The sequence below is a fragment of the Puntigrus tetrazona genome, unplaced genomic scaffold (assembly GCF_018831695.1).
Source record: "Puntigrus tetrazona isolate hp1 unplaced genomic scaffold, ASM1883169v1 S000000746, whole genome shotgun sequence".
NCBI lineage: Eukaryota > Metazoa > Chordata > Actinopteri > Cypriniformes > Cyprinidae > Puntigrus > Puntigrus tetrazona.
Window position 1 is genome coordinate 1,884,378 of NW_025048355.1, and position 71,139 is coordinate 1,955,516.

General features: G+C 40.2%; 7 protein-coding genes across 10 annotated transcripts in view; 2 read left to right on the forward strand and 5 right to left on the reverse strand.

Annotated features, from left to right (window-relative positions):
* The window catches only part of LOC122335207, an 8,650-nt gene extending 1,578 nt beyond the window's left edge, over positions 1-7,072 (reverse strand). Inside the window, exons 1-6 of one of the 4 annotated variants that reach the window (XR_006248940.1) lie at positions 6,922-7,025; positions 6,504-6,553; positions 4,930-5,219; positions 4,601-4,845; positions 4,416-4,484; positions 3,325-4,316 (exon numbers count right to left, since the gene is read on the reverse strand). Coding sequence is in view for 3 of the 4 variants with exons in the window: in XM_043233018.1 (XP_043088953.1) it covers positions 1-63; positions 148-438; positions 6,504-6,553; positions 6,922-6,923 (406 nt within the window). In the remaining variant the exon portion in view is untranslated. Of the gene's footprint in view, positions 64-147; positions 439-1,348; positions 1,399-1,768; positions 1,904-3,324; positions 4,317-4,415; positions 4,485-4,600; positions 4,846-4,929; positions 5,220-6,503; positions 6,554-6,921 lie in introns of those variants that run through there. The other 3 variants (XM_043233018.1, XM_043233019.1, XM_043233017.1) reach the window with 3 other exon arrangements.
* A 244-nt stretch (positions 7,073-7,316) lies between these two features.
* Positions 7,317-10,763, reverse strand: LOC122335153. The gene is made up of 6 exons (XM_043232919.1): positions 10,638-10,763; positions 10,147-10,199; positions 9,153-9,455; positions 8,804-9,052; positions 8,638-8,703; positions 7,317-8,532 (listed from the first exon to the last, which is right to left on the reverse strand). Coding segments are annotated over exons 1-6 (759 nt in total). The 5' UTR covers positions 10,640-10,763; the 3' UTR covers positions 7,317-8,446.
* Positions 10,764-26,683: 15,920 nt separating this feature from the next.
* On the forward strand, positions 26,684-31,846 carry LOC122335140 (glycosylated lysosomal membrane protein-like). The gene is made up of 6 exons (XM_043232906.1): positions 26,684-26,831; positions 27,377-27,649; positions 27,899-28,093; positions 28,177-28,395; positions 29,115-29,380; positions 30,562-31,846. Exons 1-6 carry the CDS (start codon positions 26,733-26,735, stop codon positions 30,716-30,718), a joined length of 1,209 nt encoding a protein of 402 aa, XP_043088841.1. The 5' UTR covers positions 26,684-26,732; the 3' UTR covers positions 30,719-31,846.
* A 12,733-nt stretch (positions 31,847-44,579) lies between these two features.
* Positions 44,580-50,546, reverse strand: LOC122335138 (SLAM family member 9-like). Its single transcript, XM_043232905.1, has 7 exons — positions 50,459-50,546; positions 47,305-47,610; positions 46,769-47,029; positions 46,471-46,593; positions 45,703-45,746; positions 45,075-45,212; positions 44,580-44,889 (listed from the first exon to the last, which is right to left on the reverse strand). Exons 1-7 carry the CDS (start codon positions 50,505-50,507, stop codon positions 44,728-44,730), a joined length of 1,083 nt encoding a protein of 360 aa, XP_043088840.1. The 5' UTR covers positions 50,508-50,546; the 3' UTR covers positions 44,580-44,727.
* An 8,310-nt stretch (positions 50,547-58,856) lies between these two features.
* Positions 58,857-60,714, reverse strand: LOC122335264. The gene is made up of 3 exons (XM_043233084.1): positions 60,638-60,714; positions 59,642-59,947; positions 58,857-59,359 (listed from the first exon to the last, which is right to left on the reverse strand). The coding sequence occupies exons 1-3, from the start codon at positions 60,684-60,686 to the stop codon at positions 59,076-59,078; spliced, it is 639 nt and encodes a 212-aa protein (XP_043089019.1). The 5' UTR covers positions 60,687-60,714; the 3' UTR covers positions 58,857-59,075.
* Positions 60,715-62,677: 1,963 nt separating this feature from the next.
* On the forward strand, positions 62,678-66,154 carry LOC122335186. The gene is made up of 6 exons (XM_043232974.1): positions 62,678-62,761; positions 63,781-63,830; positions 64,122-64,421; positions 64,535-64,786; positions 64,865-64,912; positions 65,537-66,154. Coding segments are annotated over exons 1-6 (675 nt in total). The 5' UTR covers positions 62,678-62,759; the 3' UTR covers positions 65,560-66,154.
* A 4,104-nt stretch (positions 66,155-70,258) lies between these two features.
* Positions 70,259-71,139, reverse strand: part of LOC122335156 — a 7,614-nt gene continuing 6,733 nt past the window's right edge. Inside the window, exon 5 of the mRNA XM_043232925.1 lies at positions 70,259-70,402. Coding sequence (XP_043088860.1) covers positions 70,259-70,402 — 144 coding nt within the window. The remainder of the gene's footprint in view (positions 70,403-71,139) is intronic.

Genomic DNA, 71,139 nt, shown 5'->3' on the forward strand with positions numbered 1-71,139 from the left:
TATGAGCGTTGGACATCAGAACATGCAGTTTTATTGGTTTGCCTGTTTTCACAGTAATCTCATCTGAGGAGAATCACAAAGACATCAGTTATCTTTTTAATGTCTAATGAAATGTAATAATGATGGTTTGATCAGTTATGGATTTACCATAAATATGGATTTGGTATATCCTCTCCTTATTCTGTGCCACGCTTGTCTGATTATTACTGTAATAGACTCTTAAAGTGTGTTTCCCAGCGTCACTGAAGCTCAGATTCTTGATGAGGACGTCACATGCTGCTGTTTTAGATACTCGTTCACTACATCCTTCAGTCTGACAGACATCGATGGTTCCTGACTCACTAAATAACTCAACATGTAAAATCTGTTTGTCCTCAATTTCACACAGTAGAGTGAGATTGCCGTCTCTTTTTCCTGTCACTGGTAGATTTTTGTTTCCTGAAAATACAGACATTATTTCAGTACAAAATGTTAATACTGAAAAATAAATCTGGTATCTCTGTTTAATCTGTGTACCTGAGCTCATCATAAAATATTATAGAATAGATATTATAATTATTATAGAACTTAAATGAATATACAGTACATACACGTTAAGAGTTTAATAAAATACTTTGAAAATGTTCAAAAACTCATACACTGTGGACAAATTCACTGCCCTTTCGTTATGTTCGGCATGAAAACATTCACTAAATCAAACTGCTGTAAAAATCTATCAGATAAACATTTTTTCCCATTTGTTTTGCATAAATCTATTAAATCAACCAGTGCTGATCAAAACTTCTAAATGTAAAAATCAATCCAGGATTTTTACTCATTACTCACTCACTCACACAATAATATGATGTTATGCTCCATATAAAAGCCAGAAATTAAGATTTTTTGCAAAGGCCTAACTAAAGGGTTAATGGTGCCAGCTTGTGATCAACAGTGAAAATGATTAATTTTATCTCTCCCCAACAGAGAAAATCCACCAACAATCAAGAACACATGATTAAATATCATTATAATGAAAGCCAATGAGGAAAAAACAGACACGAACAGTAAATGAGGGAGAAATAAATTTAAACGTTTGGTAATTTTGATCAGGACTGAGGTTGATTAACAGATTTATATATATCCATTACATTTTTACAGCAGTGTACTTTAGTGGATCTTTTCGTCCCAAACATAACTAAAGTGTAGTGAATTTGAACATTACCCAAGGGTTAAAACAAATAAATCACAAAGAGATTCATGATGTAATATGTTTGGAAATTGAAATCAACCAATCCACAAAAATCACTGGATGAGTGACAAAAGAGAGAAACAAGAAAAGGACATGATTTATTACCAGAAAGATACTGACCGCTGTGACTGTGATAGAAGAGACCAAACAGAAGCAGCAGACTGAAGAACCTGAAGAGACACAGACACACATCACAAAGATGATAAAAGAACTATAAAATAATACACAACAGACCTCGAAACGGTTTCACTTTCATTTCAGGATTTAACATATAAACCAAACTGAAAGTCACAGAAATTGATTTAATTGCTGTCTAGAAATCATCTTATTATGACGAGCGATCAGTCTAGAACAATTTAATAATTACATGAATAATCCATCGATTAAAAACAACTTAACATGATCATTATAACGATCAACATGTTGACATTTCCTTAGCATCATTAGCATCATTTGGAGGTAACTCTTTTAGACCAAAAAGGGAAAAATAATACAAAAGCTACAAAAAAACTATAATAATACAAAAAGTTTGAAACTTACATTGTATAAGTTCATGAGTTCATGAGTCTTGTTTTCTGTGTATCTGAGATCGAGTCCGTTCCCTATCTCTGTGTGTGTGTGTGTGTGTGTGTGTGTGTGTGTGTGTGTGTGTGTGTGTGTGTGTGTGTGTGTGTGTGTGTGTGTGTGTGTGTGTGTGTGTGTGTGTGTGTGTGTGTGTGTGGTATTGGACAGGTCTGGTGGCGTGTGACGAGGCACACCTGAAGAGACTGCACGCTGGTGTTCTTGTGAGTCCAGGAAGGTGTGTGAAGGGACTCGCCACGCCCCCAGAGAAGCGGACTCCGCCCCTTACCTGGTCCCTTCCCCCTGGAGCACACCACACATCACTGAATGTCAGCCAATGAGTGAAAGACACAGCCTGTTTCATGACGACACTACCTGACCTGCACTCCCACTGCAGCACGACGAGGACACCAGTTCCTCCGTTTATTTTGGACGTTCTTTCCCCTGGACACCATTATTTTGCATTTTTGTCAATAATAAAAAATCCTCTCCGAGGCCTGACGCCACGCCCACTGTGTCTGTCATTAGCTCCTCCCACCACAGTAGGTGAAGTAGTAATATACAGTAAAATAAAAGTGAAAGTAGCTCAGGTGAGCTTTCTTTGTCTTTAAACAAAGAGCATTTGATTATGAAGAGTATGACGGGTCTTTTTGACCTCTGCTGGTTAGTCTAAGACAACCGAAATATCAGTCTATCAGTGAGAAAATACTGTGTGAAGTGAGTCCAGATGCAGTCAATTCATGAAGACAAAAAAACATGTAAATAAATCCACCAAACATCTACGTTTTGCCTGGCGTTTACGTTCAGCATGATCTCTGATGAATTGAGTCTGATCTCAACTGTTTCAGCAGCAGATTACAGCTTTCTGACTGCTTAGTCTATACGTAATTGAACAAATGCATTTTTCGCAGGAATCGAGTACAGCTGGCTGGTTTCGGCTCAGGCCCAGACGCTTCTACGGTGGTAACAGGCCCTGAGCCGAAATAGATGGATGAGGGCCACATCATCTAACGTGGTCTCCTGGCAAGAAGAGATCCTCTGGAGGAGGCTGAAGAGGCATTCACACAACACAAACCAACCTTAAGACCAGACGATTAAACACTGAACAGAAAGGAACTTATATAGGAGAGATAATGATTGAAATAACGGCACACACCTGAATCTAATGACAATTAACATGAAAGAAAAACTAGGTCACACAGAGACAGAGCACATGGGGAATGAAAACACAAACAGTCCAGGGATGTGACAGAGAAAATAAGTGGACAATATTAGTGTTGCAATGCATGCTGGGAGTCATGGGTGATGTTTGTACCGTGCTGGTACCCAGCATACATTGCAGCATGAAGCTTTTGACTCACTATTGTTTAGATTCACATGCTGATTCTTGATGATTCTGAATGTTTCTGTGAGTCTGAATGACGCTGTAGTACTAAACTGTAGTACTTTTTCTGAATTTTGTCTTTAGAAGAAAATAACATACACCACACATCATTGAATGTCAGCCAATGAGTGAAAGACACAGCCAATTTCATGATGATTATCCATAAATATTTACTTACAAATGTTCACAACACAGTTACAGCAGCCATAAAAAACCTAACTTTAAAAAGTCAAGGGTCAGGAGCAAACACTGATTACCACAATGGTGAAATCAAACTAAAAAGTTCAATAAAACATCTAAATGTATATTAATGTAAATGTATATTAATTAATTGTAGATATACAACAAGAATAAAGTCCGACTGTAATGTAAGGTTCCCTGTCACTGGGCCAAAGGCGGACTCCAGTGTCCTGGACAAAGGTTTAACACTTCAGGATTTATCAAGATTAGATTTTAGTTAAACTCTGTGTTCAATCGGAATCAGAATCAACTTCATTGCCAGGTATGTTTACAGATACAAGTTTTAGTGACAGGAGCTCTACAGTGCAACAGGATCACAAGACACAGATAATAAAAAGAATAATATACAAATATGTCAAACATAGAAATATAAGCAGGAATGATGTGTTTGTTATATAACTTCTAGTGACTATCGTTGAATTGACTACAGAGACCATCTCTGCATTTAATAAGAAATTGGTCACTCTCGTCATTATACATCCCTGTCATTATACTGTACAGTGCTTTGATGCAACCTGTGTTGTTAAAAGCGCTATATAACTAAAAATGATTGATTGAAATGATTGATATGTGCAAATATGAAATGTGGTGTTCAAGTGTTCATGACATGGACTGCCTGGAGGAAGACTGTCCTGGTGCTCAGTTCAAAGACAGTTCAAAGACGGAGTGAGCTGGATGTGAGGGGTCTGGGATGATTTTCTTAGTAGTTTAAGGCTCAAGGTTTAATGTGGAGTCCTGAGTTTAATCACATTCAGTCAGGATTGAGTTTCTCCATTACCACTGAGCGCTCCTGTACTGAATCCCGTGAGACATTTCTATTTCTGTGCCATTGCCATATAAAGAAACCAATCCCAATCCCAATCAGAACCAGAATCACACACACTACTGGCCATATCCATATCCCTATAGATGGAAAAGGGAAAGTGAGAAGAGAGAACTTTATTTATTTTAACTCGCTGCTTAATTTTTAATAAATTTCTCATTTCCTCCTAATTTACTTACCATGTTCTTTAGTGTGATTAGTTTTGTCTTCATCTTTGTCCAGTTTCTCTTTTAATTTTGTATCTGATTCTGTAGAGGATATTGAATGGTTAGTCACAGTTTAACATCAGTTTCTGTTTGAATCAAATCACGATAAATAAACGGTTTAATAGAATACGTTGCCATATCCACTGAATTTATCTCACCTGTGATGTTCACTGTGATCAAGGTTTTATCTTCAGCGTCCAGAACTCTGTATGTTCCAGCATCATTATCTGTAAATGCTTTAATGATCAGGTCTCCATCGCTGACGCTCATTCTATCGCTCCAGACCCGTGACCTCTCTCCCAGACCTTCTTCCAGCCTTCACTTGAGTTCTTCTCCACTTTATGAGCGTTGGACATCAGAACATGCAGTTTTATTGGTTTGTCTGTTTTCACAGTAATCTCATCTGAGGAGAATCACAAAGACATCAGTTATCTTTTTAATGTCTAATGAAATGTAATAATGATGGTTTGATCAGTTATGGATTTACCATAAATATGTATTTGGTATATCCTCTCCTTATTCTGTGCCACGCTTGTCTGATTATTACTGTAATAGACTCTTAAAGTGTGTTTCCCAGCGTCACTGAAGCTCAGATTCTTGATGATGACGTCACATGCTGCTGTTTTAGATACTGCTCACTACATCCTTCAGTCTGACAGACATCGATGGTTTCTAACTCACTAAATAACTCAACATGTAAAATCTGTTTGTCCTCAAATTCACACAGTAGAGTAACATTGCCTTCTCTTTTTCCTGTCACTGGTAGATTTTTGTTTCCTGAAAATACAGACATTATTTCAGTACAATACTCTATCAATACTCAGAAATAATACTGTTATCTCTGTTTATTCTGTGTACTGTAAAATATTATAGAATAGATATTATAATTATTATAGAACTTAAATGAATATACAGTACATACACATTAAGAGTTTAATAAAATACTTTGAAAATGTTCAAAAACTCATACACTGTAGGCAAATTCACTGCCCTTTCATTATGTTCAATCATGAAAACATTCACTAAATCAATTTGCTAAATCAGATAAACATTTTTTCCCAATTTGTTTTGCATAAATCTATTAATCAACCTCAGTGCTGATCAAAACTACTAAATGTAAAAATCAATCCAGGATTTTTACTCATTACTCACTCACACTGTCACCAAGCCAGCAGAGGGAGCTCTTACCTCTGGGTGATCTGCGATCACTCCTCTGCTGCTACTTCCTGTCTGAGGACTATAAATACTGTTGTAGGCCCCTTACCTGCAGGTTGCATTGTTTGCCTGTTCTATTGTTGTTTCCGAGTTTCCTTGTGTTTTCCTAGTTGTAGATTCTTTGGTTTTGACCCTGCCTGTTTTCCGTTGTTCTGATTGTTTGCTGCCTGACCTGACCACCGCCTGTTTCTGGATTTTGTGTTTGCCTCATCTCTGATACTCCTGTTTGCCCTGTTTGACGCCTGCCTGTTTTGACCATGCCTTCGTTTAATAAAAGCCTGCATATGGATCCGCACGCCTCAGACCCCTCATTCATGACACACACACACACACAATAATATGATGTTATGCTCCATATAAAAGCCAGAAATTAAGATTTTTTTGCAAAGGCCTAACTAAATGGTTAATGGTGCCAGCTTGTGATCAACAGTAAAATGACTAATTTTATCTCCTCCCAACAGAGAAAATCCACCAACAATCAAGAACACATGATTAAATATCATTATAATGAAAGCCAATGGGGAAAAAAACAGACATGAACAGTAAATGAGGGAGAAATAAATTTAAACGTTTGGTAATTTTGATCAGGACTGAGGTTGATTAACAGATTTATATATATCCCTTACATTTTTACAGCAGTGTACTTTAGTGGATCTTTTCGTCCCGAACATAATGAAGGTGTAGTGAATTTGAACATTACCCAAGGGTTAAAACAAATAAATCACAAAGAGATTCATGATGTAATATGTTTGGAAATTGAAATCAACCAATCCACAAAATCACTGGATGAGTGACAAAAGAGAGAAACAAGAAAAGGACATGATTTATTACCAGAAAGATACTGACCGCTGTGACTGTGATAGATGAGACCAAACAGAAGCAGCAGACTGAAGAACCTGAAGAGACACAGACACACATCACAAAGATGATAAAAGAACTATAAAATAATACACAACAGACCTCGAAACGGTTTCACTTTCATTTCAGGATTTAACATATAAACCAAACTGAAAGTCACAGAAATTCAGTAATTGCTGTCTAGAAATCATCTTATTATGACGAGCGATCAGTCTAGAACAATTTAATAATTACATGAATAATCCATCGATTAAAAACAACTTAACATGATCATTATAACGATCAACGTGTTTTCATTTCCTTAGCATCATTAGCATCATTTGGAGGTAACTCTTTTAGACCAAAAGGAAAAATAAAAACAAAAGCTACAAAAAAACTATAATAATACAAAAAGTTTGAAACTTACATTGTATAAGTTCATGAGTTCATGCGTCTTGTTCTTCGTCGATGAAGAAATGGAGAACAATTTTCAGAGCGAAGACCGTCTGAATGAACCGCGTGACGAACAAAATGACGTCATAGATGTGCGACACATGAGGGCATCTCCCACAAAATATAAACAACGAAAGAAAGAATACTTCTAAAAGAAAGAAGCATACTTGTACAAACAGGGGCGAGGGCGAGTCTGTCTGTCGAGTGTGTGTTCCTCCGTGTAAACGTTATATCTCGTCGAAAGACACACGAAACCCGCGGAGGCAGCTGTTGAGGAGGGTTTTTTCAAATAGCCCTTTCGTGTTTCAGCATCTTTTCCTTTGGTTTCGAAGCTTGTTTCAGAAAAATAAATCAATAAATCCAAGCATCTTGAAATGATTTAGTGGTTTATTTTTTGGTTCATGCACATACATGTAGATTTCAAAGCAGATTTACAATGAATAATCAATTACCCTTACACTTACATGTAGACGCTTTTTTTAACAGTCTTAAGTTTGATTCAACTGAATTTAAGACTAAAGAACCCGTGGAAACCCTGAGTTTGAATTCTTACAGAGAAAAAAGAAACTAGTCTTGCTTTTCTTAATGCATTCTTTCAAAAGCAGATTTACAAAGAATGCAAATACACCAATAGACAAGACGGCAAAAGGAGAAACCAAAGCAGATGAAGACTCAAGTTTATTAAATATGCATTATAAAAGAAAATTAAAATATGTAATTTTTATATTGTGTGTGTGCATGTAATATTCTCTCTCTCGTCCAGTGGGCCTGTGTAGGTCAGGCTGATCAGTCACACTAAAAAAACAGGAAGCGATTAGTCTCAGTACTTCTTCAGGCATTCCTCGTGGTGCTTATGTCCTTCAAGGAGTTGCAGCTGTGACCTATACACATGAGCATGCAGTCTCCATCACAGCGTGGTGTGGTAAGGAGCGCACAAAGACAAATAACAGTCTTTTACTAAGTCACTCAACACTTGAGGGCGCACGGGACCAGCATAGATCTGCATGACACCAGCACCCACTCGAAGCCAGCGAGGCTCTCTCTCTCTCGAGGACCATCCCCGGTCAGATCCAGTGCCTGCGCTCGTCTGGAGGGGTTTAAAAGCGAGATAAACGATCAACGTGAGCAGAGCTATCTGTCCGGGGAGTGCGTGAGGTTCATTAGTGTGGTCCTCGAGAGCCCCCTGCTCCGTTCATTCATGACGGGACAAAAGCAAGAAGTAACAACTGGCAAAAATAGAAAGACGAAATGCGGGGAAGCACGCCTCTTACTTTTCTTTTAGGGTCCAGTCTTCTGTCACAGTGTGGCGTGGGAAGGAGTGCAAAAAAAAACAGTCTTTTAGAAAAATCCACGAATGCAGATCCAGCAAAACGCGGTGCAGTCCAAATGATCATGTTTTGTAAATGAAACATACGCTGCAGAAATATATCCCGTCGGTTCTGAAGGCATAAGTTACGCTAGCTTCACCGCTTGTTCTTTGATATTTTCTATATATTGTATCAATGACATTTTCTATATATGACTAGACATATCATTAAGGCCAGAACTATAGTCAGTCCAACAATAATAATCCAAAACGAAACAGCTAGAAGAGGAAGATGGGAAGAGAACACGTTTTAACATTTCATTTCTTTTCAAGGCTCCCTGTTTAAACATTTTGTAAAGCTCTCCATGCCTTTGATTCACTTACCGCGTCGTCTTGTGTTATCAGGCTTGTCATCATCCGTGTCGTGGCTTTCTCCCTTTGAATCTGATTCTGTATTGAAATATTAGTCACACAGTTCAACATTAATTTGCTTTTTAAAGATTAAAGCTTTGGAAATAACATTTCCAAACATCCGCTGATCTTCTCTCACCCGTGAGTGTCAGTGTGATCAAGATTTCTCCTTCAGAGTCCAGAACTCTGTATGTTCCTGCATCGTTGGCTGTAAACTCTTTAATGGTCAGAGTCCCATCAGCGTCGGTCATCTGATCGCTCTGAGCTCCGCCGACTCTGCTCCAGACCTCTCTCCAACTCCTTCTGTTTCTGGTCAAGTGCACCACTTGATTAGCGTTAGAAAGAACATCCAGTTTCCGCTCCTCGCCGGTTTTCACCGAGATCTCGTCTGAGAACAAACCAAATATCGAATAGAGAACGACTATGATTATGCTGATCGGATGCAATGTTACAGCATGTGAAAGCAGATGCCGATGGTTTGACTTTACCGTGAATATGAAGCTGGTACGCCCACAACCGTCGCTTCAGCTTTTTCTGATCATTTTTGTAAAAGACGTGTAAAAAGTATGTCCCAGCATCACTGAAGCACAGATCCTTGAAGACGATGTCACAGTTTCCCCGTTTCAATACTCGTCCGCTGCATTCTTCCGTCTGACACACAGGGATGTTTTCGGACACATTGTTTAAACTAATATCAGAAATCTTTGTGGCCTCTAATTGACATGGCAGTGTGACATTGTCTCCGTGTTTTCCTGACACCGGTACAGTGCTGGTTCCTACAGGAGGCGTTCCTGCAAACACAGGGGCTTTCAATACAATGCATCAGTGCTGAAAACGCATGCGGCGCTTCTCTTTATTCTCTCTAATCGATTTCATCATTAAATACACTAGGAGAGTTAACGCTAAGCATTTCAGGTCATCAATTATTTTTATTTACGCAGCACTTTTAAAAATGCAGATCGTATCAAAGCCCTGAACAATATCAAGAAGGAGAATAGAGCGATAGTGAACGAGATTAACATTTTTTATTAAATGCAGACGGCGATACAGTCATAGCACGTATTATATAATAATTATGGGCGATAAAAGATATTGATTTAAGGCAAAAAGGTTTCAAAATTTTGTTAGTTATCATATAATCCATGCAGCTAACTATTTCAATGATGCAACGATTGCCGAATAAAGCCTGCTGGATGCACACTATCCCTTACTTAAAATTAAATCATGCACTATTTAGAAACACTACAGTACGAAAAAGAGTGCGTCTAAATGTCAGCTGATTATAATTTCAGTTAAAATGAACCGTTAAGAACTGTTCTTTGTCTTATAACCAAACATTGATCAATAAGAGAGATTAATAAGTCAATGAAATCATATTGTGATGTAAGATGTTGAGAATACTTTATCCGTCCAGAATTTCTCACAATATATCCTGATTTACCAAGAGAAACAGTTGACTAGAATAACTCTTATTACACTCACCGCTCTGATAGATGAAGGTAAACAGCAGCAGAAGAAGATTCAAGTATATGAACCTGTTGAGAACACAGATTATGAGACATATACAGACACACATCACAAAGAGTTTAATACAAAATACTTTTAATAAAATGCTACACGACTGACTTACAGTCTTCAATCTTCAGTTTCAATGTTACTTAAGGATTTACCACATGCAGGCCTCATAAGAAACATCAACTATAATCTGAATCTTGGTTTTGTTCACTGTATAGATGTTTATTAACATGTTTATTGGCCATTCACAATCGTATAAATTCAGTAACATGCTACCAGTGATTCATTTGCTCACAACGAGAAAACTGTGTAAAGCAACCGAATTAATAATTCCACCAATAAAACATCGACATCATCTTATGTTAGCATAATTAGCAGGTTATCAGGAAAACCCTTTTCTTAAACAAAACTGCTGCTATTAAACCACAAAACACACATTAAAAAAGATATAATCTTACATTGTAAACGTCCTGCGCGAATTTCACATTCTGACTGCTTAAAATTCGTAAACTGAAGCACATTTAGTGAAATGTAAATACGATCAAAACCGAAAGTATAATTCCCTCAGTTTCGGTTTTTTTTTTAAAGAGAAATTGACCTGACGGTAAGCCCCTCCCCTCGGACGCAGATGAGCCAATGGCAGTCGAGGAGTTGTTTTAATGGGGTTTATGCTTTAAAAAAGAAAACAAGACGTGTCTGTGGTACTTGTAACACCGATTCCAGGTATCCTGAGAGGATATGCATTATGATTTATTTTATTCAATTTCCTGAATCCGAATAAAACCCAGCGAAATGACCCTAAGCATTCAAGCTCAGTCCAAATGAAGACAAAACGCTAATTTTCTAGGTCTCATACACTCATTAAGGTGTATGTATCTCTGTATCTCTACTTGCATAGTGATTAGAAACCCTCGAGTTATCCACCGTATTTATTTTTGACATGTTATATAAACGTTATATTTAATTCACATTTGGTGGCCTTCTGCGTCCAGAAGTGTGCAAAAAGGTCAGTTGGTTGGAGTCCGAAGGATGATTCTGCCAAATCAGATTGAGCTGCGAGGAGATGTATGATCTAGTTCGCACAGACTGAATAAAAGTGTGTGTGTAGATGTTTGTCCAACCAAAGGGAGCACTGATCATCATAATGATGAGTTAAAAAGAAAAAAAGAAAACATTTGAGGAAAATCTAGTGTGTTTTATGTGATGATGACTGCTCTCTCCTTCCAGCTACTTTAGGGGATCTTCAATCGCGGCCAAAAAAAAATAAAAAATATCAAGCTATATTAATAAATAATAATTTTAAGAATATAGTGTAGTAGAAATATAATAATTCATGGTGTCTTTTAAAATGGTTGATGAATTCAGGCTATCCAAATGGTATCTTAACATGGTAATATATGCAGGTCTAGAGCAATTATATGGAAATTTATCATGAGATCAGCTGACCATGTTCTCACGTTCTCCGTGGGATTATAACTAGTGATGTCTACAGACTGGGCTTGGTCCTCTAGATCATTTATTGATGTGGTTGTTAAACAGAAAAGCGGGTTTTGTTCATCTGATTACATTGTTTATGCTTCTTGTCTCTGGATGAGAAAAGGAGGGTGCTTTCCAGACAGAGAGGCGTGATGGTCCACTTTTTACGACTTTGGTCTGATTTTGTGCTTATTGGGTTAAAAAAAGGTGCATATAAAAAGTGCAGTACTTCAGTCAGAGAATCGCTTCAGACACTCTTCACTGACTCCTGCTTGGTAAGATTATTTATACTCATATCTTTGTCTCCAAATGATTACAATCCCAGTTAAACACACAGGTGATAATATATTCTGGTTGTTATTTTAGAAATGATACAACACTTTGTTAAAACCGGACAAAAAAAGGGCATGATGTTCAAAATTCATATTTAAATTAAAAAAAAAATTTCTAGAGCTTGACATTGAGACTTTTCACATGCTTGTCGTTCTATCATATTTTATATACTTTATATACTTAAATCTTTATATACTTTAACCATATTTAATTTACCGTTTTTAAACCTCATTAATTGTATGTGTCATCTTTCGAATTACATTCTTGCATTTGATCAAACAATTAAATTATATTAAAACACTAAATGGCTATTACAGTTAAATTTAATACTGTGAGATGAAGTTGAGAATAGTTATGCTGTGATCCCCTGAACTATTTTCATAGGGAAAAATCTGTCCATTTAATACTCATATTCCTCCTATTAATAAAGTCTTTATTATACAGATATTACTAACTAGTCAGTGTATTCAGTAAGTTTCTTCAGAGGCATAAGGTATTGCAAGTATAACACACAACAATGCAACAATAATGAATTACTCCTAATACTTAAGTACTTTTAAAAGCAAGTACTTCTATACTTTCACTTAAGTAAAATTTACAACTTTCAATTAATGAAGTAATAGTTTAAAAATTTAAAAGCAGTCGTATCTATACTTTCACTTCATGGAGTAATATTTGATCAGTATTATCTATACTTTCACTTAATGGAGTAATATTTGATCAATAGCATCTATAATTTTACTTAATGGAGTAATATTTGATCAGTATTACTATACTTTCACTTAATGGAGTAATATTTGATCAGTAGCATCTATACTTTCATTAAATGGAGTAATATTTAATCAATAGCATCTATACTTTTACTTAATGAAATAATATTTGATCAGTATTACTATACTTTCACTTAATGGAGTAATATTTAATCAATAGCATCTATACTTTCATTTAATGGAGTAATATTTGATCAGCATTACTATACTTTCACTTAATGGAGTAATATTTGATCAGTAGCATCTATACTTTCACTTAATGGAGAAATATTTGATCAGTATTACTATACTTTCACTTAATGGAGTAATATTTGATCAGTATTATCTATACTTTCACTTAATGGAGTAATATTTGATCAGTATTACTATACTTTCACTTAATGGAGAAATATTTGATCAGTATTACTATACTTTCACTTAATGGAGTAATATTTGATCAGTATTATCTATACTTTCACTTAATGGAGTAATATTTGATCAGTATTACTATACTTTCACTTAATGGAGAAATATTTGATCAGTATTACTATACTTTCACTTAATGGAGTAATATTTGATCAGTATTACTATACTTTCACTTAATGGAGTAATATTTAATCAATAGCATCTATACTTTCATTTAATGGAGTAATATTTGATCAGCATTACTATACTTTCACTTAATGGAGTAATATTTGATCAGTAGCATCTATACTTTCACTTAATGGGGAAATATTTGATCAGTATTACTATACTTTCACTTAGTGGAGTAATATTTGATGAGTAGCATTTATACTTTTACTTAACGGAGTAATATTTGATCAGTAGTATCTATACTTTCATTTAATGGAGTAATATTTGATCAGTAGGATTCATAATTTTACTTAATGGAGTAATATTTGATGAGTAGCATCTATACTTTTACTAATTGGAGTAATATTTGATCAGTAGCATTTATAATTTTACTTAATGGAGTAATATTTGATATTTAATATCTGTACTTTTACTCAAGTGATGGACTTGTGCACTTTGTCCGACTCTGAAAATGGCTCTTTATTGTGTACATGCTAGTTTATTGAAACGCTAACGTAATGCTACATTCTAAACAGCTTAGATACAACATAAATGTTTTTCTAATGCGAAAAAAGGGGGGAAAAAATCTAGTCAGAAGGTGGTTGAACCCACGTCTTGGTGAACCCATAGCCTACGTTTTACCCCGCACCGCTGGATCTGATAACTGACCTTTGTAATGATGATCTCAGTCACACATTAGGAGTGGAGTGTAAATTATTGTAAAAATAACCACGACCAGTAAAGCGGGCTACGTGCAGTCCGATAAATACAATACAAGACTATCTAAAATATGTTGTCTATGAAAATAAAGTTATTCAGTTTTTATATGAAAATGGCTACCTGTTCTTTTAAGGAATTAAAAATAACCTAATTTTGGAGTTTGATGCTGAACGGTTTGAAATAGTGACAGTAAATACACAGGACTAAACAACAAATTGCTTTAACAGATTTTTTTCACTGTGTTTAAGCAAAACACTACAACATAGTAGCTGCAAAGTTCAAAAAGCATGCAAGTTGAGAAAAAAATGTTCGTTATTATCAGTGAATGTGCATTAATATTGAACTAAACCTTCCGAAACATTGACCTTTCTTCTTCATGTTAGTCATCATGCCTGTGGATAGGACAAAAAGGTAAGCAGTCTAATTGTCCCAACCTTCTAGCTGCGTTTTATTCATTAGGCTTTAAAACGGAAATCTATGCACGTAGAAAGTCTACGTCTGTCCGGTTACTTAATCATTTTCTCAAACAGACAAATGCAACCTGGGATGGTGAAGATCCGTGAGTTCAACAAAGAGAACCTGAAAACATGTGGCTTCCGCTTAATTTGTCATGTAATGCAAGAATTTAATAAAGAGCAAGAAAAACTGAGAACATATGTTACTGAGGTATGCACACACACACACACACACACACACACACACACACAAACATATACAAATGAATGCAAGACAGCCTATATTTACCCCATAGAAATCGTTATGATATGTTTCATAGCCTACGTCTTACACTAAAAACATAATAATTATATAATCATGTTTTTTTCAAGATTCTCCACAGCATCTTCTTTTTAGGGATAATTCATAAACACGGTCTTACTCCTGAAGATATTTTACCTGCACAGATTGCAGAGATTGTAAGAGAGGAATTTCCAGAGCCGTTTGACAAATACAACAGTCATTTACCAAAACGGACGCCTTTCTCGATATTGTTAGACATAGTAAGAATCATTTTAGGTTACGTGTTCATTTGAATAGTTCTGACTCGCTGTATATTAAGTGATGACTCACAAATTTACATTTGACTGTTTTTAGATGAAGCTTAAATTTGGCACAAAAGAGAAGATCATGAAGGAGCTTTGCGGTCTGATGAAAGAGCTGAGGTTTCCTTATCCTCTGGACAAACCAGCAAACAAAAGCCAGCGCTACTACACACTGGAATCCACCGTCATTTGCGTGTGCTCCAGTGAACCCAACTCATCGCAGGAATATTTTGGCGCTTCTCTGGGTTGCAGGACAGAAAAGGCCAAAAGCATTATGATATATTCCTCGTGTATAAATACGTGGCATGAGTACGTGTCATATGCAGTGATGGCATTTGAGCATCAATCAGAAGGACGGTTACGGTTTCACGAGTCCATGCAATGCCAGGCATACATCAGGGACTGGAAAAACAACCTCTACAAGGAAAGAGCGCCATGTATGAACTGTACGCTTCTTTTCAGTCTGCCAGGAGGAACAGAACAAACACATTATCCTTATGGCAATTGTGCAGAGACAGAGAGCTTGAGCAAACTCCTGCTCCACGATCAGTTCACGCGAGACAATACAGAAATCGTGAATTACACAACTGACAAAATGAATGTGTTAAAAGACAAAACTAGAGAACGTTTACGAGGGAAGCTTGCTTCCATACCTTCGCTGAGCAATTTATATATAAATAATTTCCTATGGTTTTAACCAACGCACATTTTAAAAAGGGGCCTTACCATAATTTGCCATTGCTTATCGTGCTTTTTATCACATTTTGTAACCTTAATATTCATTAGATTCCACAAATGGCACACCATTTTTGTATTGCATTATGTATTTTAACAGTGTTATTCAGCGAAACCGTAATTAAACGATATACCATATATTGCCTTGTGGTTTTTATATAATATATTTTCATGGACGTCATGGAAACTGGAAAATTAAGCAATTTTATTTGCATTCCATACCAAAAAAATGGCCTATAATAACAGTCAGAAATGTAGTAGTTTAGGCTAATAATATATTAATACCAGAATTTGTTAGGCAAACTTATATTTGAGTGAAAAAAATAAGAAAAGGAAGAGAAAGAAAAAACTCTCATTGGGTCTCATTTGCTAATAATTGCGTGTAATAACGTGTATGTCTGTAAGTCTATTTCAAATAATCTACCATCCTGTAAATTCTAGGGGTCTGTTTTGATGGATATTTAATTTTGAATAGTTGCTATATAAACATATTGCATGTCTAGTTGAAAAATGAAAGAAGAACAATGGAAACATGACAATAAGAACTAAATGAGATGAATTGATTGTTTACAATTTTTACATTTACAATTATTATTGTACCCTAGGACGTTAACATTAAGAAGACTTCAGTTTTGAAAACCTCAATGTCAACCATGACAACCAAGTAAGTATAGAATTGTGCCATCAATTTAATTCTAGAAACAAAAGATTGGACGCATGACCCCTTGCATTAATTAATTCATTTATTTAATCATTTATTTTTGCTATGAGTGTCCATTTACATGTTCATATACAGTATGTAATAAAATAAATTGTATTTAATATTTCTAGTAAAAACATATTTTCACATATGGCCACAACACTAACTATAACACACTATGAACCAAATCTAAAAAATATAACATTTTATACTTCTACACATCATAGTAATATTGAATTCAAATATGACTGTTGAAAATGTCATCCCACTCTTTAGATCTCCAGAAAAAATCAAGGAGGAATTTCTGTCATTCACTGAAAAAGGTAAAAAAGGTTAAAAATGTTTTCACAATGAATTTGCCGATGTCATGAACAGCACCTCTGTGGCTCTCTCCGACCACCACCGAGGGAGCTCTCACCGGAATACTAATCGCTAAAGACTACATTTCCCACAACCCCGTACCTTGGGCTGATTACAGCCACCAGGTGTTCCGCATCATCCAGCCTTTATAATGGACCCTCTCACGTTCATTCATCGCGAAGTCTTGTTTGTGTTTACTGCTATTCTGAGCGCTTATTCCGTGTTTGTTTTCCTGTTGCCGACCTGTGCCTTGTTACTCTTGTGATTGATATCTGCCTGCCTTTTGACCTACTGCCTGTTATCGTTTACGTCTCTTGGATTTCCTCGTGTATTATCGCTTTGCTCCTGTTTGACCCTGCCTGCCCGACCACGATTAAAGCTCAATCGCAAATGGATCCCCACGCCTCTGATGTATCATTACAGAAGACTTCGCCACAAACGGATCCAGCGGAAATGTATCTTCTGATGTCTGAAGTCTCGTCTCAAGCGACCACTATCGCCGCACATCAGCAACAGCTGCACAAGCTCACCACGCTGACGGAGGAGCTAGTGAGGTCGATTCAGGTGCTAACCCTCACGACCACCAATCCAACCCAGCACACCGCCCCATCTGCCCAGCCCACGCAACCAGTCATGACGCCGCCTCACCCTAACCTTAATCCGCCTCTCAGTCTACCTGACAAATTCGGCGGGTCAGCCCCAAATGTAAGGGATTTTTATTACAATGCTCCTTGTTCATTCACCAGCAACCGGGTTTATACCCCACAGATGACAGCAAGGTTTCCCTGATCTGTTCCTTGCTCACCGGGAAAGCGCTCGATTGGGCCACAGCTACTTGGGAGGCGCGCCGTATGTCTTTCCCCTCATTTAATGATTTCCTGCGTGAATTCAGGAGGTTTTGAGCATGTAGCCGGAGAAAAGAACCAGGGGAACAGCTGCTCGCCTTATCACAAGGTACCGACACAGCTGCGGATTACACGCTCAACTTCCGCACGCTTGCCGCTCAGTCAGGCTGGGGGGAGTCGCCACTCAAGCTTATGTATCGGAGGGGTTTGAACACCGAGCTCCAAGCAGAACTGGCGTGTCGTGACGAGGGCAAATCTCTGGAGAATTCATGGAGATCACCATAAAATTGGACAATGTTCTCAGAGCACGCCGTGGCAAGTACCCGAGTCCCTCTTTCTCACATCCTGGCCATTCACCAGCACCGGAGCCCATGCAGATCAGCTCAACTCACCTTGATCCGGAGGAGAGAGAGAGAGAGTTCGGGAACGCTTATGTCTCTATTGTGGTCTAGCCGGTCATTTTCGAGCTCACTGCCCAACACGCCCTCAGCGCCAGCGCCAACAACCCGCTTTCGGTAAGACCGTACACTCATCCAGACTCCTTTGAAATCGAGGTTCTGTTAAAAGTAAAGTCGACATGGATTTCTGCAACAGCTCTCATCGATTCAGGAGCGGCTGGTAATTTTATTGATAAAGCCTTCGCGGACTCTAACAAGATCCCTCTCGTTCCCTGTGTACCCCATGTCGCAGTGGCGGCGGTAGATGGACGGCCAGTCGGATCTGGAACTATTTCTTCCGTCACCCAACCTCTAACGCTGCAAGCAAGCCCCCTTCATTCGGAATCCATACGCCTGTTCGTAATTCACTCTCCCAAGCATCACCTCATCCTCGGACTACCCTGGCTCGAGATTCACAACCCCACTATATCATGGATAAATCGTCAAATAACACACTGGTCAACTAACTGCCACAACCACTGTCTTAAAGCCCCAGTGCACCGGTCCCCTTCTAAACCGCTTCCTGCTGAAGAGGAGGTCATCAATGCATCTGAACTCCCTGCTGAATATCAAGATTTAACCCTTGCTTTTAGCGAAAGGGGAGCAACTCAATTACCACCTCACCGTCCATACGATTGTGCCATCGACCTCATGCCGGGTCGCTTCCCTCAACGCGGTCGCGTCTTTCCCCTCTCACAACCCGAATCAGAGGCGATGAGATCCTACATTGAGGAGGAGTTGGCAAAGGGATTCATCCGACCCTCTACGTCACCAGCGTCGGCGGGGTTTTTCTTCGTCAAGAAGAAGGATGGAAGCCTTCGGCCTTGCATCGATTACCGCAGTCTGAACGAGGTAACTGTCAAATACCGTTATCCGCTGCCTCTCGTACCAGCCTCCTTAGAGCAACTCCGTAAGGCTAAGTTTTTTACTAAATTGGACCTCAGAAACGCATATAACCTGATCCGCATCAGGAAGGAGAGATCGAATGGAAGACTGCCTTCTCCACTACATCTGGGCACTATGAGTATCTTGTTATGCCGTTCGGGCTCGCAAACAGTCCTTCTGTCTTTCAGGCTTTCGTAAACGAGGTATTTAGAGACATGTTGCACCAATTTCTCATTGTCTATATGGATGACATCCTTGTGTACTCTGACAACTTCGAGTCTCATGTTACCCACGTCAGAACAGTTCTTCAACGCTTGATCGACAATCAACTGTACGCCAAGCTCCAGAAATGTGAATTCCATAGGACCCAAGTGGCTTATCTGGGGTACATCATCAGTTCTGACGGGGTGACGATGGACGAACACAAGGTCAAGGCAGTCGTGGAGTGGCCGCGCCCCTCTACAGTCAAGGAATTACAGCGTTTCCTGGGGTTCTCTAATTTTTATCGCAGATTTATCCGCAACTTCAGTATCATTGCCGCGCCACTCACCTCTCTGGTTAAAAGAACCTCTCATCGCCTATCGTGGTCACCCGACAGCATCCAGGCATTTGACCAGCTCAAGGAAAGGTTCACGACCGCTCCCATACTCCATCACCCAGACCCCAATCGGGAATTCATAGTCGAGGTAGATGCATCTAATGTGGGCATCGGCGCCATCCTGTCTCAACGTCACGGGCAGCCAGCTAAACTCTTCCCTTGTGCTTACTTCTCCCGCAAGCTTAACCCTGCCGAACGCAACTATGATGTCGGGGATAGAGAGCTCCTTGCCATGAAATCAGCCCTTGAGGAGTGGCGGCACTGGCTAGAGGGAGCCAAACTACCATTCACCATACTCACCGATCACCGAAATCTTGAATATATCCAATCCGCCAAGCGTCTAAACTCAAGACAAGCCAGGTGGTCTTTGTTCTTCTCCCGCTTTGATTTTAAAGTCACTTACCGCCCAGGGTCAAAGAACACCAAAGCGGATGCTTTATCTAGGCAGTTCGAGAGCAGCCCTCAAGAAGTCTCTCATGAACCCATCCTACCGCCAGCCCGCATTATCGCTCCAATCCAGTGGGATATCATGACCGAGATCTCAGAGGCCCAACTTTCCGAACCAGTCCCACCAGCCTGCCCTCCTAACCGGACGTCGTACTTCCCAAGCACTACGTCAGAGAGTTCTGCATTGGATTCACGACACTCCCAGCGCCGGTCATCCAGGCATCACAGCCACCCTGCAGTTAGTTAATAACAGATTCTGGTGGCCCACCATACGTTCAGACACCATCCATTTCGTGCAACAGTGTGAAACCTGTAATATCGTAAAAACCTCCCATCAACGCCCAGCAGGACTTCTACAGCCACTACCCATACCTGAACGACCTTGGTCTCACATAGCTATCGATTTCGTAACGGATCTGCCTATCTCCAACTCCTTTACCACGGTACTCACGGTCGTGGATCGGTTCTCCAAGGCATGCAGATTTATACCCTTGCCCAAACTACCCACAGCTTGGGAAACCGCTGAAGTCCTTCTACAGCAGGTATTTCGCTTTTACGGCTTACCCGAGGATATCGTATCTGATCGCGGCCCACAGTTCACCTCCCGAGTCTGGCAAGCCTTTTGCACGCAACTCAACATAAACGTCAGTCTAACTTCAGGTTATCATCCTCAATCCAACGGACAAGCCGAACGTTTAAATCAAGAACTGTCACAATTTCTCAGAACGTACTGCCACGACAACCAACAAGACTGGAGTCGCTATTTAGTCTGGGCTGAGTATGCCCAGAATTCCCTCAGGAAACAATCCACTGGACTAACTCCCTTCCAATGCGTTCTGGGCTATCAACCGCCTTTGTTTCCTTGGTCCGGAGAACCCTCAGCACTGCCCGCAGTCAACGCATGGTTACAAAGAAGTGAGGAAGTCTGGAATACCGCCCACGTCCATCTCAGAGGAGCTGTCAGAAGGTTCCAAGCTCAGGCTGATCGTCATCGCCGAGATGCACCCGAGTACTTACCTGGTGACTGGGTTTGGCTATCAACCCGAGATCTCCGCCTCCGATTACCCTGCAAGAAACTGAGTCCAAGGTACGTGGGTCCTTCAAAATCATCAAGCAAGTTACACCAGTTTCATATCGTCTTGACCTACCTGCTAATTATCGCATTGCCTCTACTTTCCATGTCTCACTGCTTAAACCCGCCGGTGGTCCGGGAGGAGAGAGGGACCAGGAAGAGGTTGCTACCAACGACGCCTCCCTTGATCATCGACGGCGAGGAGGCCTACCAGGTTCGAGAAATCCTGGACTCTCGACGCCGAGGCAGAGAACTTCAATACCTCATCGACTGGGAAGGCTATGGACCCGAGGAGAGGTCTTGGATACCTGCTCGAGACATTCTCGACCCCACTCTCACTGCCACCTTTCACCATGACCATCCCGACAAACCTGCTCCCAGACCCGTGGAAGACCTCGGCGTCGAGTCACTCCTCGCCTCGGAGCCGCTCGCAGGGGGCTCTGTCATGAACAGCACCTCTGTGGCTCTCTCCGACCACCACCGGAGGGAGCTCTCACCGAATACTAATCGCTAAAGACTACATTTCCCACAACCCCGTACCTTGGGCTGATTACAGCCACCAGGTGTTCCGCATCATCCAGCCTTTATAATGGACCCTCTCACGCTCATTCATCGCGAAGTCTTGTTTGTGTTTACTGCTATTCTGAGCGTTTATTCCCGTGTTTGTTTTCCTGTTGCCGACCTGTGCCTTGTTACTCTTGTGATTGATATCTGCCTGCCTTTTGACCTACTGCCTGTTATCGTTTACGTCTCTTGGATTTCCTCGTGTATTATCGTTTGCTCCTGTTTGACCCTGCCTGCCCGACCACGATTAAAGCTCAATCGCAAATGGATCCCCACGTCTCTGATGTATCATTACAGCCGACATGCCTTATGTCTCAGCAGCACAGTTTTTCTTTGAAAGACTGAGCTGAATTGAAATAAGTGAAAGAAAATTAGCGTTGAGTTCATCTAATCTATAAGGAAGAAAATTCAAATGCATTCAAGTGTTTGAGATGGCTGCCTGTAACAAAAAGATGGTTGTGATCACGAGCTTCAGTGTTTCTAGCTGTGATAGATAGTCTACTGTAATAGATAGACGTCCAAACTGCGTCAAAGAAAGAATCGTCTGCTGACTGATGTTTCGGAGACTAGCATTTTGTGTTAATGGAACTGTTTGGAGCGTGTGTGCAAATACTGAACATCTGGACCAGCATCAAGATCTGTGATATTCACACAACATCTCTACAGTATCACTGTAAAACCGAGAGATTCCAAAACACGGCAGCATCCATAAGATTGGACACTTGGATATGTGAGTTTCTCCAAAAACATATTTGCTCTTGTTCAACTTTCTGTGGAATCAAATGGCTCCAGGGACCGTTACTGTAGACCGGACATCCAAAGCACAAAAAGCGTCATAATCAATCGTCAATTGATCATTTTCCCATATTTTCTCAAACATGCTGTTCAGTGGGATTTGTCAATTGGTTCAATCAATTATTAATAAGCAAAAAAGAAAAGATGAATCTGACATTGGCCGTCTCTAGTCAAGAGCAAGCAGGATCTGTCATCGTTCAGTAAAAAAGCGTTATGAAAGCAGCTCGCAGATGAATCCACCGGCGGATTCTCCATCCTCATCGTCATACAGTTTCCTGGTCTTCATTTTAATGATGCTGTCCCTCAACACAACTAAAGATTTTCCATTGATGGAGAATTCAGATCCTCAATTTGTGAAGATCACAGACACCGCATTCTGATATTGCTCAGATTGTGCATATAGAGACGAAGAAGCTCAGAAAATCCCTTCCTGGTGTTTAGTGATCACTGATACGAGACGTTGAGGATGACAAGAGTATTTTTGTGAGACGTGCCAAAGTCAGGACTCAACACAACTAGCGTGCAATGTTTAATTAACTTCATCTAACACAGCATTTCCCTGCTAGACATTTGTTTTTGACATTATTTTTGTACAAAAATAAATACACTTATCACTGTCTACAATATAAATCTGTATAGACATATCTACCTGCATGTTATTGTTCTTTATTTCTATTCGAATCTATTAGTACTTCTACTAATAGTAATTAAATTGTGCTTCAGATCCAGTGGACCTCCGTGGAATAGCAGATTTCGTGAAGCTTCACTGCAACTCAACAGTTCCTCTTCTGAAACCAAGAGGTTGTGTTCTGAGAATCTGTGGCCTGGAGGAAACCGTGTTTGAAGGGGATGAAGAAGAGCTTGAAGCCTGGAAAGATTATTACCTGCCAGAAAGGATGGAAATGGAGGTGATCGGTGTCATCGATGACTTCCCGTGTGACGCCTTCGGTCTGCAGTTGGTGCTTTTGTTGGGTGAAGATGGAAGGGTCTTTGCCTGTGAAGATGAGCTTTTGCATCTCGTAGCCAGGAACTTGAGGGACCTGTTCCAGCGTGAGATGGCTTTCCCTGGAATAGAGACCTTCAAGCTTGGAGAGTGTTTCGAAGAGCCGGTGAGGTCACAAACATGCAATCATATACATTTATTCTTCCTTTCACTGAACAATTTTATATTGAGTGGTTTACAGTTGAGACGCACTGTTTGCCAGAGCTTTTCCTGTTTCATTCTACCAACCAGTTGTTTATATTTACGAATCAGGCAAATGACTGATCAGTCACAAACAGATAAAAATAATAAGTGCAGTGACAATCAGCAGCACTGTATTAGATCGCCAAGAAAATTAAACCAATAACAATAAACTTTCCGAAAAACTGATTCCAGACAGCTTTTGATGATTTAATATAGTGACTAAAGATTCAATGTTCATGCTTATTCTTTTGTTTGTTGCACAGACTAGGGAAGACTATCTCAAAATGATGGAAAGCGATGATGTCAAAGAAATGAAGAGATTGCACATGGATTACAGAGAATCTCTGGAGCTCGACTTGATGAAGACTATGAAAGAAATCACACCGAGCCGTAACGTACAGATTTCTCCTTTACGTGTGTTTACTGACGTACATTTAAACAGTATAATGAAAATAACAATAATTGATGAGTTCAACCACCCCTCCTTTTTTGGCAACAGGTTTTTAAACAAAAACAAGTGGTTTGTGAAGAGGTCGCTTCGAGCACAAAACAAAGATTTCAAGAAAATTCATCAATATGCAGTAGCAAGGCAGAAAACAGGAGAGGAGGGGAGACCCCCGTACATGATTTTAAAGTGCTTTTGGTGCGCAGCAACACACAATAAATGCTTTTATTTGCAATTATTTGTTTATTTGTTTGACTAACTACAGTTAACCTTTTTTATTAGGTACAAAAAACAATAACACAATAAAAAAAGGTGTGTAAAACGTCGTTTTAAAATGAAAACTCGTTGGTTTAAACGGGATTTAAGCACTTCACGATACTTCCGGTCTACATTTCCCCCAGTTAATAAGAGGGTCTGCAAATACTTCGGCTGGGCGAACACATCTCATCCGAAAGAATGCAGATCATAGTTTTTTTCACGCATCTAGTCAAAACAAGTCACCTTTATTTAAGATGTGATTTCAGTTAACCCATCCAAGTGCACACACACACACACACACACACACACACACGCACACACACACACACACACACACACACACACACACACACACACACACACACACACACACACACACACACACACACACACACACACACACACACACACACACACACACACACACACACACACACACACACACACACACACACACACACACACACACACACACACACACACACACACACACACACACACACACACACACACACACACACACACACACACACACACACACACACACACACACACACACACACTCACACACACACACACACACACACACACACACACACACACGCACACACGCACACACACACAAGACAGTAATGTCTTCATTGTCCAGCTCAGTTTCGGTTTAAACATATATTTAAAACTAAATGCAAATAGGCAAATTTTCATATGAAATGCACATATTTGCATACAGTATTTTACACCAACAAAACAATGCGACTTAGTAGCGCAATAGAAAAACAAGTAACTTGAACATCAAAAATAGTTATAATTTATAAACAAAAAATGATATTGACCGCTATGATGAAGAACAGCAGCACACTTGAGCCTTTGAACCTGACGAGAACAATACAGACAGCTCTTATGAGACAAATACAGACATTATTGCATTAGCAGTTAGCATTATTGGTCAAATAATAACACAAGCTTTATATTAAAAAACTACTGTAAACGTTCTGCATGAATCTTACTTTCCGCCTGTCTATATTTCTATATTTATATTTTATAACGCTGCGCGTAAAACCAAAACCGAAAGTAAAATTCCCAACAGAAGAGCTTCCCGAATCATTACTGCCCTCTTCTGGTTATTCCTGCAAAAATCCAAAAATGTATCCAAAAATCTCATTTTCATCTGGTTATCCATAGTATTATCATTAAAGCATTCCTGAGCTTTTACACTTATTTGTAGTCTATTAATTTGGCATGTTGTTTTCTCCGGGGAGACTGTTGTAGTGTTGTTTACTTCTGTAAAAATGCTTTGTAGTGCAGTAGTAGTAGTAGTCGTTGCGTATATTAAAATCTGGTTCGTTCCAGGAAATCGGCGCTCTTTGAGTCCCTATATAATAAATTGCATAAACTTCATGCAACAGCAAATAAATTTGCAGTTTAAAGACAGAACAATACTATGTACGCCTTAATCAATATTACATAAAGAAATCTATGAAATATCATTTTAAATTGTAATTAATTTAAATAGTATTTATGCTTTTAAGGGTAAGCTAGACTTTTAAATAGCAAAATCAAAAAAAAGAAAAATCATATAAAAATCTTTTGCCTTTTTTTTTTGCATAAGTATACATTTGCATTTAATTCGATTATATATATTATTATTATTATTATTATTATTATTATTATTATTATTATTATTATTATTATTTTTATTTTATTTTATTTTATTTTATTTTTTAAACTTATATTTATCCAACTTTTCCAACTGTTAAAGGCACAGATTTACTGGCTTTATTATAAATTATATAGTTCTATAACAGCGTTAAAGTTTTACATACCCCTTGCAAAATCTACACAATGTTAGTTATTTTACCAAAATAAGAGAGATAACAAAAATGCCTTTTATTTTTTTTAACTGTCCCAAATGAGATACTTAGCATGAAAGATGTTCTCATGTGGGCTTTCCTTTTATTTATGCCAAGTGATTTACATTCGGCAGATGTGTATTTTATTCTGTTTATTTCAGCACTTTTAACAGCTGTAAAACATCCAGTCAGATTAAATCAATGTTGTGCCAACCTTTGCATTAAAACTTTTAAGATTTCAGATAAAGATTTGAACAGTTCCCTGTCTCTTGTCACTTCTTATCAGTGGATGAATATTCACATACACTACAGTCCATAACAAATAAAGAAAAAAGTAAGGAAAATCCGAATCTCTGTCTCATACTCCAGTACTGAAGGTGGTGTAAATGCACCTTTAATGTTAGTTCCCAGCCACCATGAAGAGGAAGAAGAAGAAAAAAGAGAACGCAAACTTTTCTTCCATGTTTGTGTTCAGACGGTGAACCATGGCATGTTTTATAGGGAAGCTTATAACCACTGTGGCATGGTGTGTGATTGGTTGTATAATTTATATTCTGACGCGTGGAGATATGTTTCAACGGAAGGTAAGAACTACAGCAACTCAATCTTCATACAGAGCAACAACAAAGAAGCTTTGAATAGCTGCAAATAATTAAAGAATCAGCTTTATCTATATGCACCGAGAAAAATAAATCTTTGTAATTAACAAACATGAACAATTTTAACAAAAATCAGTTTGATGCTTCAGTATTTTAATATCCATTTGTCGCAAACATATCTGAGTAGTCTTGACTCACAAGCATCACAACAAAAGAGGAAGCTCAAGGTTGATCTAAATGTGCACAAATGTAAAGGGCCCTGTTCCAATATCTACCTGGGGCCCCAAATCTACTAAATCCTTTAGGAGCTGTGCTTTGGTTCTGCATGATCCTCTTCACTAATCTCCTCGGTGTCTCAATCTGACTCAAATAGATGAAATTACATCTAAGACATTCCAGGTGGGACCTTCATAAAATGATAAAACTGTGTCCCATGGACTATTGAACAGTGCCTTTACTACTTCTCAAATATCTGCAGTTCAAATGATTTAATAAAGCTCAGTCTAATTTAATTTCTCTTGATTTGTCAGATGTCCGTGGAGCTGAATCCGGGTCTGACTCCTCCATCCGTTCTTCCTCAAGGAGTGGCTCTGGTTCACGTGCAAGGTCTGGGAAACGGTGACTCACTTCACTTCCTTCTGTGTAACTATGGAGCTCCGACTCTGCTGATGGTCAACACTTACAGCACTCGGTCTACAGTACAGGTGGACTGGCCTGCGTTTATCAACCACAGATCACCCAGCAGCCTGAGGGTGGTTCCTCAGACCAGTGTGCGGTACAGCAGGGCAATAGCGTTCACCAAAGTAAATGGATACATATGCAATTGTACTATTAAAGAACTATTAATATTATAACTCATACATTGTGTGCTTACCATTGTGTCTTTGGGATGCATGGATATATTGATAAATAGATGGATGGGCCGATTGGTTGATTGATTAGATGTAGATGGATGGATTATGACAAATGGATAAGTTAATGGATAGCATTAAAGCATACAAGAGCATAAATAAATAGGGAAATGAAAACATGAAGACTGATGTGTTTTTCAGGTGTGGGAGTACAATGACGTCAGTAACGTTGCTGACCCACAGAAGACGGCAAAGTCCAGCTTTTATCCTCCATACGAGCTGCAGAATTTCACCTGGTCCCAACCGGAGATCACTGTTAACCAGTCGGAGCACATAGTAACACTGTGTGGTAGAGATACGACGGAGAGTTTCCTCAACGGCTCCCTCTGTCTGCAGGTGAGCAGAACTACAGTAACAACAGAAGGTTGCGTGTAGATGTACGGTAACTTTTGCACGTATGATTGCTTTTCTATCTCCAGTTGTCACTGTTTGATTCAGTGGGTCGTGATGAAGTCATGCCGAATCTCCGTCATAACGCAAACTCCTCTCAGCTGCGCGTGTGGCTGGACGGCGTGACGCCGCGAGGAACCAGCTCCAGATTCGCTCTAGAGTTCCAGTCTGTTGGAGATTCTGGATTCCGGGAAAGAGTCTATTCCCAGAGCTTTATAGACGATGAGTACCAACCCTTTTTTTTCCAGGTAAACACTTCGGCAAACCTGGACACTCTCTCATATTTTTGGCTCTAAGGCTCTAAATGATCAACAGGATCAAAACTTTCCTGTTAAACCTGTCACACAATTTATTCAACATCAGATTGATAGTTTAGGTTTTTTTCATAAGTAAAAGGCCTTTTAGAATAACTGTCCAAATATCCGTTAGATGCTGCTTCATATGTCTTTCTGGTGTCAAATCTGGACTGATCTTGATCAAATGTACTGGACTGAAGCAGCTGAGCATTACTTGATTCCCTATCAATCATTTTTCTAGAAGAATCAGCGTCTCAGCGTGATCATCACAATTTTTTGAGGAGCATTTGCTTCCAGATGCTTTACAATCACTATTCCTCAGTGGATCAATAATCTTCAATAGCCTCCAAAACATCTCACATCTTCTGAGGAGACTTTATTTCCTCAGCTCTCAATTACCAATGGATTGCATTGCATTATATGTTTATATATTTCAATCTCATCTTATAGAGACACATTATTGGAGATATACTGACTTCTAATATTTAGATAATTTTCTAAGGTCTCACTGATCTTCATTACAGGCATGAGAATTCATTCATTTGCACAAATTGCATATTTTTGCTGTCTTTGAAAAAGTTTAGCTTGCGTGTTCTCAACTTGAAATAGTTTATTAGCCATAATATCCAGGGGTTTTTTCTAGTGAGCCTTTGTGCTGTCTCTTCTCTCAGATGTCTCAATGGGTGTCGTCTCCGGTGAACGGTGACAGTGTGTGGGGTTATAATCAGTGGAAACCTGTGGCGTATCGTGGGGCAAAGCCGACGTCTGAAGACGCTGCGCCCTGTAAACACTCAGAGCTGGTGCTCGTGGACCAGATCCCTCCGTCCGCTCTCGTTCAGGCGTACTTCACAAAGGATCCTCAGACATATGGGCTGAACATCAGCTTCGGTGCTGCTGGAGACGCGACTTTTTACAAAGCCACCAAATACATCAGCTGGTGAGTCAAACAAAATGCTCTGCTGCATTTTGAATCATTTTGCAGAGGTCTGATTGTAGATGACCAGCTCGAAGAGCGTTGCAGTAGTCCAGCCTAGTAACGACAAGAGTCTGATCTTCTTGATTTTGAGCTGTGATGAAGAAGAGAAGAGACGTGTGTGAGAAACCGCAGAGGTGCATTGGGAATGGCTTGCAGCAGATGTGAGGGTATTGGATCTATTAGAGGGCAGGTGGTAGGGTGGAGGGATAGGATAAGTCCTCAGCTGGTCCTAAGCAACTAGCTCCTGCTCAGGACCAGCACAAATCAGCTTAAACCAGCAGTCGTGCTTCAAAACATACCTAACCATCATTCACTGGATTGTCACATTTAGGGCAATTTTCTTCCAATTTTTAAAGCAGTTAATGAAAGCATGCAACGTGTATTTGCATTTGCACAACCTGGTTCAGCACACCTGCCTTTGTATTTTCAAGCAGTCTTAAGGAACTTGATTAGGTGCTTCAGTTGTGTTTGATTAGGGGTGTAGCTAAACTCTGCAGCACAGTACGTGGGTCCCCAGGAACAGGTTCTAGTGGAGCCTTTCATAATATTATAATACCTTTGCACAATCAAAGATTATTATCATAGCTTATCTAGTTCTGTCCAGTCTATCATGTATTGTTGCCTCATTAAAAATGGTGCCATACAGTACAGTTACATGTGAGTAGGAGATATCAGTTTACATGCCCAAACACAAATTTTGCAAGTAATTATAGTAATCTAGTGAGATTTTTTTGAGATCTGATCATCATCAGTCTATCTGGAGTGACGTGAAGAAACAGAACAAACTGAGACAGACTAAATCCAGCAGAACTGTGGAGAACAACCTCTTCTCTTCAAGAAACCTTCCTGCAAAGCTGTCTGAAAAACTATGCACAAGTTTTGCTTTAAACGCAAAATGTTCACAGTAGATGTGGAGATCAGATCTCTGTGGGGAGCACTGCTAGTGCAGACCAATAAAAGTGTTTTTGAGATGTATTTAGTAGATTGTGATTCACACAGTTTCAGATTATCAGTTTATCAGTTCCATTCACAGATGTATAGAAATTTTTAATTGAGGGGGAAACGGCCCTGGTACTGGCCTTGAGTTTTTAGCGACCAGATCAAAACATTGTCTGAACTTCAAACTCTTCTTTTCTCCACAGGACTGTTTTAATGGGCTTGGGCAACCCTCTGGGAAATTCATTCTACACACTACGCATTGCCTTCATACCCGCTGGGATTGTTATACTGGTGATCTTTTTCGTGGTTCAGGAGTGTGTTTGTAACAAGAGGACATCGGGCTACCTGCGAATCAACTGAGACATTATGGTCCAATCCCCGCCCTCATGCACTCATACACCAATCAGTGATGAGGACCATTAAAAGCACTACTGATGACTGGATGAGGGAGATGGAATTTACAATTGACACACATTCCTCTCTGGATGGGACTCTTTTTTTGATATAAATGTGATTATTTTTGTCTACACCTCTAATCATTGGGCAGTTCGTTATAGATTAAATTTACAAGTGCAAATAATTTGTTCATTTTTAATGCACGTGTCATTTGTCTCATAATCCAGCTGGTAAAACCAATTAAATTTGCCAGAATGATAACAACTGCACACATTTTAAAGACTTTAAAACATTTTCACTGTAATCCTGAGATGTGTTCATATGTTTTTAGATGTTTGAATTCAGAAAGACATGGATCCTGAACAATGCATTCCACAGAGCCCCTAAGTTGACATGTTTACTCTTAAAAGGTTCAGGGCACCAACCGCTGTCGCACCTTGTTTGACAAAGTGTCACGTCTGCACTGAGCATTAATACATCATGTAGCTGTCATGTCTTCAGTCTGATTCAGTTGTTTTTGTTTTTGTCTGTCAAACTGTTTGCCATGTGCTCGTGTTTCCCCCGCCCCATTGTCATCTGATTAACCTCTTTAGCTGCCTTCTCACCTGTGGCTCATTAAGCACCTTAATTGCCCCTCTACTTAAGTTCCCTTCGTTTGCAGTCTTGTGTCTGACCGTTGTAGTGTGAAGACGCTGCTCTGGTAGCCAGTCCTGTAATGTCTTGTCCTGTCATGCCTTGTCTGTGTAGGCTCCAAGATTAGCTATTATTTTTTAGTGTTACTCCGTGCTCGCTCTGCCTTGTGTTTTCCCAGATCTCTGCTCCCCTGTTCCAGTCCTGGTTCCTCTGGTACTGTGTTTGGCAGCTCATCCTCACCTGCCCCCTTTTTTGGATCTTAAGCTGGGATCAATCAGCAGGACTGTGGTAGAGACTTTTTTGAGAGGATTCCTCATGCCAGACGCTCTCTGCCTAGTGGAGTGACTGGGGACTTGTTTTTGACCTTTTGTTTTTTATTATCTGATGTTAAGTCTTCTGTTCCTCTGCCTCAGTCAAGTTCTGTTTGAAGACGATAAATAAATTTAAGTTCAACACCTGCAACTGAATCCGAGTTCGTTCCTGACAGTAGCTTGTTGTATGTTATAGTCAGAGGTTGTTTGTCAGTGTTTCAGAAATCAGCATGTCTGTAATTGGCTACACAGCTAAAAAAACAAAATGAACACGCTTTAGTTTTATTCTTTACAAAAACGGTATTCAGATTTGGGAACATGCCTTACACTCCTATAAATGTTTTAACATTTTTTTAACATAACTGGTAGAACAGGGAGGGTTTATATATATATATATATAATTTAATGACCCCTTTAAGCTATGGATTTTATACTAGGCTACTTTTGCGTGTCAGTCAAACATTGAACATTTAAAACTGCTCTTGTACGTCATATATAAACATTAATATGCAGATGGAAATATTCTGCATTATCAGGAAACCTATTGTGAATTTGGAACAAAACAGATAATTTTTTATAATTCTATTATAGTAACTTCTTGTTTCATTCATTTGCTGGTGTTTTACTTTTATATTCATTTAAGCATCTCATACCATTAAGCAGTTATATTAATTCAAACCATGTATTTAATTGATTAGGATATTTGGTTTATATTCACAAGTAATGATCAGAGGATGTCTCCATATCACAGGTTGTTGTGAAGCTGTATCTTTCCATTGCTGTTGTTTGTAGTATAACACATAAATGTTGGATTTGGGTTCATCGGTTGAAGTCTGAGCACTGAAAGTGATTATTTAATAAAATTGCTTTTTTATCATCACTTGGTCTCCTGCCTCTGCTCTTCTCCCTGTTCATACGTAGGTATTAATAAGTAACATTTTTGTATGTTTTTATTGATGCTGAAATGTTCATATGCATCTAAAAACTACAAATTGCTAAATGAAATATGAGATAGCAAGGATTTTAGAAAAAAAAAAAAACAATAAATCCATCCAGCAAAACAGAACACAAAGCCGATAATGGCTTGGTTAAAAATGCATGAGATATTCTGTGAGCAGTTGCATGGCTGAAACTCAGCTGGCCTGATTCTTCGATTGGAAAGAACTGCAGTTATTCTAGAGTGAACATGTTCAATCTCAAAGTTTATTGATTGGTGTGAATATATGAACGTGTGTGTGGTTTCTGTTGGAGAACAAATACAGATGGTAAATACATGTGATTATATATATGAGATGACAAAGATACAGATATGAACAACATACTCTATAAGAACTCTATATAAAACTATATAATTGTGATACTGAACTAAACTAAACAAGAGCTTCTTGTCACATATGAGCACAGCTTTATTAAACAGACCGGAGCTGCTGCTGCTGTTTGCGGTGTCAAATTACACTCTCGGGTGCTCCATGTAATGCCCATCAGGGACTGAATCAATATTTACATCAGTACCCAACAAACGATACTTTATACAAGTAAATTATACTCTTTGATTGCAAACAATCGAATGATGTGTCAAATGCCTAAGAATTACCGCTATTGCATTTATAATGACGCAATCGTAATAACACAATGTGAGGTAGAATAAACTGAATTACGTTATAACACACTCTAAAACACATCTACAATGATAACAAATATTGTTACTTACGGAATTATCAACGCAAAACAATACCACACAATAGAAAACAGACTTTAAAGAAATAAACAAAGACTGAAACTGTCAGAGATTATTCATATCTGGAGCACAAACAGACCAGCAGCCACCAAATCCTTCCAGTGGAAAATAGAATTGTAAAATGAATTCTTCAAACTAAAGCAATGCTTTTAAAGAACTGTTCACTACAAGGCAATCAAACAAAACCCGTTCTTTCCTGGCGCTGAGTGTCATGAACACATAAATCATGCTCAGCATTAAAAACAGCATGAAAATCTGAGAAAACTGAAAGGTCAGCCGTACTCACCCTCCATCTCTAGTCTGATGGTGAGTGACGCAATATTAGTAACTACTGCTAACTAACAAGAAACTCTGATTGAATTAGTTAGTAATAGTCGAATGTGGTAGTTCACTATCAGCTAATCAGTAACTATGATTTTTTTTCATACCTCCCTAAAAGCTACTAAGAATTACAGTATACATGTTTATAATTAATATGAATTATATGAAGCCCAGAGTACCAAAGATAATAAGATAATATTTTATATTTATATTTATTTATTTTATATATTCTATTTTATAATTTTAGATATCACTATAATGGAAAAACAATTAGAATTTTCTCACTTAAGAAATCTAAATTGCATTCTCATATGTAAATGAGAAAAACGGGACATAGCCCCGCCCACAGCAGATTGCGTCAATCAAGGTAGTTCGGGAGAAGGAAGGGATGTTTTCACGTAATGGCGGACAGAGAAGTGTTTCATCTCATTTTGTGATTTTTAGAATGGATACGAGAAAAGGAACAGTAAGAATTAACTTAAATGCTGTTATTAGGAGGAAGTTTTTTATTGTATTTCCATAAAGTAGAGGGAGCTGAGAAACTGCATCTGAAATCCGTGTAAAACAACCTTTCTGCAGTACTTCTGTCATTCCAACGTGCCTCAAAACAACAACAATTGTCCCGGTGCCTAAGAAGTCTGTGGTTTCGTGCCTCAATAACTATCGTCCCGTCGCACTCACACCAATTGTGATGAAATGCTTCGAGAGGCTTGTCATGAGACACATCAAGTCTCAACTACCACCTTCACTTGACCGATTACAGTTTGCGTATCGTCCAAACCGCTCTATGGACGATGCTATCACCACAACCCTCCATCTCGCCCTCTCACATCTGGACTCAAAGGGAAACTACGTCCGAATGCTGTTCATTGACTTCAGCTCAGCATTTAACACCATCATCCCTCAGCAACTTATAGAGAAGCTAAGCCTGCTGGGCCTGAACACCTCTCTCTGCAACTGGATCCTGGACTTTCTGACAGGCAGACCTCAGTCAGTCTGGATCGGGAACAGCATCTCCAGCACCACCACACTGAACACTGGAGCTCCTCAGGGCTGTGTGCTCAGTTCACTGCTGTTCACTTTGCTGACTCATGACTGTGCAGCGATGCACAGCTACAATCATATAATCAAGTTTGCTGATGACACCACCGTGGTGGGTCTCATCAGCAAGAACGATGAGTCAGCATACAGAGATGAGGTGCAGCAGCTCACAACTTGGTGTAGAGCCTTGGTGTATTTCTGAACATCAACAAGACAAAGGAGATGATTGTTGACTTCAAGCGAGCAAAGAGCGGCCATTCTCTGCTGTCCATCGACGGGTCTGGCGGATAACTTCACCTGGTCACTCAACACCAGCTCCATCTCCAAGAAAGCCCAGCAGCGCCTCTACTTCTTGAGGAGGCTGAGGAAAGCTCATCTCCCTCCACCCATCCTGACTATGTTCTATAGGGGGACCATTGAGAGTGTCCTGTGCAGCTGCATACACTGCCTGGTTGGGTATCGGATAGCAAGACCTTCCAAAGGATAGTGAGGACAGCTGAAAAGATCATTGGCGTCTCTCTGCCCTCTATCACGGACATCTTCACCACACGCTGCATCCGCAAAGCCCACAATATAGTACAGGACCCCACACATCCCTCACACACAGCGCCATGAAGCTGTTCTCAGCAGACAAGAACAACTCTCAACTCCTGGCTGATGTTATGAGTTCAATTCACCAGCTCTTTGAACGTCTTCCATGCCTTTCATCTTCCTCTGTATCTCCTCCTAGTGGTGTCAGGCCTTCTCCTGTAGCAGAGCTCCGATTACCCCCTCCCAAGCCCTTCTCTGGAGATCCTAGTTCCTGCCAGGGTTTTCTCACCCACTGCTTCCTCACCTTCGCGCTCCAACCCTCAAGCTTTCCCACAGATTGCCTACATTATCACCCTGCTTTCAGACAAGGCACTCTCCTGGGCCTCCGCAGTATGGCTATCTCAGGATCTCTGTTGTGAGTCCTGCACCGCATTTGTAGAGGAGTTCAATCGAGTGTTTGATAATCCAATCAGTGGGCGGGGGGCTTCCAAACAGCTGCTCACTCTCCATAAGGGTTCCCGTAGCACAGCAGATTTTGCCATTGAGTTTCGGACCATAGCAGCCAGGAGCAGATGGAATGATGAGACACTGAGGGTCTGCTTTCAGGGAGGGTTGTCCGAACCTCTTTAAGATGAATTAGCGACCCGAGAGCCAGCTGATGATCTAGAGTCCCTCATAGCAATGGCCATCCGCCTGGACAATTGCCTGCGAGAACGGAGTGGAGCTCGCCGCAAGGAGTCCCTGTCCCAAGTACCTCTGGGCAGGCCTGTTACCTTTTCTTCATCCAGAACTTCCCAGAATATCTCAAAGCAGTGTTCAGCAAGTCCCGGGCTACCTCCTTACCACCTCACCACACTTACGACTGTGCCATTGATCTACTCCCTGGTTCCTGTCCTCCCAGGGGTCGGATCTTCTCCTTGTCTTCCCCCGAGCGCTCAGCTATGGATAACTACATTAAGGAGTCTTTGGCAGCTGGCATCATCGGTACTTCCACTTCCCCGGCTGGGGCGGGCTTCTTCTTTGTAGAAAAGAAAGACGGGGGTCTTAGGCCTTGTATCGATTACCGGGGCCTCAACAAGATCACGGTTCTGAATCAATACCCCCTTCCCCTAATGGCCACTGCCTTGGAGCTCCTTCAAGGGGCTTCTATTTTTACTAAACTGGACCTCCGCAATGCTTACCATTTCGTGCGGATCTGGCAAGGGGACGAATGTAACCTTCAACACCCCCACGGGCCACTATGAATATCTGGTAATGCCGTTCGGGCTCACCAACGCCCCTGCAATTTTCCAAGCACTAATTAATGATGTTCTTCGGGATCTACTCAATCAATTTGTTTTCGTATACCTAGATGATATTCTCATTTTCTCAAGGTCTTTGGAGGAGCGCAAGGAGCATGTTGGCAGGGTATTTCAGAGGCTTCTTGACAATCATCTCTACATTAAACCCGAAAAATGTGAATTTCATGTTACACAGACTCAATTTCTTGGGTTCATCTATAGGAATCTATCATTCTATAGGAAGTTCATTAAGAATTTCAGCACTGTGGTGGCCCCCTTGACGGCGCTTTCCAAAGGGAAAAAGGACCAAGATTCACTGGGGTCCAGAGGCAGCGAGGGCATTCGAGAAACTCAAGTGCTGCTTCATGTCTGCTCCCATTCTTTTGGTCCCTGACCCCGAAAGACCTTTTGTGGTGGAGGTGGACGCCTCAGAGGTGGGGGTAGGGGCCATCCTGTCACAAAAGGGTGAGGATGGCAAATTACACCCGTGCGCCTTCATGTCTCACCGCCTGTCAGATGCCGAGCGCAACTACCACGTGGGGGATCGAGAGCTGCTGGCAGTTAAACTTGCCTTGGAGGAGTGGCGCCACTGGCTTGAGGGGCACCGCACCCTTTCCAGGTCCTCACGGACCACAAGAACCTGGAATGCCTCCAGCAGGCCAAGCGATTGAACCCCCTACAAGCTTGATGGTCCCTGTTTTTTAATCGATTCTAGTTTCTCTTATCTTACAGACCCGGCACCAAGAATGTCAAACCAGACGCCCTGTTTCAAGCCTACTCTCCCCAAAAACAAGAGAGACCTTTGACATCAGTTATTCCGAGGTCTAGGATTATCGCACCCCTCCAATCTGAACTGGAAAGAGTGGTACGAGAGGCCCTTGCCCATGAGCCCGATCCAGGTGGTGGTCCCGCTGGACGCGCCTATATGTTCCTCATCCTACCCGAGCCCAGGTCTTGCAGTGGGGTCATGAAACTTCCTTGACATGTCATTCAGGAAGTGCTTGCACACTTGAATTCCTTCAACAACGCTTTTGGTGGCTGTCCATCAAGGAGGATGTAAAGGGCTATGTGGAGGCCTGCCACGTGTGCTGCCAGGGAAAGTCCACACATCAGCGACCACAGGCACTGCTCCACCCTTTACCTGTTCCCCCGTAGACCATGGTCACACCTATTTCTAGACTTCGTCACCGACCACCATCTCTGGGTCATTCTAGTGGTAGTGGAACGGTTCTCTAAGACTGCCCGGTTCATTTCTCTGCCCAAGCTTCCTTCGCCAAAGAGACTTCTGGGTATTTGGAATTCCCTGGACATTGTCTCTGATCGTGGTCCCCAGTTCTCGTCTCGGTTCTGGGGGGCCTTCTGCAAGCTTATTGGGGCCACAGTTAGCCTATCATCTGGGTTCCATCCAGAGTCTAACGACCAGACTGAACGGATTAATCAAGATCTGGAGACCACCCTGCGGTGCATGGCGGCCAGTAATCCCACATCTTGGGCCACCTACATCATTTGGGCTGAATATGCCCACAACACCCTCCAGTCCTCAGCCACTGGACTCTCCCCCTTTGAATGGCAGTTTGGGTATACCCCTCCATTGTTTCTTGAGGAAGAGGTGCAGGTTGGTGTTGCCTCAGCCCAGCACTTTGTCCAGCACTGTTCCCAGCATATGCTCCTCGGACTTCCCAGATATACCAGACCCAGGCTAATCATCGCCGGCGGATGGCCCCTAACTTCTGAGCTAGTCAAAGAGTTTGGTTAGCTACAAAAAACCTGCCTCTCGTGTGTAGAGTTCAAGAAGCTGACCCAGAAATACATTGGCTCGTTCCGCATAGCAAGGAAAGTTAACCCGGTTTCTTAACGTTTGTTTCTCCCTCATTCCCTCAGAATTAACCCTACGTTTCATGTCTCTTTTTAAAACCTGTCTTGTCTTCTCCCTTTTGCCCCAGACGCAGACCCCCTCCTCCTCCCAGGATCATCAATGGCCAGCCGGCCTATATGTTCCGCCGGATACAGGATTCCCGTAGGGTCCAGAACTCTTTGCAGTATCTGGTGGACTGGGAAGGTTACGGGCCAGGGGACCCCTATGTTCCCCCCTGCCTTAGTTCTTCCTCATGTGTCCTAGTTTAGTGATATCTAGTTCACCTGTGTCTTGTTTACCATTGGGTATTTAAGTTGTGATGTTCTCCTTTGTTCTTCACTCGGTTATTGAGTCGTTACTATGAGTTTCTGCCTTGTGTTTCCTAGTCCCTCAAGCTATGTCTCTAGTAAGTTGTTTGGGTATTTTTTTCTTTGTGCAGTTTACTGGTTTTGTTTTCTCCCCCCGTGTAGTTTTTATTTTTCCAAGTACTCCTTTCTATTGTTTGCGTTGTTAACCATCATGATGGCGCCGTTGAGTTCAGCTGCCGTCACGACCGCTCCTGCAAAACTTTTTGTTTTTCTTTTAATTGTTAGTATTTTGGATAGTCTGCGCAGTTTTCTTTATATAAGATGGCTATTAATACATACGACCGAGCCACTCTTATATCTATTGGTGTACAATGCACCCAACTTTCGCCGTTTTTAAACCCGGACCCATGTTGGCCGAGCGAGATCCTGTCGAAGACAAAAGGACGCGACCCGCACCGGCGTCCACGAGGGAAACGAGCCGGCGCCATGAACAGGTTGAGGGCACGCTCACACCGTGCTCCCCTACCTAGTGTCCTGTTAGCCAACGTCTCTGGAAAACAAGCTCGATGACCTCAGGGCAAGGATCAAGTTCCAGAGAGACATTCGGGCCTGCAACCTCCTCTGCTTCACCGAGACATGGCTGAACCCAGCGGTACCGGACCACGCCATACAACCGGCCGAGTTTTTCTCTGTTTACCGCATGGACAGAACAATGGAGTCGGGGAAGACACGGGGAGGTGGAGTGTGTCTGATGGTGAACAACCTGCTGGTGCGACAGCGCGAGCGTTGTTCCTCTCTCACGCTCCTGCACACCAAACCTGGAACTTCTGACCATCAAATGTCGCCCTTTCTATCTTCCACGGGAATTCAGCTCGGTCATAGTCAGCGCCGTTTATATTCCACCTCAAGCGGACACGGACACTGCAATATGGGACTTACACGACCACCTCACAACACACCAGACACAGCATCGGGACGCCGCACTCATTGTGCTGGGGGATTTTAACAGTGCAAACCTCAAGCGCGCACTGCTGAACTTTCACCAGCACATCACCTGCCCCACCAGGGGCGAAAGGACACTGGATCACTGCTACACACCCTTCAGATACAGCTACAAGGCAAAATCATGCCCACCATTTGGTAAATCGGACCATGCCGCCATTTTCCTCGTACCTGTTTACAAACAGAGGCTAAAACAGGAAGCCCCGGTACAGAGAGAGGTGTCACGCTGGTCTGACCATTCGGTGGCCACTCTGCAGGACGCTTTGGATGACGCAGAATGGGCCACGTTCAGGTGTAGCTCCGAAGACGTCAACGTGTTCACGGAAGTGGTGGTGGGATTCATCGGGAAACTAGCGGATGACACAGTAGAGAAAACCGTCATCAGGACGTTTCCCAACCAGAAGCCGTGGGTAGACAAAACTATCCGCAACTCTCTGAGATCCCGCTCTGCAGCCTATAACACGGGGATAGTCACCGTGTCTGAATACAAGGCTGCGTCGTACAGTGTGCGCAGAGCGGTAAAGGAGGCAAAGAGGCGCTACGGGAGGAAACTAGAGTCACAGTTTCAACACAGTGACTCTAGGAGCCTTTGACAGGGACTGAGAAACATCACGGACTATAAAACGCCAACCTCCAGAGTGGAGAGCGCGGATGCTTCTCTGGCAGGCGAGCTAAATAACTTCTATGCTCGTTTCGAGGCTGCAGCTAATCACGCTAATCACGCTAGCGCCGCTAGCGGCCTGATGAACAGCATGCATGCCGAGAGAGCCGGAGAGGAAATTGCGTTCACCATTTCGGAGCACAACGTAAGGAGGGCATTCAGGAGAGTGAACACCAGGAAGGCAGCAGGACTTGACGGCATCACAGGTCGGGTTCTGAGAGCCTGTGGTGACCAGCTAGCACCGGTGTTCACTGAGATATTTAATCTCTCCCTGAAACAGTCTACAGTCCCCTCGTGTTTCAAACAGTCCATCATTGTTCCTGTGCCGAAGAAACCTCAACCATCTTGCCTTAATGACTACTGCCCTGTAGCTCTGACGTCTGTAGTGATGAAGTGCTTCGAGAGACTCGTCAGAGACTTCATCACCGCATCACTACCAGACACACTGGACCCATTACAGTTTGCCTACCACCAAAACCGGTCTACGGAGGATGCCATCACACACCTCCTCCACACAACCACAAGCCACTTGGATTTTAGGAAAGGGAACTATGTGAAAATGCTGTTTGTGGACTATAGTTCAGCGTTCAACAGTGCTCAGCACTGGAGCCCCTCAGGGTTGTGTTCTGAGCCCCCTGCTGTACTCGCTGTACACACATGACTGTGTGGCCACTACAAACTCCACCACCATCATTAAATTTGCTGACGACACTGTCGTGGTGGGCCTGATCTCCAACAACGATGAGATGGCCTACCTTCAGGAGATCAACAACCTGTAGAGATGGTGTCAGAAGAACAATCTGCTCCTGAACGTCAGCAAAACAAAGGAGTTAATAGTGGACTTCAGCACGAAGCAGGTGCGCTCTTACCATCCCATCATGATCGACGGGACCCCAGTGGAGAGAGTGGACAGTTTTCGGTACCTGGGTGTTCACATCACGCAGGACCTGTCTTGGTCCTGTCACATCAACACCCTGGTGAAGAAGGCCCGGCAGCGTCTATACCATCTGAGGCGCTTAAGGGACTTCAGACTCCCATCTCAGGTGCTCAGGAACTTTTACACCTGCACCATCGAGAGTGTCCTGACGGGAAACATCACCTCCTGGTTCGGGAACAGCACCATGCAGGACAGGCGAGCTCTTCAGAGGGTTGTGCGGTCAGCTGAGTGCACCATCCGCACTGAGCTCCCTGTGCTGCAGCACATCTACAACAAGCGGTGCTGTACCAGGGCCAGGAAGATCGTGGAAGACCTCAGCCATCCCAACAATGGACTCTTTTCTCTGCTGCGTTCAGGAAAGCGCTTTCGTTCCCTGAAGGTAAACACAGAGAGAATGAGGAGGAGCTTCTTCCCGCAGGCCATTCGGAGTCTGAACCAGAGAACACCCAGTACCTAATCACCGGGATTCCCATGTTTACCCCTCTTCCCCAGATACTCGCCACTTACATTTGGACAATTGCACTAGTCACTTTGCACTGGACATTTGCACAGCCACTTTACACTTTACACTTTATATCTTATACTTTATATTTATACTCTATACTTTATTTTATTTTATATATTCTACTTTGCACACTTCTTTTTTTATACATATTTTTTTATATTTTATATTTATATATACATTTAAATTTTGTTTTCTATTTTGATGCTGGACGGTTGTAAAGAACATTTCACTGCATGTCGTACCATGTATGTATGTGTATGTGACAAATAAAATTTGAATTTGAATTTGAATATGAACTATACCTCAGTCCGGGAAGAACTTTTGTTGGAATTGTTTTTTTTTTTTTTTTGTGCAAAGATTTTTTATTAAATCTATATTGCTTGGAACTCTGCCTAAAGTGTTTCATTTGGGTTCAACACTACTCCCTTGTGGCTAATTGGTAATTCACTTGACCACCTCACCAGAGACCTGAGTTCATGTCTCGGGTCGTGACAATAAGTTTTTCCATTCAAAGAAAACAACAACCCAATTGTATTGTTGACATTTTATTTGTTTTATTTCATACAGTCAAATACAAATAAGGAAACCTCTTATATTTTGATAACATCAACTTTCATCTGTGGTTTTTTCCCTTGTCTTGCTGCAACGCTGGCTCATGTTTTTTGGTCCAAGAACTTGAACTACTGAATAGCTTTAAACTCCAATGATTGTATAGCACCAGGAGCCCGTTACATATACTTAATGTATAATTAATTCTAAAGTGAAGGTCATGGTAACCCACTAGTAATGACTCAAGTATTATCTAATATTTCTGAGGGAGTTACTAATTATCAGGATCAGTATTCTAGTTATTCAGGTGTTACTACTATTTTTGGATTAGTATTCTAAAGTAAAGATATATTAACTGCTAGAAGTGATCTGAACAAAGTGCAAAAAACACAAAAGAGCACGACCTTCTCCATCGTCTTTCATTTCTAACAGCATTGAAGCGTTTTCTTAAAGCTGTGGTTTATTGTGCTTTGCTGTTTGATGTCGTAATTATGCATAGTATAAAAATTAGGGGTAGATTATATGGTAAAAACATCACTAGAACTCCAAACATAACTCTCTTCTTCATAAGAAGAAAGAATGCAAAAACTTGTTTATGAGTTGCACTGATGCACCGCTTTACACATCTTTTAAGACATTTCTGGTGCATGAGAGAAACATTCAAATGCAAACTAAAAAAGGCTACAATAATTGAACGTGGCACAAGAAAGCACTGCAGCCAAGTCTTGCATGAAAAATAAGCAATATCTAGTATTTTTTATTATAATTAACATTATTTATTAATTGTTTAAGACCAATTAAACTAACTAGTCTTTAATTTGAAAAGCTAAAACAGAAGTTATTTGACTAATAGTTATTTGATAAAAAAATCAGCCTAGTGTGAGATCTATATCACTGTAACCACCAGATAGCAGCAGATCAGCACTCACTGACTTTTTAGGACTTTACTTCCACTTTTTGCTTTATATAATTTGAATTTATAAAATCCCTGTTATAAAATAAAAATGATCAATGAAGAAAAAATTGTGAATGTTTAAAATAGAGTATAATATAAGAAAATCAAATCACATTTTTAAATCATTGTTATGGTGTTCAGTGTTTCATTTGGGCTCTTGACCATTACATTTTGTTTGTCTGTTATAACAGCCTCACAAACCTTAGTTATGCTTTCTTTACTGTTTACATTATACATGTGAATAATATAAGGACAGATGTTTCTAAAGCTTGTTATTTAAAAAAAAAAAAAAAAACTTTAATTTCGACACACAGACATCAAGAAGTAGTGTGATTGTAGCACTCTCACCGCCTGATGAGGGGAAATAAACACATTAAACTGAAAAACCACAGGAGACGGAGCTGCTGAGTTTTTTTTCTGAGATAGTGTTATAAGTGAGCAGTGCGCCACTCTATTTTTATGTATAAAATATACATTTTTCTTTTTCTTTCATGCATGGCTCATCCATGGCTCCCATCATGCGTTGTGGAATGAATAAATTGTCTTTGAAACTTTAATTTTGAATATAGTTTTGTCACTGCTTTTGCGATTCCTACACTGATTGTGTGTCTAGAAAAAATCCAAAATGTATAGAAAGTAGACTCAAAGATTCATTTCAAACAATGATTATGTTAATACATGACTTCTGCTCTTCTTAAAATCCAGTTACAGCAGCTAAACAAAATCTGATGTTAAAGAGCCCAACTAAAGAGAAAACATTATTCACTGTAATGATTAAAACATGTTTGATTTTATTTATTTGTTTCTTTCGTGACTCTGCTTGTCAACATCAGTTGTCTTCAATAATGGTCAACCGTCACTTGACTGATCGTGCTCCTCCTTTCAGAGCGAATGAGCAATGAACACCTCTGTGAAAGCTTAAAAAAAACCTAAAGACTGACAAATACTTTTCAGGAAGTGTTTTTTAGGTGTTGCTTGCAAAATCAGTGAGTAATTTCCAACACAATTCTACAGAAACTCTAAACCAGGGGTGTCAAACTCAGTTCCTGGCGGGCCGGAGCCCTGCAGAGTTTAGATTCAACCCTAATCAAACACACCTGATCCAGCTAATCAAGCACTTCACACATACATAGTATATGTGTTTTAGCAGGGTTGAATGTAAACTCTGCAGGGCTCCGGCCCTCCAGGAATTGAGTTTGACACCCTGCTCTAAACTCTACTCTGTACGTTGCACATGATAAATATGGTCCTTATTTACACTGAGATTAACACTGTCTTCCCGAAGACATAAAGTCCTTTATCGCTTTAAATTCCTGTAAAAGTTTAGCTTTGTTCAAAGTCCAATTTTATTCTGATTGTGGATGTGATTCATATCCAGCAGGCAGTTTTTTGACTGCAGAATAAATGGTGAGATCAGTTTGAGTTTGGGGAGGGGTTGAATGCTTTTGAATGGTAGAGTAGACAGTGATAGATGAATGTGGTCCCTTCTCATCTGGGAGTGATGCACTCTGAAAAATTCATTTCATTTAAAACTATTTCCAACAAATAATTCAAACTACAGGCTGCAAACTGGTTTATCATATGAATGTCATTCACTTTTATTCCAAATTAAGATATTTAATCCATATTAACAGTCATTTAATTTTCAATAAATTGTTGCTAAGTGAGATTGGAGTCATTATTTAATCTTCACCTGATTCATAGGGTCATCGTTGGCTGTGATGTGGTTGGTATCGTCAGTCTGTCCAGCATCTCTCACAGTATCATACACTGTAGAAGGTTTCTCTGATTTCTCCAACATCTCCAGTGGATTTTGTGGCTTGACGTTCTCCTGCAAACACAGTCCAGTCTAAAAGTCTGTTTTAGACTCATTTGTGACTAAGTCATGAGGCATTGAACACATAAAACATTTTAACCAATGCAGTGCGTTTCGACCCCTCACCCCTTTTTTCATAATAAATAATTCAACTTAGGAAATACTAAATAAAAAGAAGTGATCACTTGTGCCCGTGCAATAGTAAATTACCAATACAAATTAATAAATTAATGCAGACACAATAAATTAAGTGTCTTAAATCAAAATGTACACCGTTGTACTTTATTTACCCCTAATGGGTGTATATAAGTACCATTAAGGTATATATTAGTATCTATAAGTAAATATTAGTATCTTTTGAAAGGGTACCTCAAGTGACAGCTTTGTGTAGGATTTTACAACCAAGATAAAGAATATAAAACATTGCATACTTGTTTTAAAAGATAACAGATGGTGAAATGACAATTACAGTCTGGTTAATGAAGAATAGTGGTATATCACTTACGTCAAAAGGGTGTGCATAAACTGTTTGTTCAGGCCCCTGGGCGCCTACAGTGTTTAAAACAGAACATCAGTTTTCAAGACTATTTACAGTATATAGACAGAACAAATATAAAATACAAATATTTTGCTCTACAGAGCTTGTAGAGGTTTGTCAGTCCTTGGCTTTCATAATATGGTTAATGCTCTGCTAATGGAAGCAACCAAGTGCGCCATAAGGGTTTAAAAACAGAATTGTGCAAAAATTAAAGTGAATAGAAAGTTGGCAGGCCATGTGGTTAGTATTCACCTCAAATAGCAATTCTGTAACTACTGTGCATGTACTTAATATATCATGTTAATTGGGGGTTTACATAGAGTATTTGTATTTCTACGCAAGGCCACACTACAGGACTATTTGACATTAAATTGCAACATCAAAAATCTAAATACAATGGTGAAAAACCTAAAACAAACAGCCCTATTTACAAAAATAACCTAAAAATCTTTAAATTTAAAAAAAAAAAAATCTTTAAATTTACATTTAAAGAACTTAAAAAGGAAACTAGCTCAGCTATCTATAAAATAACCAACTAGGGAAAGGAAGGTCTTAACACTCATGTGCTCTGAATAACCTATGGAAGTCAAACCTCTGGTAAAAGGTGTTTTTCTGTGGGGTTTTCTCATTTTTTCAATAGGTCTGTTCAGTAGCTAACAATATGAATGTGCTAATGGTGTTATTGAAATTCTTTATGATGTGTCTTAAGATAACTGGATGATTAATGCTCTGTACCTTTCTTTCTTTTGTAAATATAATTAAAAAAAATAAAGCTGATCACTGCCACCAATGCCAGTATGGGTAGACAAACAGAAGCAATGCTCCAGTGTGTAAATGCTGATGCTTCTTCATATTTTCCTGGTTATAGACATTAAAAAGAAGAACATACATCTTAAAGTTTTCAGAGACTGAGTATTATATTAACGGAAATTTCAGTCCAGTGTTTGGCACACCATACAATATTTAAGATGAAGTCATTGTTTTTATATTTCTTCATCTTTGAGTCGGTTTACAGTGTGGATACAGAACGTACCTTGCTCAGCAGCGCAGAGTTCATAAACCTTCTTTACTACAGTCTTGGAGCTCACGGGGTTGCTATAGTTACACGTGATGGAGTCCTCGCTGCAGCTCAGTTTTAGGGTGTGATTATCAGCTGATGTCACTTCCTCTGGGGAACAGCTGCTACCATTAAAGACGGAGCTGAAAAAACTGTTACTTCCGTTACATGTAAAGCTACAGGGCTGAGGACTGGACCAGCTTGAGTTTACGGTCAGGACCGGATCTTCAACTTCATCTGAAACACAGAGTCAATGTCACAAAGAAAACTTAGGTAAACCAAGACCAAACATGATTTAATCATACTATTTTGTTCAGACGTCCTCAAATGGACAGAATTATTATTGTTAACATATGTCAAATATGTGCAGCAGGTTTTGATATTAAAGAAAAAATAACATTAAATATAAATAATTTAAAAAGCTTGATTTTATATTGTTTTCAAATAAACTATATATAATATATTTAGTCTTATATTTACATCATAGACTAAGCAGTACACGTCACTCTCACCTAAAACAGTCACTCTGTATATAACAAGAATATTTTCTGATTGTCCACTGGTTCTTGCTTTGTAGAGTCCACTGTCCTTCTTCTGCATGTTCTTCAGTGTCAGAGAAAAGCTTGTTTCATTGAAAACCACTCTGTCCTTGTAGATATCATTAGGTCTTACACTTTTAGTTTCTTTTAAATATGTAATTATATTCTGTGATTTTTCATTACTCCAGAATAAAATTAAAAACTCTGCTTCTTGTGTCTGTACATCCAGCTGAACAAAAGCTCCCGTCTTCACAAACACAGAGATCTCAGCACAGAGCCCTGAGGAGAGACAACATTTGTAGGAAAAAATAGTAGCTGTTTTCATAGACAGTCATCATACAGTCACCAGAAACTAAAGGATTGAACTAAATTTATTTATTTTAAATCAGTTAATGATCTTTGTGGCATACAGCACCTACAGATATAAGTTGATTCTTTCAGTAAAAACTCAAAGTTTGGAAAGATACTCTGTTTGTACAAATCAAAGCGAAAATGACCATTAATGACCACATTTTTATTTTGAGATGGAACACTTTAAGGCTAAAATCAAGTCTGATTTCCAACTAATGGTAACATTAACCCTTTCACACGTGAGTTAAAATACTACAAACTAAAGGAGAAGTTTTTTTAAACAAACCATTATTTTAGAATGTATTGCCTTCAACTCGTTTCTATTGAAAATATCTCAGCAGCCGTTTATGAGCCCTGTTTATTTGGATATGAAATATTTAAGCTAACTACTTCAGTCTCCATGCTAACAGCGTCCCGAACACAAATCATTTTTATGTCCACTTATTTTTATTTCTATTTTCATTGTATGGCTATGTGGGGTTTCAGTATTGGAGTTAACAATTAGAATTTTTATTTTTTGGTAGTATTTTATCACATTGTGAATGCATATTAGAACTTTTTGTTGTTTTCTGAGGGAGAGCTTGGAGCATTTGGACCCGGAAACAATGACAAATAGAGTGGAACTATAAAAACCTGAAAGTGAGGTAGCATTTTAACTCTTCTGGTACCTTTATTTCAGAGTCAGTGGGGTTTTTTTATACGATTTTGGTTCAAACTCCAAAATAAGGTTTACACAAGCTCAAGATACATTTAATTTACAACAAATATCACACTACTCATAATTTTTTTAAAAACTGTTATGTTTCTTTAAAAAGATGGTTGCTAACAAGTTGCTAAATGAGACTGCAGGAGCTGTCGGAGACATTCAAAGTCATCACGAAGAACAGTTTAGGAACTTACAGTGTTTCGTTTAATGAACCTTACAATAGTAGTTAATTGTAGAATAATCAATTAATAGTTTCTCACATTTGATATTTGTAAGATTTAACGTTACACAGGCAGTGCAGGACCAGCAGATTAGCTTATGCTTATGTCTATCTCTTCAGTTTTTAAACTATTTTCTAACTATGAGTTTTTTGACTGTTAAAGAAAAAATTATGTTTTAATATGGATTGGGGGAAGTCTTTTTTCGGCGTTTAGACATTTATCATTCAATCCCAGCATGCATTGCAGTATGAAGCAAGTATGAACATTGCAGTATGTTTTGTTGATTGTCGCCATTGTTGAGATTCATCTTCTGCTTCTTGATGTCTACGTGTCTAAATAGTACTGGAGTTGAAATATTTATATATGTTACGTATATTTAAAATTCACCGACTGTGATTATTAGAGAAGCAATTCCTTGCATGCTGTAGTTTCATAGGGTTATTTTGAGACTTTGTTTGTGGCTTGAAAGAATGACTTGGTTCCTCTTCTGGTGAAATCATATGTTCATGACTAGAACATTTACTCTTTGTCACCTGGGTCTAATGGGAAGTTTGGGCAACAAAGGGGTAATAACCTATAAAAGTACAAATTATTAGTTTAACTTCATCAGTGACAACAAACAAATGAATCAAAATCTTAAATCTGTTCTTAAACAAGCTTTTCAAAAGAATTTAGTTTAACTTATAAGTTATGAGCTATTTAACTATAAGCTACATAGGAGTTGCTTTGCTTCTCTCTAAACTGGTAGAGCTGGGGTACTAGGACTCATACTCAGTCTGGTCTTGAGTACAGTTTTTATGAAAACACTGGCACTTGTCACAGACTCAGATGCAGTTTTCCTCAGGCACACAGAGGGATGTACAGTATGGATGTACAGCATGTACTTTATAAGTAAGTGTAATTAAAGTACCTAAAAAGTAACAGTAATCGCTTCCTTATTTTTCAGTGAATAAGTAATTTAATTACAGTAATGCTTTGCACCCCTCTGCAGCTTTTGTTCACACATTTAACCCAGATTTAATCGTTTATACATCTCTTGATGACGTTTTTGCATTAATTTTACGGTTTGAGCCGTTACCAAAGACATTGCCCTACTCTGCTCATATGGTAGGTTATTCATTTCAAACTAATTGTTTCAACTCTTGAAAAGTTTTAGATTTGATTATTCAATCCGGCACAGATGTAGCTTCGCACACTGCTAGCATCTAGGATTCCGATCAGCCTTTGTTCATGGCAGAAGACTCTCGATTGTGATATTTTAAGTTTGCAAATTGCTAAAAACATTTTTAGTCTTTGCATACACATGAGCATCCCTGAAACACATCCCTGAACGCCTGAAACAGTGTCCCCCGTAAAACAAACACTACTTTAACCCCTGATTAAATGCCTGTTGAATGATTTCCTGTTGAACCTTTTTAAAAACCTAAAAATCTTATTTTATTTATCTTATCTTATTTAATTTATTTTGCTTGTAATTAATAATTAGACCGTTTGCTTATACCTTCAATAAGCTTATACTTATCCCTTTTTGTGAAAAACAAAGTGAAATCCTCAGCGTTTAGAGTCAAGAGCCCAACTAAATCAAACCCTGACAAATGATCTCGAACCCAACGCTATAAACCGGTGTAATAAATCTTGTTTGTTGCCTGTGTTGTTTCTGTTGTCAAATCGTGTGTGATTTTAATTTAAAGTCAAGTTTTAATAATATTTAAATAAAATAAATTAGTCACCATGTCATCATAAACATGATGAATTTAAAGTTAATTTAAGAGATAATCTAATAACTTTCAGTTCATTAATTCTCATCAGAAGAATATTTATCATAATAAATAAATTGGATTATCTCTACCTGTGTTGTTCATAAGAAGAATAAAAGACACAAACAGCCTTAATGCCATCGTCACGAACAAAACTGTCCTCAACCGTTTTCTGTCACAGTTAAGGGAGTTAAATATATATGAAGTGTGCCTGGAAACCACATACAAACCTCTGCGTCATTTCCTCTAGGTTTCTGTGTTTTTTTAAGTCAAAAGAGGACTGTAACATAAAATATATTACTTCTTTGGGAGTATGCAAAAAGAAATTCCCACGAGTCCAGAGCAACACAGCAAAATCAAACTAAACTAATTTATTGCAATAATTTACTTGAAAATGTTGTTTTCATGATGATTTCTCTCTTCACATCTTCGCTATGTTCCCCTTCACCTCGTCTCACACTTACTCACTTCCTGTTAGTACACAATCAATTCTCAAACACACTCTACTGGTTAACATCAAATTCAAATTGTATTTGTCACATACACATACATACATGGTACGACATGCAGTGAAATGTTTTTTTACAACCGTCCAGCATCAAAATAGAAAACAGAATTTAAATATATATAAATATAAAATATAAAAAATATGTATAAAAATATGTATAAAAAGTGTGCAAAGTTTAAAAATAAAGTGTAGAATATAAAATATAAAGTGTAAAATGTAAAAGTGGCTGTGCGAATGTCCAGTGCAAAGTGGCTAGTGCAATTGTCCAAATGTAAGTGGCGAGTATCTGGGGAAGAGGGGTGAACATGGGAATCCCGGTGATTAGGTGCTGGGTGTTCTCTGGTTCAGACTCCGAATGGCCTGCGGGAAGAAGCTCCTCCTCATTCTCTCTGTGTTTGCCTTCAGGGAACGAAAGCGCTTTCCTGAACGCAGCAGAGAAAAGAGTCCATTGTTGGGATGGCTGAGGTCTTCCACGATCTTCCTGGCTCTGGTACAGCACCGCTTGTTGTAGATGTGCTGCAGCACAGGGAGCTCAGCTGACCGCACCACCTTCTGAAGAGCTCGCCTGTCCTGCATGGTGCTGTTTCCAAACCAGGAGGTGATGTTTCCCGTCAGGACACTCTCGATGGTGCAGGTGTAAAAGTTCCTGAGCACCTGAGATGGGAGTCTGAAGTCCCTTAAGCGCCTCAGATGGTATAGACGCTGCCGGGCCTTCTTCACCAGGGTGTTGATGTGACAGGACCAAGACAGGTCCTGCGTGATGTGAACACCCAGGTACCGGAAACTGTCCACTCTCTCCACTGGGGTCCCGTCGATCTTGATGGGATGGTAAGAGCGCACCTGCTTCGTGCTGAAGTCCACTATTAACTCCTTTGTTTTGCTGACGTTCAGGAGCAGATTGTTCTCCTGACACCATCTCTCCAGGTTGTTGATCTCCTGAAGGTAGGCGATCTCATTGTTGTTGGAGATCAGGCCCACCACGACAGTGTCGTCAGCAAATTTAATGATGGTGGTGGAGTTTGTAGTGGCCACACAGTCATGTGTGTACAGCGAGTACAGCAGGGGGCTCAGAACACAACCCTGAGGGGCTCCAGTGCTGAGAGTGAGGGAGGATGAGGTGTGTTTTCCCATCCGTACGGCTTGTGGTCTGTCGGTCAGGAAGTTGGTGATCCAGTGACGCAGGGATGGGCTGAGTCCCAGGACCTCCAACTTCGAGGTGAGCGTGGAGGGAACTATGGTGTTGAACACTGAACTATAGTCCACGAACAGCATTTTCACATAGTTCCCTTTCCTAAAATCCAGGTGGCTTGTGGTTGTGTGGAGGAGGTGTGTGATGGCATCCTCCGTAGACCGGTTTTGGCGGTAAGCAAACTGAAGTGGGTCCAGTGTGTCCGGTAGTCTCTCGAAGCACTTCATCACTACAGACGTCAGAGCTACAGGGCGGTAATCATTTAGGCAAGATGGTTGAGGTTTCTTCGGCACAGGAACAATGATGGACTCTTTGAAACATGAGGGGACTATAGACTGTTTCAGGGAGAGATTAAATATCTCAGTGAACACCGGTGCTAGCTGGTCAGCACAGGCTCTCAGAACCCGACCTGTGATGCCGTCAGGTCCTGCTGCCTTCTTGGTGTTCACTCTCCTGAATGCCCTCCTTATGTCGTGCTCCGAAATTGGTGAACGCGATTTCCTCTCCGGCTCTCTCGGCATGCGTGCTGTTCATCATGCCGCTAGCGGCGCTAGCGTGATTAGCGTGATTAGCTGCAGCCTCGAAACGAGCATAAAAGGTGTTTAGCTCGTCTGCCAGAGAAGCATCCGCGCTCTCCACTCTGGAGGTTGGCGTTTTATAGTCTGTGATGTTTCTCAGTCCCTGCCAAAGGATCCTAGAGTCACTGTGTTGAAACTGTGACTCAAGTTTCCTCCCGTAGCGCCATCCCCAAATGCACACAATGTTCAGAGCAAAACAAGTCTTTTTAAAGTCATTTCAGTTAAAAAATGTTACTAGTATTTTATTTGTGAACATTTCTATACTTATAGTGTACACGTAGGTTTAAGGTATTAATATGATGGGGAACACAACCTGTAAAATTACAAAAAAATTATGTTGTAAGTATTTTTAAATTAAGGGGTGACCTATTCTAATATGTGGTGCGTATGGCCTAAACATTAATCTTATATTTGGGAGAGATTTATAAAGATTTATAATTTTATACTGGTTATTTATCAATTAAATTCAATTAAAACAAGTGCAATTTTTGTATGTAATTACTGAGCAAATACACAACAGTTCTGTATTTAAGTCAACTTGTGCCTCCTTTACTCCATGTAGTTACAGGATACATCACTACAACAAATTGCTCTGAAAGCATTGTTCATACAATATACAGTATATAAAATGTTGGATTGTTTTTAAATTAAAATCACGCATGATATGACAACAGAAACAACACAGGCAACAAATAAAAGATTTTACACCGGTTTAGAAACAAGCAAAGCAAATCTTATAGAACGTATAACTTAATGTAGTTAAAACTAATTCTTTTAAAATGCTTATTTAAGAACAAATTTAATATGTTGTAGAATTGTTTGTGCTTTTCACCCACTGATGAAGTTACTATCTGAAACCAACAGTCTCAACCAACCTCAGTGTTTAAAAGTAGGCTTAAACAGTGTATGACTTTTTTCAAAATCCTTTGCAAAAATAAGATTTTTGCAATTTTTGATTTTAAAACCCTATTTTGACAGTCAATAATCCCTTGAGCTTGTGGTCTGTACACTGACCCCGATTTCTGATTTAATTCCAAATTCAGCAGCGCCGGCTTAAGAACATTGGCCCAAAATCCTGGACCGTTATGTGTTTGAACTATTTTAGAAAGTCCAAACCTAGGAAAAATTTCCCTTGCAAGAGTCTGAGCCACCGCCTCAGTATTCTGTTTCCCCACTGGGAAGGTTTCAACCCACCTTGAAAACCTGTCCACTATCACAAGCATGTACCTTTTTCCTTTCACTGGTGTGATCATATCAACAAAATCCATTACCAAAAGCACAAACGGCCCTTTCATGCTGTACAAAAGGAAACATAAACAGATCCTTTCTCTTTTCAATCAATGGAATGGAGAAAAATGCTAAAATCAAATCACTTGTGCTGAACCACTTTTTCTATGTTTCTGTGTTATTTAAAATAACATACAGATTCAGCACTACTGCCTCAATTGGTTTGAGGGTCTCATTAACTGCTCTCAAGTCATGTACTCGTCTCCGCTTGCCATTAGGTTTTCCTACAGGCAAAAGGGCATGTTGCAAGTAGATTTGCTCACTCCAGCCTTTAGCATTCCCTCAATTACTGGTCAGAGGTTCCCTCTGGTACCTCGAAAAATTTCAATTTGGCTTATATAATCCTGACTACTACTCTGCTTCACCAACCACTATCACCTCAGCCATCACCTGCACTGATTCTATCTTAAATCTGCACTCATATTCTGGGTCAGGTCCCTCTGGACGATATTTTATTATGCAGTGCTCCCTAAACCTTCAACATTACCTTGGAATTTCGGGAAAGGTCCCCTTTCTCCCTGAATTAAATTCACCTTGCCTCTCTCTTTATTTCCTCTCTGCCTACCTCTAAAGTTCCGATGGTTCTGTCCTCCCTCTCTCCTAGTGGTGGGATATGGTATGTTAACTTGAATTATTTAAGGGACAGGTCCAGGTTGGGATGTTAGGCTACCTATTACCTGATTTGGTTCCCCAAAATTGCTTGCTGCCTGGTTGCTCTCTTGTGGTACAGCCTGATTCATGAATTCATGAACCCTGCTTTTTCTTCTCCTCCAGAGTCACCTGCATTGGCCTTTTCTGGACCTTATCTGCCTGTTTCTTTAGAGCATTCCCGCTCTGTTTGTGTCTTTTAGAGTGTCTTTTTAGAGCTTTCTGACTCAGTCCGGTAGTGTCGAGTACCTTTGTTTTAACTGGAGCTGACAGTGCATTTAGGAGCCCATTTCTGAACAGTTGAGTTTCTATGCATCATGGACTTGTGGTGGGGTCTTCACCCCCCTGTTGCCTCCATATATCGGCATGCTGCCGTATCCAGCCTATACAGTCCTGTTCCCCTAGTGGCGCAGGAGTCAGTTTTTCCTCATCAAATTTCATTGTGTATAAGGCCCTTAAAGAGTTCCAGACTACTCCTCGATTTTGATCGAAGCTTTGCCCATAAAAGTCAGGCATTCCCACAGCTTGGCTCAATCCTGCATCAAACCATACCTCCTCAGCCTCTCTCATGCTTAAGCATTTGGTCAGAAGTACTTTTAGTATTCCTGTGTCATGTTTTACATTGTGTTCCCTATAACGTTTCATAGCATCAAGTCCTTCAGGACGCAGCTTGTCTAAATCATCAGCTGACTGTTGTGAGTATTTCCTCCGTAATTCTCTTCCTAATTCCTCCTCTCTCTCGGTTCCCTCTTTTCTGTGTACCCTACTGCTTCTTCCTCTTTCCTCTGCTGCTTAAAATTCCACTGTCAGTTTTTCTACTTCTTGTCTACGTTTTTCTATATCCTTTACTTTAGTATCATTGTGTGATTTAATTTCAGCTGCTCTGGATCTCTCTCTCTCTCTCTCTAGGCTGTTCACTTCCTATTTCACTCTATTACAATCTCCAATGGCTCTGATCTGCTAATCGGTCTCTCAATAGCTGTGGCTTCTTGAAGTCCTCATCTAATTCTATCCTGCCTTTTAATGTAAGCTATCACGATATTGTAGGATATGTACCATGGATACCATGAGTACAGGGGAGGGGCAGTGCTCGTATGCAGATGGAGGTTCATCTAGGGTGGTTGTGGTGTGTGAGTAGGCACCTCCTTCCTCCCTACTCTCCAGTTTTCTCTGTTTCATTGTTTGCTTCTTTTCAGCTTTCAGCCTTTGTCTCTCTGTCATCGTTTTCTCAGCCTGTGTGCTTCACAACTCCCTAGCTTTTACCCATGCTTCCATTCCTTTCAATTTATTCTCCTTTGTTGTTCCCTATGTTTGCTAGTATCACTGGCTTTATATACCTTCAACCGGTTTCTCATTTTTCTCTTTAGTCCAGGTTCCCTCAGTTGGCCACTAAACGGTGGTGTCTAGTGGTGTATGCATGTCTTTACACCAAAGCTCATGTGGCCACAAAAGAAATACATAAATGTAATATTAAAACAAATATCAAATCAGATATAAAATAAAGGAATTACATTTGGTCGTGAAGAAAGAGTATTTTAAAACTCGGCTGAAACAGTGATAAACTTTATTTCACATAACCAACTACCTGGCCAGCATAGTTAGTTAATGTCCATCTTTTGTTTCATCATATTTTTGTGATGTTTTCACATTACCAACCTGAAATACAGGACAATAATCATGAGACAGGGCAACAGCATGTCGAGTGCTCAGAGTTCAACGCAGTTATGTTTGAGTCCACGATTCCTTTAGAAGCACTACACGACGCACCCCCTGCAGGCCCTAGTGAGCATCACATAAAACTTAGAATAAAGACACATTATAAGCACCTGAAATAAAATACATTCCAAGGTATTAAAAAAACATATATTTATATAATACATAAATATTAAATGCTATTTCTAACACCACACAAATGTAACACTTGTGGACGTCACATCTACATAAAATGTGCGTAGGATGAGTACTAAAAACCTGAAATGGTCCCACAGAAACGAACACAATCTCTAAATGCTTCTCTCTGGTAATGAATTGTGCCCAGTGAAGAACTGTATACTTGCACTTGTTATTAAATGCAGAGACGGTCTCTGTAATCAATTCGACATTAAATCACTAGAAGTTAAGTGTCCCCAACCAGGCAAGCCAGAGGCGACAGCGGCAAGAAACCAAAACCCCATCCATACAGAATGGAGAAAAAAAAACTTGGGAGAAACCTCAGTCAACTGAGTCTCAGTTGGGGCCAGTTCTCCTCTGACCGGACGCCCAGCACTTAACTTCCTGTAAAATTTTCAAACGCAGATGTGTCAGATAGTGTAAATGACTTATTTTGTGTGTGTGTGTGTGTGTGTGTGTGTGTGTGTGTGCATCAGGATCTGGTGATCTGTCCATGGGCTCATCTAGGTGTTCTGGTCTCTGATGAACATAATCTCTGGATGCCACCATCTAAACTGGATACAAATTGAGAAACAGAATAAGAAAAAAAAACAGAACTAATATTAGCGTAGATGCCATTCTTTTTACAATATCACAAGTACATTGTGTTTTATGAGGAGTGTTTCCAGTTCCATCTGATCTAATTAATGCAGCCTAGCAATCATTTAATGGATTTAAATAATAAAAGTGTATCACTTTGTTATGTGTAGGCTAAGTTAAAAAGATGTGGCTTTAATCTAGATTTAAACTGGCAGAGTGTGTCTGCCTCCTGAACAGAGTTAGGAGATCTTTTCAGAGTGTAGGTGCTAGATAGGAAAAGGATCTGGTGCCCGCAGTTGATTTTGATATTCTAGGTATTATCAAATGGCCAGAGTTTTGAGAACGCAGCGGACGGGCGGAACTATAATGTGATAAGAGCTTGCTCAAGTATTGAGGATATAAACTATTCAGGGCTTTATATGTAATTAATAAGACTTTAGCTAACAAAGCTAACACCATGTGTCCTGATAATATCTCCCAAAGGTATCATTTATAGTGTGAAAAGTAACAGTCCTAGCACTAAGCCTTGAGGTACTCAATGTTTCACTTGTGAGCAATATGATATGACTTTAACTCAACTTTTGTCACTAAAGTAATTCCCTGTCTGTAATACGTTCTCACACACTTGAACTGAAAACTGTTACAATCACAATGCACAGGAACTCTAACCATACTATATCAGCAATTGATAACAATCAGGCAGATGTGCTGACTGATTTAAATTTTCTCTTTCCTTCTGTTACTGTCACATTTCCTGCAAACAGTTGTTTTTAGTTAAAGAAAGAATAATACAAACAGTTTTCTGCAACTGCTTCTATAGAAAGAGGCTCTCTATGAATAGTGCATTTGATGTCAATTACATATGACATACAAAATACAAAAAGATTTATCAACATATACACAGCAATGCAGATTCAGTGTTCAATCCAAACACTGTAAAATACAGCAGTATTATACATCGCTTGTTATAAAATGAAACTAAAAACATCCACAGTTTTTCATATAGCGGTTCCCTGACCATCAAATTTTCCAGTTTCAAACCCCATGTTTCGGGCTTGGGCACTGTTGCAGTGGTTTCATCGCCACTAATTAAATCTTTTAAAAGCGCGCCATTTCGGGCTTGGGGTTTTAAGGCTTCCTTTTAATCAAAAAAATCAACACAGGAAATGCAACGCCGCTCTGGATCCTTAGTGTCATGAACCACGCGCCTCTGTGGCTCCTCCGGTGGCCATATCTAAAGTATTAATCCCGGGAACTACATTTCCCATCATGCCTCCTTCCAGCTCTAATTACCTGCCCAGGTGTACCTTGTTAAGACTGCTATTTAAGCTGCAACCAGCCAGAACTCTTTGTGAAGTCTTATCCTTGCCCTGGCTGGTAATTTGAAGCACACTGAAAACTAAAAAGTAAAAAAATTAGCCCAGGTTTTCTCTTCTCACATGCTTTTAGTTTCACTATTAAATGTATAAACAGAAATACATAAAATGTGTACAAACTTCACTCTATTCCCAATCAGAAACCAAACGTTTGTTTATGGTTGTTCTGTCTGTAATCTCAAGAACTCCTCAAAGTGCTAAAACAATCAGAAATACAGCAAGTAAGACTTTGCTTACCTCTATTTTAAACGATTGGTACCTGTCTATGCAGTTCAGTGCCCAATGTAACAATACCTGGAGCGTTCAGGAGACAGGCTTCCCCCCGAGACTCAAAGTCTCCGTCCCTCCCGATCTAAATTGAATCCCCTCTGCAACTCTGCTCACAGCGCCAAAATGTCATGGAATTCTTCTTGGGAATAAGGATGGCCAATAATACTTAGCAATAATCAACAATTTTATTGAAGAGTTGCAGACACAGATACAACATTGGAGTTTGATCATGTCTCAATTCAGCTGCTTATTTAAACCCCAGTTAGTTCCTCATTTTGGACAGAAAATTCAGTCCAGTGTTTTCCATTTAAAATGAAACCTGGCATATCATACAATATTTAAGATGAAGTCATTGTTTTTATATTTCTTCATCTGTGAGTCTATTTATAGCTCAGAGCGGATACAGAATTGCTTAGGAGCGCAGAGTTCATTAACCTTCTTTACTACAGTCTTGGAGCTCACGGGGTTGCTATAGTTACACGTGATGGAGTCCTCGCTGCAGCTCAGTTTTAGGGTGTGATTATCAGCTGATGTCACTTCCTCTGGGGAACAGCTGCTACCATTAAAGACGGAGCTGAAAAAACTGTTACTTCCGTTACATGTAAAGCTACAGGGCTGAGGACTGGACCAGCTTGAGTTTACGGTCAGGACCGGATCTTCAACTTCATCTGAAACACAGAGTCAATGTCACAAAGAAAACGTAGGTAAACCAAGACCAAACATGATTTAATCACAATATTTTGTTCAGACGTCCTCAAATGGACAGAATTATTATTGTTAACATGTGTCAAATATGTGCAGCAGGTTTTGATATTAAAGAAAAAATAACATTAAATACAAATAATTTAAAAACTTGATTTTATATTGTTTTCAAATAAACTATAACTGAATATAATTAACATTTAGTCTTATATTTACATCATAGACTAAGCAGTACACGTCACACTCACCTATAACAGTCACTCTGTATATAACAAGACTTATTTCTGATTGTCCACTGGTTCTTGCTTTGTAGAGTCCACTGTCCTTCTTCTGCATGTTCTTCAGTGTCAGAGAAAAGCTTGTTTTATTGAAATCCACTCTGTCCTTGTAGATATCATTAGGTCTTACACTTTTAGTTTCTTTTACATATGTAATTATATTCTCTAATTTTTCATTACTCCAGAATAAAATTAAAAACTCTGGTTCTTGTGTCTGTACATCCAGCTGAACAAGAGCTCCCGTCTTCACAAACACAGAGATCTCAGCACAGAGCCCTGAGGAGAGACAACATTTGTAGGAAAAATAGTAGCTGTTTTCATAGACAGTCATCATACAGTCACCAGAAAATAAAGGATTGAGCTGAATTTATTTATTTTAAATCAGTTAATGATAATTTTGTGTCATACAGCGCCTACAGATAATAGTTGTTGTTTTTTTCAATAAAGAAAGAATCTCAACAACAATGACAGATCAACTAATTTATTCATGCCACAATGCATCATTGGCTTTTTTTTATATGTAATTTGTTCAAAGAGGCTGTTGAAAAGCTTATGAATATTCTCAAAACTCCACACCCTGAAGGAAAGAAGCTATAGTTGATAAAACACAAGCATCACATGATCACTGTTTCTTCTGGCTTGTCTAGCTGCTTTAATTCAGCTCCAGTAATCAAACAAGAGTCAAGAGCCCAACTAAATCCAACCTCGCAAAATGATCTCGAACCCAACGCTATAAACCGGTGTAATAAATCTTGTTTGTTGCCTGTGTTGTTTCTGTTGTCATATCGTGTGTGATTTTAATTTAAAACCAAGTTTTAATAATATTTAAATAAAATAAATCAGTCACCATGTCATCATAAACACGATGAATTTAAAGTTCATTTAAGAGATAATCTAATAACTTTCAGTTCATTAATTCTCATCAGAAGAATATTTATCATAATAAATAAATTGGATTATCTCTACCTGTGTTGTTCATAAGAAGAATAAATAAGACAAACAGTCTTAATGCCATCGTCACGAAGACAACTGTACACTACCGTTACAGTTAAGGAAGTTAAATATATATGAAGTGTGACTGGAAACCACACACAAACCTCTGCGTCATTTCCGCTAGTTTATTGTGTTATATCTGTTTCAGTGCAAGTCAAACAGAGGACTGTAAGATAATGTAACGTCAAGCCAGAAGAGGGAGCCGTCGCTCGAGAGTACTAGCTGTGCTTCTATGACCATTTCCTGTTTGAGGGCCTTATAACCAGAGGTCCTCCATGTTCTCAATGCAAAGTATTGCGAGTTCTACAGCCTCATCAAGTGTTCTGTCTCATTGTTCTAATAACCTGTGTTGTATTACAAATTTATAAAAGGTTAAACACAGTTTTCAATCTGAAAGTATATTGTAATTTACAATATAAGCGCAGGAAGTCAAGCCCTGACACTTTCAGTTACTGAACATCTGGCAGGTTTTCACAAGTTTTTCCCAAGTTGATTAGTTTGAATTCTAATCAAAAGGTACAACTCTGCCTTTTGTTTCAGGGTCTCTATAGCACCTATGCATTTAAATGACACTTAAATGACGCTTGGATACTAAGTAGATCACAGATCTGGAAAGTTCCTTACGGTATTTGCATACTTCTGTTTTAATGGTCTCCACCTCTATATGTTCTCCTCCCCTTGAAACCTAGAAAGTTCATTGTGCTGGGTTTTAGTTTGATTTTTCTTGGAGATTTCTTGAAGACTTCTTGCAGATGACCACAGCAACAAAATAAAAACAAACTCCTGCTTTACCAAGAATCTCTTCTTAAAAAGAAGCTGCCTGTTTACCCGATTACCGAGTCAAGGACCTGCTTTTCTGTTGTGTTTGCCTGATTGGATAGACCCTTTGCCTGTTTTATGACCACTGCCTTTTGGATCTCCCTTGAACTCTGACTGCCTTTGTGTTACCGACTCTCTGCCTTACTTCTTTGAGAGTATGCAAAAAGAAATTCCCACCTAAAGAGTCCAAAGCAACACAGCAAAATCAAACTAAACAAATGTATTGCAATAATTTACTTGACGATTTTGTTTTCAATCCACATTGTTGATTTCTCTCTTTTCACGTCTTTGCTGTTCCAGTTCACCTCCTCTAACACACTTCCTGTTAGTACACAATCAATTTACTATGTCAATCTTGGTTAACTTATAATATTGTCTGAAATAACTTTTCTAGTAGGTTAGTGACTTCTGAGGTTTTCCTCATTGTTGGCGTGCTAGGGTGAGTCAGATCAACGATCGATGGAAGGAGCCGGGGCCACGTTTCTGAGATCTTGACTTCTGGCCACCAAACTGGCTTAGCATGCAATTACTTAGGGAACCCATAAAAAATGACTCTTTTTGAGTCTATCGAGGAGATGGCTGCATTAAGGTAAGCGATCTACGGGGTAGTCTCTGACTAAGACCTGGACTAGACCAGATGTGTCGTGAGTCTGTTCTGGCCAAACAAGGTCTCTAAGCGACCCAGACTCCTAACGAACGATAAGTCGAAACTAGGAAATATTATAGTTAATTAATGATCCAAATGTAATCACAACTAGAGGGATCAGCAGTTACATTTAAATATAATATAACTAAAATCACGAAAGACTGAGTCAGATAAAATGATGTGAAGGGTCAGAATTAAAATTGGAAAAGCAAACGATTCATAAATATGAGTGATTTTTAAAGAAACGCAAGGAAAAGACCGAATCCGTTCTTCAGGAAAAGGGGACCCTTACAAACTTATACGAGCGTATTAATTGCAGGACAGGTTGAAATATTTTCACAAATGCCTAAGAGCAACTGAAAAGCTATACATTTACATAATGGTTAATTCTTCATAATTATTAGATTTATGGAGCAATCACTTTTTCACATAGTGCTAGCTTTTTCCCTCCTTAATAGGTGAAATTATTATTCCAAACCTTCTTTGATAATGATAATAATAAGCAGTATTTCCTCTCCATTAGTGGGAGGCACCAAACTCACCTGTGTCTGGGCCATTCTTTTAGTTTTGTTTTCACTGAAATGTAACATCTGGGACTTATAAAGACACCCACAACACTTCATTTTGATCATGTAAGTTCTTTTTTTACTATTTCATAGAATTTACTTATTAAAATATAACTCCAGCCTCTGTTTTTGTGTTGCTGTATATAATATATACTCGTATATATAAACTAAACCTGCTAGTGATACCAAGGAAATTCTTAACACAGAATAATCAGTGATATGACAATTATTTTGACGCTGGTTTTAATTAGCGGGGTTTTATTATAATTGTTAGATTGTTACTGAACCTATAGTTTGCATATTGGGACTTTTTGTTTGTGTGATCATTGTGACAATTATACAAGAATAATTTACAATCTTGGGAAAAAAGGTACAGAAGCTGCCAGTGGAGTGTACACATATTAGCCTTATTTACCCTCTATTACTTTTTGAAAGGGTGCCACCCCAGTCTCAGCATTTGTACCTTTTTATATATATATATAGTTGGAGGCAGACACTGGATAAATTTATCAGAAGGAATCTTTTAATAAAGCAACAGAGGATGGGGCGAATCGCCGTAGAAACAACACAGGAATATTCTTAACCAGACAAAACAGAAAGCAAAAGTAAAGTCTCAGTTCCAATAAGGATCGAATAAATAGGCAGGCAGACGGGTAGGTAACCAGCAGAGCGGGTGTAACCTCGAGATCAGGAGGCAGGTGAATGATTGCAGGTGTTGGTGATCAGTAATTATTATTATTTATTTTTAATTTCTTTTTTATGTTTCTTACTGGCCATTTTTAGTGGGATAGTTTGCCCAAATTTGAAAATGCGATGTTTAAGTGAGATGTAGGTGACTTTGTTTCTTCAGTAGGATACGATTTTAACTCAAACCGTTGCAGTCTGTCAGTCATATAATGACAGTCGATGGGCACACAATCTTTGAGAGTGAAAAAACATACACAGACAAAACCAAATGAAACCCTGCGCCTCGTAATGACACGTGCATTGAGATGTAATGTATTCAGATGAAATGAAAGTGAATCCCTGTAGCAATGTCTTAGGGATGTTTATGTGACGTCACAGCCCTTGTGTTTTCTTCTCAGGCTCAAACGCTTTAATCTTCTGCTGCTGCTGGGCCTTTTCGATTACAGCGGTCAGTATTCAGTTGTTCTAGCTTATTAATTGCAACAATATTTGATTTTGTCAGGTAGAGTTCTTCTAGTTGACTGTTTCTCTGTTGAGAAATGTATTTGTTAAAAAATGCGGTACAACCACACTGACACATCTGATATAGTTTTGTATTACTTTAAAATGTGGAATTGTTGTCTTCTTAATTGTTTCATTGATATGTTTTGTGTTATATTTTTATTATCCAGTTGACTGGAATAACTAGAGAGAATAAGGTGGCCATACTTTGTATTGTATTAACATTATATATTTGCAGGAACCAACGTTATAACCGTGAAAGGAAAAAAGGGAGGCAACGCCACTCTGTCGTGTGAAATTGAGGCCAAAGACATTTATTATGTTGAGTTAAGCAGGTTAAAAAGCGTCGTTTTTTGTCAGAATGAAGAACGTGAGAGTGAGAGTCAAAATGGAAGAGTATTTAGGAACAAATCATGTGACGTGATTATCACGGATCTGAGACTGAGTGATGCTGGGAAATACATTTTGAAAGTCTTTTACACCGATACTCAGACAGAAGTGAAGGAACAAACCAGCGTGTACCGACTTCATTTTCATGGTAAAGTCAAAAATGATCAGCATTAGCACTTTCAGTATTTGTGTCAGTATTCTCTATTATTACATTTGGTCTTGACTGATTGACACCATTATGATAGTGAATAATGTCTTCAGGTGAGATTTCTGTGAAGAAAGGTGAGGAGCTGAAGCTGGACGTTCTGTTGTCCAACGCTTATAAAGTCGTGCACTGGACCAAAAGAGGCACAGGGGAGAAGGAGGACTGGATCAGAGGTCGTGGGGTCAGGAGTCATCGAGTGACCTTTAGAGATGGAAACCTGATCATTAATAACTTTACAGCCACTGACGCTGGAACATATGAGGTTCTGGACACTGAAGGAGGAATCCTGATCATGCTGACAATCAAAGGTGAGAGAAGTATTATTATAAATCAATTAAACAGGTATGGTTACAGCATGACTTAAACAATATCAATATCCTCTACAGAATCAAAGAAGAAAATAAACGACACAAACGGTGAATCGCGACGAGATAGTAAGTAAAAGGCATTCAGCTCTTTACTAAATCTTTAAAGGGGGGGTAACATGCCGTTTCATGCACGTCTACTCTGTTAAAGAGTTATGCATGGACAAAGTAATAATTTGGATATATGGCTGAGTATTAATGTCCCAAAGAGAGAGAGATTGCTTCATTCAGCAGCGCTAGGGAAGAATGTCTCTAAAGTGGTGTGTTTTTTGGTTGTAAGAGAAAGACAACCTTGATGAGCTTTCTAAAAGGACCCAGCGTTTTGTGAATGGTGGACGCACTTTATTGCTCCGGACCAGCAAAGAGCTTCTAAGTGCGCTTGCTGACAAAGGTTTTATACACAAGGCCCAGTTTGACACGGTCGTGATTCAGAAGTGCAGATGGTAAATGAAACAGCGTTATGTCTGTGGTCACTCTTTAGCTCCGCCCACACGCCACGCCTCCAGGAGCTAAAGCTGTATATTTTACTTTGTAAATATGATAAAACTAAACACTTTTGGGAGATATGAAGGATGCAGTACTACTCTATAGGTACTCAAGATTAACATGAGATCGGTGTGTTATGCCCCCTTTAAACATTGTGCTTAACATTTTTATTTACTGCATTCATTAATTATTGCGCTTTCTTTTCAGCTTCCCCTCCACCTGATATATAGTGGATTGTCCTAGTTACCCTTTTGGTGATACTTCTTGCTTCAAAATTAAAACTGCACAGAAGCACTATTTAAATAACAGTAAATAAGGGCAGGAAGCTTATACTGCATTTTTTAAATCACTATCTGTCATTAAAAAAATTAAGGTAAACTTATTTATTATGTTACACATTTAAATATACAAACAACAGGAAAAGCAACTGTGCATATAAAATATCACACTAATTTACCCTCCATTTAATTAAAAAACTATTTTCCACGCTATATGGTTTTCTCCAGGGAATGCAGTATATATAATAGCACCCCCATCTGTTCTGAGCCACTGTGACAAAAAAATTACTTTTTAATAAGATATTATACATAAACAAAAGATAATCAAAACATTTTCGATTGTTACTTGCTTAGCTATTTTAAACGAGCTCGAAACGTTGGTCACATTGTGATTCATGAATAAAACTAAATTAAATTAAATTAAAAAAATGTAATTATAAACATCATGATTCTTAACGTATTTCTGTTTTATGTACAGAAATTGTGTCACATTTTCTTTAAATATAAATAAAAGGTTTCCTGTACTGCATAAATTTGTCCTTGTATGTTTTACTTGAAGGAAATTTTCTATGTATTTTTCATATTTATTTCAATGTATACAGTGAACTGATAAACTGTAATAAATATTGTAGTAGACTTTAGTTTTTACTATAGTAAACTTCAATTCAAATTCAAATTTTATTTGTCACATACACATACATACATGGTATGACATGCAGTGAAATGTTCTTTACAACCGTCCAGCATCAAAATAGAAAACAGTCAAAATAGAAAACAGAATTTAAATATATATAAATATAAAATATAAAAAAATGTATAAAAATATGTATAAAAAGAAGTGTGCAAAGTATAGAAAATAAAGTAAAGTGTAGAATATAAAATATAAAGTGTAAAATGTAAAGTGGCTGTGCGAATGTCCAGTGTAAGTGGCGAGTATCTGGGGAAAGAGGGGTGAACATGGGAATCCCGGTAATTAGGTGCTGGGTGTTCTCTGGTTCAGACTCTGAATGGCCTGCGGGAAGAAGCTCCTCCTCATTCTGTCTGTGTTTGCCTTCAGGGAACGAAAGCGATTTCCTGAACGCAGCAGAGAAAAGAGTCCATTGTTGGGATGGCTGAGGTCTTCCACGATCTTCCTGGCCCTGGTACAGCACCGCTTGTTGTAGATGTGCTGCAGCACAGGGAGCTCAGCTGACCGCACCACCCTCTGAAGGACTCGCCTGTCCTGCATGGTGCTGTTCCTGAACCAGGAGGTGATGTTTCCCGTCAGGACACTCTCGATGGTGCAGGTGTAAAAGTTCCTGAGCACCTGAGATAGGAGTCTGAAGTCCCTTAAGCACCTCAGATGGTATAGACGCTGCCGGGCCTTCTTCACCAGGGTGTTGATGTGACAGGACCAAGACAGGTCCTGCGTGATGTGAACACCCAGGTACCGGAAACTGTCCACTCTCTCCACTGGGGTCCCGTCGATCTTGATGGGATGGTAAGAGCGCACCTGCTTCGTGCTGAAGTCCACTATTAACTCCTTTATTTTGCTGACGTTCAGGAGCAGATTGTTCTCCTGACACCATCTCTCCAGGTTGTTGATCTCCTGAAGGTAGGCCATCTCATCGTTGTTGGAGATCAGGCCCACCATGATGGTGGTGGAGTTTGTAGTGGCCACACAGTCATGTGTGTACAGCGAGTACAGCAGGGGGCTCAGAACACAACCCTGAGGGGCTCCAGTGCTGAGAGTGAGGGAGGATGAGGTGTGTTTTCCCATCCGTACGGCTTGTGGTCTGTCAGTTAGGAAGTTGGTGATCCAGTGACGCAGGGATGGGCTGAGTCCCAGGACCTCCAACTTCGAGGTGAGCGTGGAGGGAACTATGGTGTTGAACGCTGAACTATAGTCCATGAACAGCATTTTCACATAGTTCCCTTTCCTAAAATCCAGGTGGCTTGTGGTTGTGTGGAGGAGGTGCGTGATGGCATCCTCCGTAGACCGGTTCTGGCGGTAGGCAAACTGTAGTGGGTCCAGTGTGTCCGGTAGTGATGAGGTGATGAAGTCTCTGACGAGTCTCTCGAAGCACTTCATCACTACAGACGTCAGAGCTACAGGGCGGTAATCATTTAGGTAAGATGGTTGAGGTTTCTTCGGCATAGGAACAATGATGGACTCTTTGAAACACGAGGGGACTGTAGACTGTTTCAGGGAGAGATTAAATATCTCAGTGAACACCGGTGCTAGCTGGTCAGCACAGGCTCTCAGAACCCGACCTGTGATGCCGTCAGGTCCTGCTGCCTTCCTGGTGTTCACTCTCCTGAATGCCCTCCTTACGTCGTGCTCCGAAATGGTGAACGCGATCTCCTCTCCGGCTCTCTCGGCGTGCGTGCTGTTGATCATGCCGCTAGCGGTGCTAGCGTGATTAGCGTGATTAGCTGCAGCCTCGAAACGAGCATAAAAGGTGTTTAGCTCGTCTGCCAGAGAAGCATCCGCGCTCTCCACTCTGGAGGTTGGCGTTTTATAGTCCGTGATGTTTCTCAGTCCCTGCCAAAGGCTCCTAGAGTCACTGTGTTGAAACTGTGACTCTAGTTTCCTCCCGTAGCGCCTCTTTGCCTCCTTTACCACTCTGCGCACGCTGTACGACGCAGCCTTGTATTCGGTCATATCCCCGTTGACAATCCCCGTATTATAGGCTGCGGAGCGGGATCTCAGAGAGTCGCGGATAGTTTTGTCTACCCACGGCTTCTGGTTGGGAAACGTCCTGATGACGGTTTTCTCTACCGTGTCATCCGCTAGTTTCCCGATGAATCCCACCACCGCTTCCGTGAACACGTTGACGTCCTCGGAGCTACACCTGAACATGGCCCAGTCTGCGTCATCCAAAGCGTCCTGCAGAGCGGCCACCGAATGGTCAGACCAGCGTGACACCTCCCTCTGTACCGGGGCTTCCTGTTTCAGCCTCTGTTTGTAAACAGGTACGAGGAAAATGGCGGCATGGTCCGATTTACCAAACGGTGGGCATGATTTTGCCTTGTAGCTGTCTCTGAAGGGTGTGTAGCAGTGATCCAGTGTCCTTTCGCCCCTGGTGGGGCAGGTGATGTGCTGGTGAAAGTTCGGCAGTGCGCGCTTGAGGTTTGCACTGTTAAAATCCCCCAGCACAATGAGTGCGGCGTCCCGGTGCTGTGACTGGTGTGTAGTGAGGTGATCGTGTAAATCCGATATTGCAGTGTCCGTGTCCGCTTGAGGTGGAATGTAAACGGCGCTGACTATGACCGAGCTGAATTCCCGTGGAAGATAGAAAGGGCGACATTTGATGGTCAGAAGTTCCAGGTTTGGTGTGCAGGAGCGTGAGAGAGAGCAACGCTCGCGCTGTCGCACCAGCGGTTGTTCACCATCAGACACACTCCACCTCCCGTGTCTTCCCGACTCCATTGTTCTGTCCATGCGGTAAACAGAGAAAAACTCGGCCGGTTGTATGGCGTGGTCCGGTACCGCTGGGTTCAGCCATGTCTCGGTGAAGCAGAGGAGGTTGCAGTCCCGAATGTCTCTCTGGAACTTGATCCTTGCCCTGAGGTCGTCGAGCTTGTTTTCCAGAGACTGGACGTTGGCTAACAGGACACTAGGTAGGGGAGCGCGGTGTGAGCGTGCCCTCAACCTGTTCCTGACGCCGGCTCGTTTCCCTCGTGGACGCCGGTGCGGGTCACGTCCTTTTGTCTTCGTCAGGATCTCGCTCGGCCAACATGGGTCCGGGTTTAAAAACGGCGAAAGTTGGGTGCATTGTACACCAATAGATATAAGAGTGGCTCGATCATATTTAGTGATAGCCATCTTGTATAAAGAAAACCGCGCAGACTATCCAAAATACTAATAATTAACAGAAAAACAAAAGGTTTTGCCGGAGCGGTCGTGACGCCATCTTGAAGTGTATTGTATTGGACCCTCGCCGCAGGCAGCAGGTGGAATGATGAGGCTCTCATTGTTTGTTTTGAGAACGGACTCTCAGAGGAGCTCAAGGATGAGCTGGCTACTCGAGTTCCTGTGTACTCCCTTGAGAGACTTATTTATCAGGTCATCCTGTTGGATAATCAACTGAGACAAAGGCGAGTGCCCAGACCTAACATGCCATCATCCCTATCCTTTCGTCAGTCACCTCAGCGACTGTGCCCGTGGAGTCCCCTGAGCCCATGCAAGTAGGCAGAGCCCGGTTGTCCTCCCTAGAGCGCAGTGGCCGGATGAGTTCACATCTCTGCCTCTATTGTGGGTTGCAGGGCCATTATCGCTCACAGTGTCCAGAATTAAAGGGAAACGCCCAACAAGCTTGTTTTTGTGTACCTCAATGACATTTTCATTTTTTCAAGGTCCGTCCAAGAGCATGTGAGTCATGTCAGAAAGGCGTCTTGGGATGCCTGCTAGAGAACCACTTCTATGTTAAAGAAATGTGAGTTCCACACTACAACTCAGGTGGATCCCAAGAAAGTGAGTGCTGTATTGGACTGGCCAGTCCCTACCTCCGTTAAGGAGGTACAAAGGTTTATTGGGTTTGCCAATTTTTATAGAAGGTTTGTACGGAATATCAGCTCAGTGGTGGCCCCTCTCACTGCCCTTACTAGAGGTAGTCTCACCAAATTTAATCCTGACCCTGAACTTCCCTTTATTGTTGAAGTAGATGCGTCAGATGTTGGCGTTGGAGCTGTTCTGTCCCAGAGAGGGAAGGATGACAGGCTCCACCCGTGTGCCTTTTTGTCCCAACGGCTGAGTCCTGCTGAGAGGAATTACCACGTGGGGGACCGGGAACTGCTGGCTGTTAAGATTGCTCTGGAGGAGTGGAGGCACTGGCTTGAGGGGTGTCAAACACCCTTTTTCAGGTGCTGACTGACCATAAGAACATGGAATACATCCAGCAGGCCAAGCGTCTAAATCCCCACTAGGCACGATGGTCGCTTTTTTTCAACCGGTTAAATTTTATTCTCTCTTTCCGACCAGGCTCGAAGAATCTTAAGCCAAACACACTGACTCGATTCTATATCTGTGTGTCCCAAGAAGATGCCCCTTGCCCTATTATTCCGACAGCCAGAATTGTGGCCCCCCCTGCGTTGGGCTCTGGAGACCTCAAGTACGTCATCTTGCCCCTCAGGGTCTCCTATACCCTCTGCCTATTCCTCCCACTTAGGGTTGGTTATTTTTGCTTGCTGGTGCCCTTTTGGTTTATGTGTAAGTTCTCTTGAAGCATCTCTTTTTCTTTGAATTTTTGTCCCTGGGCTTCTGATATTTTTTGTCTACTCTTAAGAGAATTTATTTTGCCTTTTGGAGTATTTTTCTGTTTGGACTGTTATTTTTACCCTGGTAATAAAATATATTCTTTTAAAAGATTTTGGGTCCAACATTTCGGTGGGAGAATATTTTATTACGGCACTAGAGACCGATGTTCAAGTCCTGGTTCTGACAAGAACTGATTTTTATATATATATATATATATATATATATATATATATATATATATATATATATATATATATATATATATATATATATATATAACAAGAAAAATGTTT

Coding starts and splice junctions, on each gene's coding strand:
- LOC122335153 (XM_043232919.1), bottom strand. Junction 9,053..9,152: donor GTACCAGCTTCATATTCACG/GTAAAGTCAAAC, acceptor GTTTGTTCTCAG/ACGAGATCTCGGTGAAAACC. Junction 8,704..8,803: donor GATCACACTGACACTCACGG/GTGAGAGAAGAT, acceptor ATTTCAATACAG/AATCAGATTCAAAGGGAGAA.
- LOC122335140 (XM_043232906.1), top strand. CDS start 26,733: ATGGCATGTTTTATAGGGAAGCTTATAACCACTGTGGCATGGTGTGTG. Junction 26,832..27,376: donor GAGATATGTTTCAACGGAAG/GTAAGAACTACA, acceptor TTGATTTGTCAG/ATGTCCGTGGAGCTGAATCC. Junction 28,396..29,114: donor ACCAACCCTTTTTTTTCCAG/GTAAACACTTCG, acceptor CTCTTCTCTCAG/ATGTCTCAATGGGTGTCGTC.
- LOC122335138 (XM_043232905.1), bottom strand. CDS start 50,507: ATGGCATTAAGGCTGTTTGTGTCTTTTATTCTTCTTATGAACAACACA. Junction 47,611..50,458: donor TCTTCTTATGAACAACACAG/GTAGAGATAATC, acceptor GTCTCTCCTCAG/GGCTCTGTGCTGAGATCTCT. Junction 44,890..45,074: donor ACGATGACCCTATGAATCAG/GTGAAGATTAAA, acceptor TGAATTTTTCAG/AGTGCATCACTCCCAGATGA.
- LOC122335264 (XM_043233084.1), bottom strand. CDS start 60,686: ATGGCATTAAGACTGTTTGTCTTATTTATTCTTCTTATGAACAACACA. Junction 59,948..60,637: donor TCTTCTTATGAACAACACAG/GTAGAGATAATC, acceptor GTCTCTCCTCAG/GGCTCTGTGCTGAGATCTCT. Junction 59,360..59,641: donor ATACAGAGTGACTGTTATAG/GTGAGTGTGACG, acceptor TCTGTGTTTCAG/ATGAAGTTGAAGATCCGGTC.
- LOC122335186 (XM_043232974.1), top strand. Junction 63,831..64,121: donor GGGCCTTTTCGATTACAGCG/GTCAGTATTCAG, acceptor ATATATTTGCAG/GAACCAACGTTATAACCGTG. Junction 64,422..64,534: donor GTACCGACTTCATTTTCATG/GTAAAGTCAAAA, acceptor TAATGTCTTCAG/GTGAGATTTCTGTGAAGAAA.